Here is a 72,089-nt window from a genome sequence, read left to right as displayed (position 1 = left end):
TAGATTCCTAATGATAGACCATACGAAGATCCGGATGAGATTCATATAAATAGTAAAGTATTAGACTCCATATATAAACAAAAATGAAGACAAGTAGAAGAAAATTGTAGTGAAGAATTTTTTATTTTGGGTAGGAATTCGGGTATGTTACACCTAGAAATGTCCAAAAAATCCTTGATTCTCCTATACCTGAAAGATACGGTGGCCATCAAATCGTTATGGAGTTATAGACTAGTATTATAGGTTCATTAAATGGTTTTTGAATATTTGATCTTAATTGATACAACAAGATAAACACGAAGGATGCCGACTAGATTCTTTTTAGTAGCCCAACAAAATTACAACAAGTTTGTGGTTGAATAACTATGAGGGGGGATCTCTTAATTTGGGTTTTTCTTGTTGATTTATTTTTAAAATCCTTGAAAAAATACCATAGGTTGATTGAAGACAATAGAGGCATGATAAATGTAAAAGATGAAAGATATTAAATAATGAGATGCTAGCTGGCGCATACAATAATGGATGTGTATGAAAAAAATACTCCAACGAGTTAGTTATCCTAACATAAGTCAAATGAGTAATAGTGAGTAATGGTAAAAATGTGACTAAGAACAAGATGACAACTAGTTGTGGAACCCATAAAATCATTGCATGTGGTATATAGGAATCAAGGCTATGAAAAAGAAGGTGTTGATGGGCGATTTGCACAAGTGACCCTATTTCTATTGATGTTCATGTTGTGCTAATGTGATAAGTGCACTAGTAAATAGTGTGCTACCATTTAGTGGTTCCCTAGACAAGTATTCCAAAAATATTGATTGTGACTTTTTGATTGTAGGAACATTTGAAGCATTGTTGAATGGTTAATTTAATACATAATATGAATAGATCCTTATGAAATTATAAGAAGGAATTATTATGATTCACACAATTTTACATACATGATGTGTGACGAGTCAACTGATACGCACAAGAGTGCAAGGCCAAAGGAACCCTTGGTTTTTGTACATAGAAAATCACGTATGATTCTAGAAACGTTAACCAACAATATGTAATGTAGAAATGGATGGAAAGATGAGGAAGTGAGTTTGTGGGAAATTTGCAAATGAGATGATTGTAGGAAATGTTTTTATGCATTTGTTGTTGAAATTTTTCTTATTGTATTTTGTTGGCCTTGAGCATGGCCATGCTACTTCTTGTTTTTTTTCTTTGTATTGTTATACTGGTTTCTTTTGTTCTTTCCACTTCTGTGGTTTGGTATTGATGGGTTGTTGAAAAAGGGAAAAAGAGATCTAGAAGAAGATCTAGATAAGAAAATCCAAACCAAGAAGAAAAATCGTCATCAAAACTTGTGCATTAAATAAATGGTTGAAAGGGAATAGAAGAAAATGACAAAATAACTAAAATGGGCATGATTGGGTACACTTGAAAAAAAAAGGAAGTGATAAAACAATTATGAAGGTGGATATAGAAGAATTTGTCCTAACACTAATAATTCATTGCTAATGTATATTTGGTATTGTCAAATCATGATAAAAGCATAATGATGTTGTCTGATGTCATAAATTATTAATTAGAGGCCATCATGGGTTGAAACATAAGTAAGTAATCGTTATATATATATATATATATATATATATATATATATATATATATATATATATATATATATATATATATATATCTGTATATGTGTATATATATATAACTTTCTATGGTATAAAATGGAATTGGTAATTTCCATGTTTTGAAAATATGGATTGAAGTCATCTAATGGATTTGATGTCACTTGCAATATCTATTGAGTAGTGTACAAGTAACCTATTATTGTTAATCACTACTAGTGACATGTTTATATTGATATTTCAAACCCTTTTTGGCTGTGTGAATGAAATTAATAACAACCTTTTAGCATGTGTGAAGATATGGTGGAAAAGAATATGAATTTGAAACATGAGTGAGATTTACTTTTGAATCAAACCATCACTAGGTTAAATTGTTATAGAATCCTTTCAGCCTTAAGGATGCTACTTGGGAAATTAAAGAAAAGTGTGAAGAGCATGTCCTTCACTTTTTAGACGTGATAAAGGCATCAAAACACTGAGGACGATGTTTAATTCAAGGCAGAGAAGATCTGATACCCCCGACACAATTATTTTTGAAGATATTATTATTTATAGTCATTGTAAATATTGTGGAGGTAGGGGTTATGGGGCTAGGACTGAATTTGATTGATGTAAATATTAATATATTGCTATGAATAAAATATTCACTTATTTGTTTACCTGGAAGTATAATAGGAGATACCACATCAATAGTGATGCTCACAACTATCAGGAAGTGGTTACAAATTAGTTGTAGTCCAAGAAAGGACAGTTTTGAAGTGACAATTGTCATAATCAAGAAAATAAATCATGCTATTTAATTTCTACCACTAGATTTATCATGATATGGGAAAAAGGTCATAGGTGGATGAATAAATACTGTGGGAGATAAAGGAAATCATAATAGTGAGGTTTATGTGGGAGAGAAAAACTAAACCTACATAGAATAAATTATAGTCGACATTTAGCAAGCCACTACTAGGGCTTGAGGAGGTAGAACTGTGAGAGAAATGGATTTGGTTCCTGACATAAAATGTGCCTAGAGCTTACGAGGAAATTTCTAAAGGAAACAATTTGTTTGGTTGGGTGGAGCGTGTTTGCTCCTATTATATTTTCAAATAATTATATTAGTTAATGAGATTGTATGCTAGGGATTTTTTCCGTAAGACTTATTTGTTTTGCACAAATTATACATGTTTATGTTGAAATTACGAGGAAAAATATTGAACAAATGGTTTCTTTCTAAAAATAGTTATCGTTGGAAAGGAAATTACCTTGCTTAAAGGGATTGGATAAGGTATGAGTTATTCTTTGTATATAGTTTGATGTTACTTATAAATCTTATAAACAAGGTAAGCATGGCTATGGCCATCATCGAAAGAGGACCTTTATGCTAACATCTGATGACATGTAGTTTCTACTCAATTAATAATAGGCATTTGGCAAGACAAATGTAGAAACCCAAAACAAGAATCATATGTTTGACCATTCCCAGACAAAGAACATCTAAGAATATTTGGAAAATATTAAAAATATAAATAAATATATGTATATGTAAATTCAAACAAAATGTCAGAAATTATGCTAGAATACATTTGTGTTGAAAGGAAGGAGTGAATTATGTATATATGGAAACCCAAAGTATGATCAAGAGTTATGGTGTTAAAAAAAGGAAAACAATAAGTTGGAAATATCTTCTCTTCCTTATAACTGTATAAAATTATTTAACTAAAACTCTATATATAAAGAGAGGTTACTAACAAGAAATCGCAAAATGCAGGATACTTTTCTCCCAATAATAGAAATATAGAAAAACTCTTTTAATAACCCAATAGATAAAATTATACGTAAATTTTCAAATCATGTAACTAAGTTTTTCACGACTTCAACACTGAGACAAGATATAATACAACATAGCTCAAAATTAATACAATTATAAGTCACGGGTATGGGGACATGTGTAGGAAAATATATCATTCCTTAAAATTAGGGTAGCTAGCATCTCATCTATTATCCCTTACATAAAAACTAGTTCATGAAATTAAAGAAAGCACATGCAAAAAGTAGCATGTCTTAAACAACTCAAACTAGTCGCCTAAACTAATGATCCTACAATATAAGGAATAAAGTGTAAAATCAGTACTTGAAGCAAGCTAGTACTTCAAAACCTTAGAAACACTCTCTTATATAAATTTCTGAGAAATAGAAATAATCAAACCTATAGCATAACCATAAGACTAGATGCGTTAGTGAACTAAATAAAAAATAAATGTCGAAATAAAGATTAAAGGAATGAAAACAAGAGGTTGACAAGAATCTAAACCTCAGTAGGTGATGGTCAAAATTTTCCGACCCCTGAAAAAAAAAAGGAACCTATTCGATATCAAATGGGGGTTTCTACATAATCAGCCTCAATATGACATTAACCTTAATAAAAAATGGGAAAGGGAAAAAAGGGATGCCTATCAGTAAGTCACCTCGTTTGCAAGTATGGTATAATCTATCCGCGTCTTGAAAATTGATACATACATATATTTAGTTAAAGGGTTTGTATACCTAATAGCCATGTATTAATTAGAATAAAGGAAACATTTGAAGTACCCCGATGACACTTTTGTTGTGCGTGACCCTCTCTTTTGTATCTATAAAGATAAGTCACTATGGATGACATCCTCGGTATTGTGTCAGAAGGGCAGTAGAGTGGTAAGAAAAATCTTCTCATAGTAGGGAAACTTTCAAAGGCTTCAACAAACAAAACTTATAAAAAAATTGAAAATTTACCTCCAAAACCATTAACTAGAAAATAGTAGCTATGAACCAATTCCATATGGCAAAAATTTATTAGATAGAGTTTATAACTAAGTAGAGAAATTTGCAATAAGATAAAGAAGAGATTTTGGAGCATGGTTGAGAGAAAGAGGGCCAACCCTCCCTATAAAACCCTAGACCTGTGAGCAATGGATAAGACTTAAACTATCACTTTTCATGAATGAACATTGAGAAAGGAATTTCCATGAACATGAAGAAAACGAAATTTTTTTTTTAATTTGGTCGATACCTGTAACATTGACAATCATGCCACTATTTCAAGCTATTTTGTGTTTTAGAGTAACAAGAAATAAAATTTGAACCCTCAACTAAGCAAATAACTATTATAAACCTCAGTCAAGCCAAGAAACCCTTAGACTCTCATAGATAATTTTTAGCGAAATCGCTAGTTGAAAATGATGAAGGAGGTTTGGGAGGGGTTCGGGTACTTACTCTAATGACATGGAAAATGACGCCCCCTATTGGTTGATTGTGTATAATATTGATTTCTCATGCCATAAAAATCACATGGCCAAGGTGAGATGTCACAACATAAGCTAATCCACATAGTTAACTGCCATCAAGGCCAAGTGGTAGCTGAAATACTTTTCTCCTCATTTCCATGTTGGCATCATAATAGTATATGTTAATATACATTATAAGGTTCAACAAATTATGAAGAATATAGTACTATAAAATGATGGATTCAGGCGCGAAGTCATAGTAATAGATATGGTCATAAAAATTTGAAATAAAATAAGCATATAATTTCCTTTGTAAACCTAAGAATTAAACGTAAACTAGCGCATTGGTGGTACAAATAAGTTATAACTACAAGGTCATGGTAGAAAGTAACTTGAAGGAACAACATTTTTGTAATCTACCTTGTCCTGAGAGGGGCCAATTAAGAAAAATACAAGGTTTCAAAGACAACTATGAGAAAAATTGTTAATTATCCTTCTCAACATCAATAAGAGTCATTATAATTAATAGTTTATAATGGTTGAATAAAAAAGGAAGAAAAATATTGGAGTGAATGGAGCTCCTCTCAACCCCTATGTGGGAAGTTTTCCCTATCTGCTTGAGTCTTTAAGAAAAAAATAGATGCTCATTTGACAACTCCATGCATCCATATCTAGGGTCTTAGAGGATTTATCACCTGGTTAATGACTTGGAAGATATGAAGTTACTTAGAACCTAATAAAATGTTTTTGATCCCTCAATGTCATATCTAAGTTCGTCTAACCTTCTATTCAACACTTGTTTTTGTAGGGGAGTTTACATCCATCATGCTAAAATATATATTGGATGCCGTTTGTGCACATATCCAAGAGTTTCTATACTACAAGTGGCTTTATTATTAGTGAAATTAGTGAGGGGTCCTGGGTTTTATTGTTGGTTGTGTGCTTCATGTAGGTACAATGAGAACCCTAATTTTTTTTAGAAAGAAGAATGAAATCCATCTTTGGATCTGGGGTTTCTCTTGTCTAAAAAAGAGATGTTGGAAATACTGACAGGGGGCTAACTTAGTATTTCTTTCAATTGGTACATTATGCAAGTTAAATTTTACGAGAACAAGAGATGTAGAATAAGAAAAATTGTTATATTAATTGTAACAACCATGGTGAAAATTCCATGTAATAAAAGTAAATAAAGGAAAAATAATAACCACAGTTGATGGGACACTTATTCCAAGCTGAATGTTAGGCAAAATCCTATTGATGGGGATCACTTGGGATTGTTTATGGCTAATTAAATTGGCAAAGGAAATGGTTAAGGCTTTGGAAAGGTAAAATAGCATTTTTCGCACATATATTTATTAACATAACGAAAATTAGGAGAAAATGAAGGTGAAAGGTTGCAGGCTGCATTTGAGGACGAAAATAAAGGAAAATAATGGAAAATAAAGAAAATAGAAGCCTCATTCATAAAAAGGCTTCTGAGGATCAGTTGGCAACCTTTTGTCAGTTCAGTATTGGGCTCTCTCATTATTCTCTCTTTCCCTCATACTCTTGGAGACTTAGAGTTTTATTATAGCACTCTTGGTGGGTGTGGCATACATGGATTCTTGGAGCAAGAAGGAAAAGGAAGAGGAGGAGAGTGCAAGAGGGCATCGAGATCAACAACTACATCATATATTCTTGTAGGTACTGAGTTGCATGTATAATTTCTTCACTATTTTTGGCATGCATGGCATATGCATGTGGATTCTTGGTCATGATATGTCGTTAGCATGGAGGATTCCCTAGATTGATAATGGATTTCCTAGCCTTTCCTTTTCCTTAATAGCCATGGTGATTCTGGGTTTACTTTAATTATTTTTTTTTGGTTGGTTCTCATGTTTCCTTAGCTTGGGTTGAGTTATTAGTTCATGGAAACCCTGTAGCAGCTTGGGTTGAGTTACTATTCCTAGAAGCTTTGGTTGGAGAAATGATCTAGAAGCCCTTCGTGGGTTGAGTTACTAGTCCTGGAAGCCTTGGTTGGAAAAATGCTCTGGAATCCATGTGGCAACTATGGGTTGAGTTACTAGTCCTAGAAGCCTTGGTTGGAAAAAACATTCTAGAAGCCTTGGAAGTCTTGGATGGAGACCATTCTGATGATGGTTTTGTGATGTTTGATCGTGAGGTGGAATCACTATTTGATGAGTATATGTGGATTTCCTATGGAAGCCCTAGATGAATTTTGATTGATGTGTTCTATGAGATCCCACATTCATGCTTGGAATATGGCATGACGATGAATGTCTAAAGAGATATTTAGCTCAACCATTCTACAGTCAGGTGGAACATGGATGTCCCATTCTGCATTTCAATTTTGCATCACTAATGAAAGGTTACTTCTCCTTCTTTTCTATTAGCATTTTGATGTATAATATGTGGTCTTTATGCCTATACTTTGATGAGTATTTCTGTTGCTAATATCATGGTTATGTATGTGTTCTATGACAACATCCATCTATGGATTTCATCATGTTTTTACTTGTAATTGAATGATCAATGTATCTATGACCTAATGGATGGAATGGAAGTTGATGTATTGAGGCATCAATGGTTCTTAGTGATTCTCAGATAAGTATGAGACCCTTATGCTCCAAACCGTTATTTACACATGTAGATTAAATATTTGTGATATGTTTAACAAAATTCCTGTCATGGCTAGTCGGGCTCCAGTCAAGGTCTTGAACAAGTATTTTATTTAGTACTGTCATTTCCATGTTATTTTTACTGTTCTAAAGGTATCATGAAATTCTGGTCAGTGACCCAAGCTTTGGGCCTGAAAAAGTGGCTCAAATCCCAAGGTCGCTAGCATAACATTGAAAAATTTAGTCTCTAGTCACTCACATGTAAGCCTGTGAGAGCAAATTTTAGTTTCTACATGCTTTCATGCCTATGTCATGAGAGCGACTCAGGCCTAGGTTTTCCAAGAGTTTAGTGGGACCGAAGGGAAATTTTTCTGAAGTGTTGGATTGGTTCCTAAGGGTCCTGAAGATGATGTTGAACATCTATATGGTGTGCTTCCATTGATTCCACTTCCTTAATGTGACTTAGGAGGTCGAATCAGATCATTGTGGCCTCTCGTCGCATGTTTACCCTCGTTGGATGATTGCTTGGGTAGATGTGGGAAGATGGTGTATCAGAGTGGTATCAGAGCATGGTTCACCCCTCAAAGTGGATGGGATATTTGTTGGTCATGCATGCATGTGAGTTGCATGTGTGTCTCTCACCCTTGCATTCTATGTGCTTGTTGTATTTGCATGATGTTGCTCATGGTTGTAGTGATGTCGTCATGTGAAATTTGAGGTTTTTATTGTGGAATGCACTATCATGGGTGTATGATTGGTTACATGCAGGTTTATGTCACTTACATGTATCATTGTAGTATGCTTGGTTACATTTTTGCATGTTTGGTTACATTATTCTATGCTTGGTTGCAAGTATCATTATTACAAGTTTGATTTCAAGTATCGTTCACTCATGCTTGAGTATATGTGTTTATGCATATGTGTAGTTGGCTACGTATTGCTTATACATGTTCATGTTTGCATGTTGATGCAAGAGCATTGGAGCACCCTTAATTAAAATTTAAATTCAAAGTTGTGAGAAGGGAAATGTGGACAATCATTATAAACCAGGGAAAATTGTGTTTAAAGAGAACTAAACTGATGGAATTGATAAGTCTCTAGAAGGCTTGAGTAAATGTAATTATCTGCCATGTATGTGAGTAGAGAGATTTATGGGATTATAGGTGATTCATGGGAGGAAATAGTGGATCCTAGATGATCCATGGCTTTGTAATTTCTTATATAAGAGAGTTTGTGTTGTGTGAAAAGGATAGATAGAGTACGCAATGTAGCTGCAGGGCAATTTGTGATTCGGGTCGTGAGGCCTTAGCCTGTAATTGAGTTCTGTTTATAATAGAAATCTGGATTTTTTGTGTCTCTGTATTGTTTATATATACATTCTTTATTGTAAGTTGATAAATATGCATGTGCAAGTGTAAAGGATGACGTTCGTATGAACTTCGCTTTAGACAAAGTAGGGCAGAGGTAAATTTTTGTTCTAACACAATTCCATCGGTAAGCAAACGAGAGAGTCGTTGGATGTGAAAACAGATCAATGGAGAAGAGTTTCAATCGAAAATGGAGTCGATTGAATAGCACAGCGGAAACCATCAAATCAGCTAGATCGACAGATAATATCGACAGAAGAGGAATGGCGGAGATTAAAACGAAGTGTCCAACGAAGGATGGAGCAGTCTTGGCAAATGGTGAATGGTATCTAGCATGGCCTCAAGGTAGTAAATGATATTTCTCAATCTCACGTGATTAAGCTTAGAGATTGACATGTAGCATGAGAAAACTACTTTTCTTAAGTGTTCGCGACTTGATAATGATCGTGCAAGAATCTACATGAGATTACATGATAGCCATCATGTTGAGGAATAAGATCGATGACGAAGATTTGATGTGCTAAAGGTTTGTGGAGTGGCGGACGCGATAAGGTTATGAATTGGCGTTTTAATTCCTTTTGGTTCCATAGTAATATTAAAGCTTTGCCATATATCGGGTAAATTTAATAGTTTTGCTATTTTAGTAGAATAAACAAATTTGGAGGTTGATCACTGATACTCCAAAGAAAACCTGAGAAGAAGTTCTACCTGAACTTGAAGAAATCTTTTCTAGTTTTGAATGATTATCCTTAACACTTGCAACAAGCCCACCATTAGTGGTATCAAAGCAGCCTACTAACACTAAGCAGGATCTCAAAGATTAGAAAATAAATCCAAGATGGCTTTCAGAGTTGGAGGAAGACATGGTGGTGGTCGAAGAAGAGGAAGAGCAGTTGGAAATGCTGAAGTGTTGGAAGCTATGCAACAGATGCAAGATAGATTAGAAGTAGTGTAAATGGGAAATAAATGATATGCAGGTGCTGGAGATGTCAGTGAGCCTAAAGTTTAAGATCTAGAAGAAGAGGAACCTATAGAAATTATTCCTGAAATGAGATTATTTAAATCAGTGTCGAGATCCACTTCTAAACCTACAATTTAGGGTTCAGTTTATACAGGAGGTTTAAACTCTGAGGTGTTGATAGACTAGATTTATGACGTGGATAAATTATTTGATTTTGAAGAAATGGAAGAAGGAAAGAGAGTGAAATTTTCTATCAAAAAATTGAAAGGACATGCAACATTTTGGTGGGATGGAGTGCAGGCAGAAAGAAGGAGATTTGGTAAGCAACCAATTAAAAAGTGGAACAGGATGGTGGCAAAGCTGAGAGGTAAGTTTTTGCCAAGTGATTATCAACAATAATTATTTAGACAGATGCAGAATCTTAGATAGATGTCTTTGAGAGTGAAAGAATACACAGAGGAATTTTACAAAGTGAGCATAAGAGCTGGACAAATTCAAGATATAGAGGAGAAGGTTGCAAGATATATAAATGGTCTGAGAATGGAGATCCAAGATGAGATAAGTGTGTTGTCTCCTAAAAGAGTAGAAGAGGCTTATTGGATGGTATTGAAGGCTGAAGAAAAACTCAAGAGGGAGCAATCTGCCAGAAGTAGAGGTACTTTCAAAGAAGAGGAAGTCAACGTGGTAGAAGAAGATCTACAACACCTAGAGATGGATATAGCAACAGCTTGAGTCAGCATACACACACAAAAGGTGATGCAAGTGGCAGAAGGAGCTTTTCCAGAGGAAGAGGAGGCAGAGGGAGAGGAAGAGAAATCAGGTGTTACAGATGTAACAAGATGGGACATAGAGCCTATGAGTGCCCAGAAAACACAGGGACAAATCAAAGAAATGTAATTTTTGCTCAGGGAAAAGAGGAAGTAGCAAAGGTGCCTGAAGAAGAAAATGTACCAGAGAAAGGGGAATATTTGGTAGTTAACAAAGTTTTGTTAAATCCAACAAAGGAATTTGTTGAACCAGCATAAAGAAGGACTTTGTTCAGGACAGTGTGTGAGGTTCAAGCAAAATGCTGTCAAATGGTAATTGATAGTGGAAAAACTGATAATTTGGTCCCTACAGAACTGGTGGAAAAGTTTAAATTAGAGACAAAGAAACATCCAACACCTTACAAGGTGTCATGGCTTGAAAAATGACATCAGTTGTTATTGAAGGAACAGTGTGAAGTGGAGTTACAGTTGGGTAGATACAAAGACAAAATTATGTGTGATGTGATGCCTATGGATGTGTGTCACATATTACTGGGAAGACCTTGGCAGTATGACAGAGGAGCTATGCATGATGGGAAAAAGAACACATACAAATTTGGTAAAGATGGTGTTAATCATACATTTTTGCATATGGAAGAAGAGGATGCATTAAGAAAATCTGATCCAAAGACTCTATTGCTGAGTGGAAAGGAATACTTGTACAATATTGAAGAGGATGAGGTAAATTTTGCATTGATTTGTAAACCCAAGGTAATAATTACTTCCACTAAAACTTATGATTTTCCAATTGAAATTCAAGAGATGCTGGAAAATTATTGTAATATCATTGTAGATGATTTTCCTAATGAGTTACCACCCATTAGAAAAAAGAGTCATCATATAGATTTGATTCCAGGGGTAAATCTGCCAAATAAAGTAGCTTACAGGATGACTCCCACAGACAATGAAGAAATTAGAAAACAGGTTCAGGAATTGTTAGATAAAGGGCTGGTTAGAGAGAGTTTGAGTCCTTGTGTAGTTCCAAAAGTGTTGAGTCCAAAGAAAGGTGGAGGCTGGAGAATATGCACCGATTCAAGAGAAATCAACAAAATAACAATCAGTTACAGATTTCCTTTACCTAGAATTGAAGATTTGATGGATTGTTTAAGTGGAGCAAGATATTTTACAAAGCTAGATTTAAAAATTGGGTACCATGAAATAATGATTAGAGAAGGTGATGAACGGAAAAATACTTTTAAAACAAATGAAGGACTGTATGAATGGATGGTAATGCCTTTTGGGTTATCAAATGCTCCTAGTACATTTATGAGGCTTATGAATGGAGTGCTGAAAGAATTTATTGGTAAATTTGTAATAGTATATCTAGATGATATATTAGTTTACAACAGATCTACATAGGAACATATGAGACATTTGAGTGATGTCTTACAGAAGCCGCAACAAGAAAAGTTACTGCTAAATTTAAAGAAATGTTCATTCATGAAGGAAGAGTTGTTAGATTGGGCTTTGTTGTTTCTGCTGATGGTTTAAAGATGGACCCATAGAAGATAAAGGCAATCATAGAGTGGCCTTCACTGAAAAGTGTTTTTGAGGTAAGAAGTTTTCATGGTATATCTGGGCCCATAACCCATAGGTCCACGGGTAGAAAATGTAAAAATGTAGCTTTGTTGTATCAAAGCAACTTAGCTATCATCATTTTTGGTATTAGAGTAGAAGAATATTTTGCGTGCAAAAGTAGGAGGTGCAAATATGTTGTGATTTGGTAAGTGTCTAGTCTTTATATTTTTTTTTAGGTAACAACAGAGGAAAGTGAGAAGCTTTGCAGTAGCCTAGAGCAAGGATTATTGATATGGTTCCAGAGATGAGAACCAGAGAGATGCCAAAAGACTGAGCTCAGAGGAGAGAATCTTAGTGAGGCATGTGTAGCAAGAAGGAGACTTGTTACTACAGAGGTTGATTGCAACTCACAAGTTAAATCTGTTAAGAAGACCAGAAGCATATGACCAGGAGGTCATAAATTTTTGTACCTCGTGAGTCTGATGTAGGAGCATTGGAGCACCCTTAATTAAAATTTAAATTTAAAGTTGTGAAAAGGGAAATGTGGACAATCATTGTAAACCAAAGCAAATTCTGTTTAAACATAGCTAAATTGATAGAATTGATAAGTCTTTAGAAGGCTTGATTAAATGTAATTATCTGCCATGTATTCAAATAGAGAGATTTAGGGGATTCTAGGCGATTTGTGGGAGGAAATCGTGGATCCTAGATGATCCACGCCTTTGTAATTTCCTATATAAGAGAGTCTGTGTTGTGTGAAAAGAATAGATATACTACGCAATGTAGCCCAAGGGAAATTCATGATTCAGGCCATGAGGCCTTAGCCTATAAGTGAGTTCTATTTATAATAGCAATATGGATTTTGTGTGTCTATGTATTGTTTATATACATTCTTTACTGTAAGTTGACAAATATGCATCTGCGAGTGTAAAGGATGAAGTTCCTATGAACTTTGCCTTAGACAAAGTAGGGCATAGGTAAATTTGTGTTATAATGCAATTCCACTAGTAAGCAAACGAGAGAGCCGTTGGATGTGAAAACAGATCAATGGAGGAGAGTTTAAATCGAAACTAGAATCGATTTAATAGCATAGCAGAAACCATCAGATCGGCTAGATTGACAGATAATATCAATGGAAGAGGAATGGCAGATATTAAAACCACGTGTCCAAAGAAGGATAGAGTAATCTTCGCAAATGGTAAATGGTATCTTGTGCACCCTCAAGGTAGTAAACGTTATTTCTCAATTTCACGTGATTAAGCTTCGTGATCGACACGTAGCACGAGAAAACTAATTTTCTCACATGCTCGCGACTTGATAATGATCGTGCAAGAATCTGCACGAGATTTGACGATAGTTGTTGGATTGAGCAGGGTCACATTGAAGGTGGAGATTGTACGGGTTAGTTAGAAAGTGGATCACATGATAACCGTCCAATGGAAGTAGATGCACAATGATCATGTTGGAACTTGTAAGCCTGTTACCTTGGTTAACAGACCCGATAAACTCATTAAAAAGATTTTAAAGTTCAGAGTGATCAGACCATTTGTTTAATGGGTAATCGGCTGCATATCACTTCTGAAAGTGCACACTGGTTAGCATTTGATTTGGAGGCGATAAGGTTTTATACAACAGGATTTAAAAATCGTTGAGTTCCGGCTATCAAGACCATTTTTTGGTGATTGGTCAGGTTTTGTTATGATTCTGCTAATTGGAATGCTCCTAATGTATACGTGGGCCCATAACCCATTAGTCCACATGCAGAAAATGTAAAGATGTAGCTTTTCTGTATCAAAGCAGCTTAGCTATCATCACATGTGGTCAAGAGTACAATGATGTAGTGGTTTTTGTCATGCATGAGGTCATGGTGTGTGTTGTTGTTAAGGTCATGCAATGATGAGTGGACCCTAGCTAAAATGACAATTACATGGTCATATGCTTATGTATTAAGTTTCCATATACTCTCATGATTATGTTATACATGTATCGCACTTATTTGTTGATCTTGTAGATAAGGTATCCTCCTTGGGCTATGCTAAGGTACATTTGTTTATTGTGATTTGCTTTAGCTGACATGATAAACCTTGCAGGAATAAATATGAAATGGCTAGCAAGATGGTTGGCTACAAATAATATCCCTATGAATCCGAAGAGAAGTATGGTGTTGGAAACTCTTCCGCTTTGGTAGATACACTGAGAAGATTAAAGGAATAAATAACGAGTTGTAAGGTAGATAATTAAATAATCATGAAGGCATGGGAGAAAGAACTAGAGGTAAATGCAGTGGTACTTCATAGTTTGTCAAGCTTGCAATGACAGGGACCACATTGGATCAACTATGAGAAGGAGGATAGAAATAATGGGGCATATGGTAGTATGTTGCATTTTGGTCATAGGTTAGATAGAGATGGCACAATTCGAGACGAAATATTGTTAGACACTCTGAATAGGAGAGGGTACAGACACATGTATTATACTAGTTCTGATTCATATAGACCTCATGATCGTCATCGTTATCATCCTTACAAGATGAGTGATAGGAGATATTTTTCAAATGATTTTAAGAAAGAAAAGTGACCAACATTTGACAGAGAGATGAAGAAACTACAGGATGTAGAGGCATTGTTGTTGGGCATGAGGAAATTCTTCAGATTGCATGACTATTCAAATATCATGAAAGCTAGAGTGGCCGCATTTAGTCTCAAAGGTAAAGCAAACATTTGGTAGAAAGATGTGAAGAATGTCAGATGCATTCATGAGGATAATTTTACTTGGAGTGAGTTTGAGCGACTATTCAAGAAGAAGTATTTGTCAAAGAGATACTTTGATGACATGGTGAAATAATTTTATGAGCTAAAGATGGGTTCCATGATAGGCAATTAATACACTAGCATATTCTTGTAGTTGCTGAGGTATTTTCCTTATCTCACAGAGGAAAAGACCAAGATTTATAGGTTCATTAGTGTGTTACCAATTTCATTTAATGAAAAGATTGAGTTTGTTGAGCCTAGATCATTGGAGGAGGTCATTCAGAATCTAAGGCATTGCTATGAAAAATTGAAGCAGAGAATTGAGACTAAGCCATATCGGAGAGGTAATGCAAAGAAAAAAGGAAAATGGGACAGAAAGTGAGCAAGGCCCAAGGATACAGGTAACAAGGAGAATGTTGCACCACCTAGGAATTTCAATGTATCAGATAGAGGAGAAGGATTCCGATCAGAAGAATAGAACAAGGAGATAGGAGGGAATCCAATATAGTGTTGGATTTATGGCAAGGATCATCACAATAGAGTTTGCCCGCATAATCATGGTGGTAGACCTTAGATATATAGTGCATAGGAGGCACATACTATTTTGGATGTTGTTTAGAGTATTGCACGTACCTATGGAGCATTAGATAGCATACAGGGAGATCACCATGCATCTATCATTGAGATGGATGGTAAGCTTTGTGATCACTTTATTTCTATTTTTATTAACACTGGATCTAATTATAGCTATGTTAGTCATGACGTGGTGAATAAGTGTGGTTTGAGTAAGGAATTGCATGAAAAGTCTTGGTTAGTGCAGTTGGCTATAGGTACAAGGAAGTGAGTTCATCAATGGGTAAGAGATTATGCATTTTATTTGAATGTTATGGCTACCATAACAAATTTCGATGTATTACCATTGGGATCATACATTATGTTGATAGGAATGGATTGGTTTTACCCTCATAGAACCAAGGTAGATTGTCATGACAAGGCCACTGAGTGTGTTGGTGACAATGGATAACCAAGAGTCTTACAGGGTAAGAAGAAATCTACATCAGTTAGGATGGTGACACATATGCAAATAAAGCATAGTCGTAGGAAAGAGTGTAAGCTATTTGCAATGCACATTTTGAGTGATAAGGGTAATGAGGTTGAAGATGCAAATGTTTTGTCCAGGTACCCAGTTTTACTCAACAACCCCCATTATCTTTAGACTTAAGAGAAATAATAATGCGGACCCTTTAAAATTTTTAGGATACAATCCTTCTTTGTTTAAATAAAATATGATAAATGTTATTTGGACTCTCTGATTTTTGAATAAAACAAGAAATTTTACGAAGAAGGTCATAAAACCTTTTAGGAATCATTTTTTATTTTTAAAAGATGAATTAAACGTCTAAATGAATCCCAAAATTAATGAAATATCTATAAAATAGTAGGTCCTACTAAATAATACACATAGTGTTGGTGATTTCAAAGGACATTCGCAAAGCTAAAACTGTGAAAAGCTAAAATGCGAAGTTGCGAAATTGCGATAAGTTGATAATCCAAATACAAAAGAAAAAGAGAAATTATGAAATTGTGAAATTGTGAAATTGCGATAAGTTGAATTGCGATATTCTAAGCTGATATCACATTCTGTCAGGAGCCGATATCGCATTCCGTCAATTGACGGATGCTGATATCACATTCCGTCAATTCACGGATGCTGATATCGCATTTTATTAAATTCCACTTTTTCGCTAATATTGAACCTGCGCCTATATAATTTTCAAAAATCGCAGATCATGAAGCCATGTAATGTTACCCTATACCACGTGCCGAGAAAATATTTTCTGATATAATGACAAGTGTCAGTATCATGTGAAAAAAGGTTTGGAAATTTAATGACCACTTTGCATATTTATAATTTTGAGGTTTTTATTGATTTGTAATAATTTTTAGTTAACATGAAAGGATTTCCATATAACTCGCATTGAATTGATATGATCATTTGCATCCTTTGATGCTCTTTCTACTAATCTTGGTTTGTTCGTTTAAAGGTATATTCTAATAAAGAGAAGTTAAAGGACATGTCAAGAATAATCAAGGCGAGGACGAAGTCTGTAACACAACAAGAACCAATCTTTACACCTAAAGACGTCTTTGAGATATCTCCATTATTTACATATACTGCATGCACTCTAAACGCAGGCTCCATCTCCTGGGAGTTGATATAAAAACTAATCGAGGATGAAAATATCAGGGTAATTGTGAAACAAACTGCTACTACTGATCATAACAACATCGCACAGAATGGTGTGGACAATTCATTTCTTCACATAATTGTTGCCTGCCCTAAAATCCTACCATATACAGATATGATGAGATGGTTTTTTGACTAGTTGTACATTACAGATAGAATGTTTATAATGTCTAGGAATACAATTATTGGGTCTTTTAAAGCTAAGGATTTAAGGAAAATGTATCATCTAGCTCCACCTCGGAAGAGGTATGATACACAATTCGTCCATTGATTCATGCAAGAGAATCTGAACCCTATGGACCAGATAAAAAAAAGGAGAAGGAACTCAAACAAACATAAGCCAGAGGACAGGGATATGTATTCCTTAGCTTCCATTGTTGGCCCTTTCTATCATATTGCTTCTATGTTATGTTGCCTCTATGGTTATCCAAATATGCAGAAATTCTCTAAAGAATGGGTGACATTGATAAAAGCCTTTGCTAATGGCTATATCATGTATTGGGAAACTATATTATACAACAATTTGACCACACAGATCTGAAATTACAAAGAAAAGTGCAATGTTCTTGAAATAATGGCTCCTCTTTTCTTTATGAGCACCTATGTCATGGACACAGTTTTTTTGCTTATGATTTTCCATCTCTTGGATTGAAATGGACACACCAATTTCCTAGCCCTATTTTTCTTTATCTCAATATCCTTTGAATCAAAATACTAGGATCACTTCTAAGAAAATTTTCATGAAGTCATCCTCCCTATCCACCAAGAAGTCTTTGGCATGAAAGCCCCTAGATTTACTGTAGAATCCAATAAAGACCTAAAGCCTATAAAAAAGTGGTTTGGGGAATAATTATTTATCTACATTCATGTTTTTGGTAGCCTTTCCCATCCTCATGTTTTTCCCCTCTTTGTCTGAGATAAGTTGCTAGCCATGGAAGTCGTTTATCAAACAATTGGTAAGGGCTTAACTAAAGTACTTAAACATGCTAAGAAATTTGCCTCGCCATGTTTTCCCATTTCTTGTGGTACCTATGCCTTAGAAAATTTCAAGCACTCTTCCACTTAAAGTAACCAATTAAGAGCCTATAATTTTCCAACCATATTAAACAAACCATATGACCCACATGGTGTAGCGAAAGATGTTACAACACAATCTAAACTCAAACCATTTTTAAACAAGACTCACAAATTTGATGATTTGTTTGAAATGGTTCCAAAATATTATATGGTATAGAAATTAGCATCATATTGTCTAAGTCCTAACGAACTGATTATATTCAATCAATATCATCAGTGAACAATAGCCCATTTTCCTGAATCCGTATTAAAGAAATTCCAACAAAATTTTGAAATTTCTGATGCATCAACTTCCTCCTCAAAAGATCCAATTACTTCCCAAGTATTTGAAAAAGCTACTATAGCTATTGAGCACCCAAGAGAAATCAAAGAGGAGAAAGAATTGGATGATTTATGGGAGGAGTTCAAGAGAAATCAAAGAGGAGAAAAAAATGGATGAAGTATGGGAGGAGTTCAATCGTGTTTTGACAACAAAATAAGCTCGGGATACAAATGTATCAACCAATCTACAAGAGGAGCAAGTTACAGTCATGAGAGAGACAAAGAAGGTCCTAGATACTACAGACAAAACCTTGTTTACTGTTGAGGCTTCCTGAGAGGATACTATTCCTAAGAATCTTGACAATAATATTAACGCTGAGATTGTCAATCAATCAAATGTTGTTGATGATATGGAGATAATTCTTGCATTTCCTGTTGCCAATATTGTTGTCAAAACTGAAGAAATACCACCTTTGGATGTATTTTACAGTTCGAAGCATAAAGTAGTAATGAGAAGGTCAAGGAAGAAAAGAAACTTAGAACAATCACAAGTGTTAGTTACAAAGAGATTCCTTTTCAAGTTCTTTGGAAAGGAACTCAAACAACCCTAGACTAAAAATTGAATAGACTATCTCAGTTCGCAAGAGCTTATGTTATAACTACCATCGACAAAGCTACATAAATACAATTAGAAATGAAGCAAAATAATCAAAGGATTGTCCAATTGGAAAAAAAAAATGTAGATAGAAAAGAAAGCAATTGAGAAATAGTGGCAAGTCAATGTTGTTGAGCTACAAAAGAGATTTAAAGTTACAGTTTGAAGTCAAAGTGAAGGGAAATGATGAATAGATACTATAGTTGCAACAAAGAATAGACCAGCTGAGAGAAAATTCAGACATAAATGAAGTCTACAAGGAAGCATCATAACTAGACATATTGTTAACAAAAAAGCAGACCATTTTCTACCACAAATTGGCCTTAATTTATGACTTATCAAAGATCAGTGATTCTTTAGTAAATAAATTGTCCGACTTGAGGAAATTTTAAGAAGATATCGATGAGACAATATCTAAGTATATAGATTAGCAAGACAATGTTCAGGGAAGATAATTTGATCTTCCTCAAATTGAAGAATCACAGAAGGATATCATATTTGGTGAATTGGATATCAAAATGAAATGAGCAGAGATGGCTATAATCAAAGTCAAAAATCTTGTCTCTAACTTCACAGAATACATTACAGATACCTTATTGCAATCCAATCTAATTCAAGAATGGCCAAAGGACACCTTGTTAGATGTTACATATTTGAAAAAATCTTGGAAAGAAAATTATAAAAAGAAGGTTCAAGACATTAAGAGTTTATTGCAAGTGAACCTTCAAATTTACTGGCATTTTTTGGTGAATCCTCATAGTTAGTGGCTCATGCTGAGGCATCTCTCATACACAACAATTCAGTTTCTTCCAGCACTTAATGATGCAGTGTTTACGAGACAAATGTGCATGCATTCGATACATTCCCCCAACTGAAGTGACTCATGGACATACACAATCTCATAGAGATGATGAAGAATCAATCTGGAGCACAATCATGAGTTCTTGTTGCAACAGATCACAAATTTAGTTGTCCTTTAACTTAGCTTAGTTTGTTAAAATATTTTTTGAAGACTTTTATTTTACGTTTACTATTTTTTTAATATTAATAGGTTACTTAAACCCATTTCATGCATTTAGAAAGGGGTGTAGAATTTTGAGAAGACAAATTTTGAACTTGCAATATTGCTTGTGTCAGAGTTATATAATTAATAAGCTGAGCTTGGAAGCTATCATTTTCATAAGCAGAGCGATAATGCATCGGGTAATATTATCTTTTTGATATCGTTATGTATTGTTGATTTAGATAGTGAATCTATTATGCATTATTTTGTTATATAAATTCTTTGAAGACAATCATTCATTATCAATATTGATGTGAATGATTGGATGATTTGTGATTACCTATGAGATAACGAGATCTTTTGATGTGATTGAGACTTAACCAACTAAATTAATGAACTATTTAATTAATTTAGTTAAACATATATGCTTTCTATTCATTAAAGCATTCAATGTTCTATATCATTATTTACTTCGTGAAATCTTTCTTTGAATCACATGTGGAGATGTATTATCCCGGGAAATAAATAGAATAAGTTTATTAAATAATTTTACCATTAGCTATAAAATCATTTCATTATTTTTTCATTATATTACTATATTAAATATCCTTAAAATGGGAAACTAGTCCCTTTATATCAAGTTTCTTTAAGCTCCCGAGTGGGTGGTGTTCCTTGATGTTGAGGCAGTCAAGTTCCATCCTTCAACATTTTTGGCGCTAGAAGGAGGGCCCCCGACTATGAATGTGGATAAATTCTAATCCAAAATAAAAATGTCATCGGATGAGTTGTTCACCCTCAGAATGTCCCCCGACTTCCATATCTCACTCAAAATCTCTAAGCCCTAGACTAGGAGTTATAACCAAATCTCCTAGTACACACCCTAAGATAATTGTTCAACCTCCTTTATAGGAGTTACCTAAAGTTTAGAATTTAATTTGAAAATTAGAGGGAATCTCTATTTCCCCATAAAAGACACAACATTTTGAGTTATTTGAAGGTAGCGTATCCTCATCTTTTCCCACTTCATGTATTTTAACTTGTTCTCAAAGTGAGAAATTCGAGATAACTCCATTTGAGTTTCCCTTACCTTCTCATCGAACAATAACACACAAATCAGAATTTCACTCATCCAATAGTGAGATTTTATCTTCACCTCCACCATAAACACCATTATTTCACTATGATTCATTCATTTCTTCCCATCCAAGTGATCCATTCATCCCTATAATTCACTTCCAATCAACAGGTGCTAGTGCAAGAAGTGCTAGCACAGGGGCTACTTCTTCCACACAGTCAACCTCTTCTACCACTACAACTTCTTCTTTTCAAATTCCCATAATGGAAGGTAGGCAACAAATCCCACCAGTGGCCAGACCATGGACTAGTCCTCGAGCTATTGAGATGGTAGCACATATCCATCCTCTACCTAAGCATCCTAAAATATGGTTACCAAAGTTCAATCCCGATGATGGAATTACTGCTGAAGAACATCTCCATAATTTTATGCTTGTCATTAATCTTAATGGAGTAGAACAAGAATATTGTGTAGTGAGATCATTCACATATACCCTTGAAGGATCTACAAGTCTGTGGTGCTTCTCATTAGCACCAACATCTATCACTAGTTGGAATATATTTGAAGAAATTTTTTTGACAAAGTTTGGTGATGATCACACAATTTCTACTCTAATCAATGATCTATTCAATCTTAAAGCCAACCCCAATGAGAAAATCAAGGATTTCAATTCTTGGTTTAATAATTTTTTGTTTAATATTATTCGACATACCTCTAAACTTGGCATTGATGTTCAAATTAAGCAGTATATTTCTGATCTTCCTTCAAACATTGCAATTTTGTAGTAAGGGCTAATAAAGGGACTTTAGTTGATAATATGAAAGAGTCGATAGTTGTAGAAAAGAATATTCTCACTTTAGAGAAGAAAATTTCTCAAGAAGACAGGAATTATAAGAAAGTGAATTTTAAGGAAGAACCAAAGAATAAAACTCCTAAAGATCCTTTTAATCTTGAAGTGTTACAAAAGTTATTAAAACTATGTCAAATGACATTGTAGAGATCAAAAAACAGATAGTGATTCTTCTAAAAAAACCTTTCCGACCTTTTAGGAGATCCCAAAAAACAAACTCTCAGCCTCTAAATGTCATATCAAATGCTAAATCTGATGAAGAGGAGGAAGAGGAAGGAACAACATTATCTATCGATGAATTCCAAGAAGAAGAAGATCTAGTTGAAGCACATGGATTATGGTATTTCATTCTCACTACATTAGAAAATGAGGAAGAAGAAGAACCCTTACTTGTAGAGACTATAAGTAAAAATTCTATTTATTCACCTCCTCAAGCACAAAACAGAGACTAGTTACTCCTATGAATAAGGATAAAAACACGATGAAGAAGTCTCCTCCAAAATCTACTAAATCCATCCCATCCTATTCCAATTCTCCATCTACATAAAAAACTCTTATTGTTTCTGATAAATATATAGAGTATAATATTGTGGAAGATATGAAGGAAGTCAAAGCCAATACTCCCATGTATGAGGTAAGTAAACTTAAGCAACAACAAAATTTTTGCTAAAACAATCGAATATTTTCCTTACATATCCTTTTCCAATTGCAAAATCCTCATTAGCAAAAGGAAATCCCCCACATGGTACTCCTAACAAGATTGATACTTCAAATGCAATTTTAATTAGAGATCGGTCTAATCCTCATACCCCTGCTTTCTTATTGACATTTGAGATTTTCAATAAAAATGTTCACAATTGCCTTATAGACTAAGGTCCTTCTTCAAATACAATTCCATATTCAGTTTTTCTAAAACTGAACATAACACCTGAAAAATCTGTTGTGCAAATTGTGCAATTAGATAGAACCAAAGTCACGGTTTTAGGAGAATTAAATTCGGTTTTAATAAGACTATCCTCAAATCCAAGGGTTTGTGAGATTATTGATATATTCACTGTTGATATTCCTCAATTTTATGGTCTTATATTAAGTAGGGAATTTTCTGAGAAATTACATGGTTATTTCACCACATATTGGTTGCATATCTGGCTTCCTTATAATGGAAAACTAAATCAGATTCGGGTAGACAAAGAAAAGCATATGAAACAATCGATTACTGATTTGGATGAATAGAATGAGCCTTTAGTTTTTACAAATAACATTCTTGGTAATTATTCTTCGGAATCTTTCTTCGGAAGTTTTACAGCTCAGGAATCTCCTTTTTTAGCAAACTTAGTTTCTTGTCAAAGTGAAAATTATTCGGAAATAGATTCGACTCAATGTATTAATGTTGTATATATTGTTGTAAATAAACATGAATCTTTATTTTTCATGCTTTATTTGGATGGATCTAAATCTAGTGAAGGTGCAGGTGCTGGATACATATTAATAAGCCCTACCAGCGAAAAAATATTGCTAGAAAGTAGACTATAATTTGAATGTACTAATAATATTATAGAATATGAAGCACTAGTACAATGATTGTATAAAGCGATAAATATTGGTGTTGAATATATTCAAGTCTTTGGTGATTCCCAAATCATTAAAAAACAAGTCAGAAACAATATTCATTGTGTTTCAAACCACCTTAGAAATTATTAGTCCTTAATTTAAAACCTTTCCTCACATTTTGTAGAATCCAATATTTCTCCAATACCAAGAATACATAATGCCACTACTGATATTTTGGCCAATGTTGAATCCAAATTAATCCCTTATGAAGATTTTAGTCGAGACATATTCTCTATAGAATTGATTTTTCACCCATCTGTTCCCGATAATGTCTCCAATTGGCTAGTATTTAATGATGATAAGGATATCCTAGATTTTTTAACATCCAAAGAATCCTGTCTTGACCAAGTAATTGATGAGGATAAACATGATTATCGATTGAATAAATCAAAATAAAATATGCTCTACCAAAACCTGTAGTTAAGCTTGAGTATCTTTATGATCTTAAATACATATTTAAAAAGGCCAACAACTACAAACTTTAAATCTCAACTTTGAGATTCGAAATAGTTAACCTAGGATCTGATACAAAACCCAAAAATATTAACTTAGGTCTTGGTCTCTTCTCTGAAGAAATAAATGCATTTATTCGTCTGTTAAAGAAACATAAAGATACATTTTCTTGGTATTATCAAAATATGAAAACATATGATGCCTCCATCATTTAACATATCATTCCAATGGTACCAGATGCTAAACCCATTTAGAAAATACTTAGAAAGATACATCCAAATTTAGAAACTCATATTGAGAGTGAGTTGAATAAATATTTAAGCTAAAATCATATTTTCGGTAAGACATTCTAAATCGGTTTCCAATCTTGTACCAGTTAGAAAGAAAAATGGTGATATTCACATTTGTATTGATTTTAGGAATCTAAATAAGGCATGTCAAAAGGATGATTTTCCTCTCCCATCAATGGAAAAAGTGCTGCAATCAGTTGTTGGTTCTGAGTTAATGTCTTTTTTAGATGGATTTTAAGGTTACAATCAGATCCTTGTTCATCTAAAAGACCAACTAAAAACTACATTTAGAACAAAGTGGGGAACATATGCATATGAGAAAATTCCTTTTGGATTAATGAATGCAGGAGCTACATTCCAGAGAGCTATGGACATTGCCTTCAAAGGGTTGATTAATAAAACTATTGTGGTATATCTTGATGATATTACTACATATTCAAATAAATTAAATAATCATTTGCATGATTTAAAGAAAATATTTGAAAGGTAAAGAAGGTATGGAATTTCTTTAAACACCAAAAAATCAATTTTTACTCTGAGTGAAGGTAAAATCCTTGGTTTTATTGTATCCAAACATGGAATTTGTATTGATATAGAAATAATTAAAACCATTGCTGAAATTCCATTACAACATACCAAAAAATCAATGCAGTCTTTTCTTGGCCAAATCAATCATTTTAAGAGATTTGTCCCCAAATTTTCTTAAATTTTCCTACCATTACAAACAATAATAAAAAAACATTCAATTTTTAAATGGGGTGATCATGAAAGAGAAGCATTTAAAGCAATCAAACAAGTTGTTATTGATGCTCATTATCTATCAACCCCCAATTTTTCTCATCAAATTATTTTGTATACTTTTGCCTCTGAGTTATCATATGTAGCGGTCTTAACACAACCAAATGAACAGAAAGTTGAAGCTCCTATAGATCTTTTCAACTCAAATTTTCAAAGAGATGAATTAAGTTATTCAGGAGTAGAAAAACAAGCCTTTGTAGCTTACAAAGCTATTAAATATTTTAGGCCTTTTCTTATAAAAAATCATGTTAAAGTTATTGTTCCTTTCTCAACAATCAGGAAATTACTTATTCAAAAGGAATTACGAGTAAAGAGAACCAACTGGGTGACTTCATTAGAAGAATATGATATAGAAATCAAACCTGCTAAAATTGTAAAAGGTCAATGTTTTTTCCGGTTAGTCATAGGAATGAATGATACATCAATAGATGAAGTAACATGTAATATTGAACAAATCACAAATGTACTCCCTGTTAGTACTCAATCTCAATATGCTGACTTAATCGTTTTTCTGAAAAAATGGTTGTGCCCCACTTCAACTCGATGTTAATAAAAACAAAGCCTTGAGATTGGAAGTCAATCAAGATCAACTCATCAACGTTGTATTATTTAGAAAAAAATATAATTCTATTTTATTAAGATGTTTGGAAACAACTGAAGCAGAAAAGGTGCAACCAGAACTACATGATGGAAATTATAGTCGAGATACAACAACACACAAAATTCTGCATGCTAGATATTATTGGCCAAATTTATTCAAAGATACCCACATGTATGTAAGAAGATGAAAAATTCGTCAAACCGCTTCAGGAAGATAGAGGAAACCTTCGATATCCTTGCAACCAATGAACATGAAACAACATTTTGATAAATGGGGACTGGATATAATAGGTTAGATATTTCCTCATTCTTCCAAACAACATAGGTACGTTTTGACCAAAAAATTATTTTACGAAATGGGTAGAGGAAATAGCTATGAAGCTAGCCAATTCGGAGAGAATCATTGAATTGATTGATCAATTTATTGTTACCATGTTTAGTATCCCTCATGCTCTTATTTTTCACAATGCTTCTAATTTTTTTGGAAACACAATGACTTAATTTTCTTTAAAGAGATTATTTAAACTTAAGTTTTATGGAAATTATTACCGTTAGGGAAATGGCCTTGCAGAATCCACTAATAAAAATATTATAAGGATCATCAAACAAACTATCGACCAAAATCAAATGAACTGGCACAAAGCTTTAATATTTTCTTTATGGGTTGATAGAATAACCCAGAAAACCTCAATAAGTACTTCTCCTTTTCATTTGGTATATGGGAAAGAATCTATCCTACCTGCAAATCTAGTTATCCCCTCATTAGGCCTGGTTCAATTTATTGAAGAACAACCTTTTCCGCTTTACAATTATGAATGTCTCAAATCCTAAAGAAGAAGAAGAAATAAATAAAGCTAAGTTAGTCCATGCCCACCATCAACAATTGGTCAAAGATTTATTTGATGTCAATTTAGTCAAAGATAAAAAAATTGAAATCAGAGACTTAGCTTTGAAATGGGATAAAGTGCATGAGGACAAAGGAAAACAGACAAAATTTCAAAAACTCTAGTTTGGTCCCTTTCATATTTTTGAGAAGATAGGTCCATCAACTTTCATTTTGCAAGATTTAAAAGGGAAGAAGGAGATCCTTCTTGTTAATGGACTTATACTCAAAATCTATTTTTCTTTAATGAACGTGAGTTCTTTTGTACACTATGTAAATATTTTTATATATCATTTCCTTTTGTTATTAAAAGTACTATAGTTTTGAAAAACACATTGGAAGTTTCTCTTTATTTTTGAATTGTTAAAATTAGTTAAGGGACAATTTAGAAATCAAAACTTTAAATTGCAATCTAAGTACTAAATCTATTTTAAAGATTTGAAATAAGATAATCATTTAACTATGAAATATTTTGGTTTGAAACTCTTTAAAAAATATATTTGTTGTGAATTGGTTTCGAAAAGTTATCTTTATAAAGGTAGAAATTATTATGAAGTCTTTAGCATGTTTTACTTAAAGAGTTCATCCAAGACTCGTAAAGAGTAAATGAAATCTCCCCATCCATTTATTTAAAAAAAAATCTGATTGTAATTCAAAAATATAAGAAACTTAAAAGTTAAGAGGTCTCATCACGAGCTTGCTTACCATGATCATAGGAAACAAATAAGATTGGCATGATCACTATTGGCAACCAAACTAATATAGTGTCTCTTAGCTAGTAGACTTCGAGACAAGAGATCTCATCATGAGTCAAATTGTTCAATTTTATTACAACTTGTGAATGACATTATCATTTTTTCGCTACCAAACTTGGATAGTGACTTTAAAGAAAAAAATAATAAAATGAAAAAGAAAAAGGATTTTCATCGCCTATAAAGAATTTTATTATAACATGGATAGGATACTGGTTCATTTTGGTTAAATGGTAACCCTATCGAGGGTATGAACGCCTGCTGACAGCAATACCTCTACCATAGACTTATAAGTTTATTCAATACGCTAAACTTCTAATAAATTTTACTTTATCTTTTCAACCTATTAGCTTGCTTAGATTATCTTCCGGATCCATCGCATAAGGATTCTTTTTCATCAAAAAGAATCCTTATGCGATGGATCCGGAAGATAATCTAAGTAATAATGATACTCGCAGAAACCTCAAAGACAAGAAACTTCTTAGCTACTAATTTACACAAAAAGCATTTTCATCTATCAGAAATCGTGAGAAGCTTTACGATGAGACAAATTGTTTCATTTCAAAGTTATCTATATCTATCTAGATTTCAATCATTTTAAACCTTCTAAAGGATTTTCTTGATAAAAATTAACATCTTACATAGATTCACTGTTTCATCTAGTGTGTCGCCAATTGTGGTGGTACTCAACAACCCCCATTATCTTTAGACTTAAGAGAAAGAATAATGGGGACCCTTTAAATTTTTTAGGATAGAATCCTTCTTTGTTTATATAAAATAGGATAAGTTTTATTTTTACTCTTTGATTTTTGAATAAAACAAGAATGTTTATGAATAAGGTCATAAAACCTTTTAGGAATCCTTTTGTAGTTTTAAAAGATGAATTACAAGTATAAATGAATCCAGAAATTAATGAAAATCTATAAATGTTTAGGTACTACTAAATAATACGCATAGTGTTGGTGATTTCAAAGGACGGCCACAAAGCTAAAATTGCAAAAACTTGAAACGCGAACTTGCGAAATTGTGATAAGTCGATAAGAAAAATACAAAAGCCAAAGTGAAATTGTGAAATGTGAAATTGTGAAATTGTATAATGAGAAATTGTGATAAGCTGAATTGTGAAATGCCGAGCTGATATCGCATTCCATCAAGAGTTAATATTGCATTCCATCAATTGACAGATTTCAATATCACGTTCTGTTAAATTCTTGTGTTTTGCTAATATTGATCTCGTTGCAATATACTTTTCAGAAATCGTAGATTAGTAAGCCATGTAATGTCACCCGATACCACACGTCGATAAAATATTTTCCGGTATAATGACAAGTGTCAATATCATGTGAACAAACATTTCGAAATTTAATGACCACTCTGCGTAGTTCTAATTTCGAGGTTTTTATTGATTGGGAATAATTTTTATCCGAAAGGCTTTATGTATAACTCACATTGAATTGATATGACCATTTGCATCCTTCGAAGCCCTTGTTTCTTATCTTGGTTTGTTTATTTAAAGGTAAATTCTAATAAAAAGTAGTTAAAGGGCATGTCAAGAATAATCAAGACAAGGAGGAAATCTGTAACACAGCAAGAAAAATTCTTGCCACCTGAAGAAGTGCCTGAGATCTCTCCTTTGTTTATAAATACTACATGCACTTTGAACACATGTTTCGCCTCCTGCGAGGTGGTATGAAAACTATTCGAGGATGAAAATACAATGGTAATTGTGAATCATACTTCTACTTCTAATGATTCTTCTCCAAGTAAAGACACCACATGGAATGATGTGGGAAATTCATTTCTTCATGGAATTGCTGCCGCCCTAAATTCCTACCGTATACATATATGGTGAGATGGGTTGTCAACCAACTGGACATTATAGACGGAATGTTTACAACACCGAGGAAGACAGTTCTTGGGTCCTTTAAAGGTGAGGATTTAAGGATAATGTATCATCTACCTCCACCTCAAAAGAGGTATGATACACAATTCTTCGACAAATTCATGCAAGAGAATCTAAACCCTATAGACTTGATCATAGAATAGAGAAGGGAACCAAACAAATAGAAGTGAGAGGACAAGGGTATGTATTCATTAGCCTCCATTGTTGGCCCTTTCTCCATGGTTATCCGAATACATAGAAATTCTCTAAAGAATGGGTTCCGTTGGTAGAAGCCTCTGCTGATGGCTATAGCATGGATTGAGTGACTATATTATACAACCATTTGACCACCCAAATCAGAAATTATAGACAAAATCACAATGTTCTTGAATGAACGACTCCTCCTTTCTTTATGAGTGCCTATGTCATGGATGGAATTTGTTGTCCTTATGATTTTCCATCTCTTGGATGGAAATGGACACACCAATTTCCTAGCCCTATTTTTGTTTATCTTGATATCCTTTGGCAATCAAAATACCATGCTCACTTCTAAAAAATTTGTCATGAAGTCATGCTCCCTATCCACCAAGAAGTCTTTGGCAGGAAAGCTCCTAGACTTACTGCAGAAGACAATAAAGACCTAAAGCCTATAGGAAAGTGGTTTGGGGAAGAATCATTTACCTACATTCATGTTTTTGGTAGCCTTACCCATCCTCACGTTTTGCCTAATTTTGTCCGAGATAAGTTTTTGACCAAGGAAGTCGCTTATAAAATAGTTGGTAAGGGCTTAACTAAACTACATAAAGATGCCAAGAAATTCACCTGGCCATGTTTTCCAATTTCTTGTGGTACCTATGCCTTAGAAAAATTCAAGAATTCTTCAATTGAAATTTACCAGTTAAGAGCCTTTAATTTTCCAACCATATTAAAGAGACCATATGACCCAGACGGTGTAGTGAAAGATGTTATAACAAATGCTAAGCTCAAAACATTTTTAATCTAGCCCGAAAAATTTCATGATTTGTTTGAAATGGTTTCAGAAACAATCTTTGAAACAACTTTGAAACAAACTTGGCAAGAAATATCTAAAAACAAGGTTCAAAAAATTCAAAGTTTATCGCAAGTGAACCTTGAATTTTATTGGCATTTTTTTGTGAAGCCTCATAGTTAATGGCTCGTGCTGAGGTGTCTCTCAGATGGAGCAATACAGTTTCTTCCAACACTTAATGATGTAGTGTTTATGGGAAAAATGTGCATACAACTAATACATTCACCCCAGCTAAAGCCACTCACAGATATATACAATCTCAGAGAGCAGATGAACAATCAGTCTCGAGCACAGTCATGAGTTCTTGTTGCAACAAATCACAAATTTAGTTGTCCTTTATCTTAGCTTAGTTTATTAAAATATTTTTTGAAGACTTTTATTTTAGGTTTACTATTTTTGTAATATTAATAGGTTATGTAAACCCCTTTCATGCCTTTAGAAAGGGGTCTAGAATTTCGAGAAGAAGACTTTTGAACTTTCACTATTCTTTGATTCAAAGTTATCTAATTAAGAATTTGAGCCTCAAAGCTATACTTTTCATAAGAAGAGCGTTAACACATCGAGTATTATTATCTTTGGGATATCGTCATGTATTGTTGATTTATATAGTGAAACTATTATGCGTTATTTGCTTATATAAATGCTTTAAAAGCAATAAATCGTTATCACTGTTGATGTACATGACTAGATGATTTGTGATTAAGTCTGAGATAACAAGATGCTTTTATGTGATTGAGATTTAACTAGCTAAATTAATTAACTATTTAATTAATTTAGTTTATCATATATGCTTTTTAATCATTAAAGTATTGAATGATCTATATCATTATTTACTTTGTGAAATATTTCTTTGAATCACATGTGAAGATGTAATATCTTGGGAAATAAGTAGAATACGTTTATTCAGTAATTTTGCCATTAGCTATAAAACCACTTGATCATTTTTTCATTCTATTACTATATTAAATCTCCTTATAATGGGAAATCGGTCCCTTTATATCCAGTGATACCTGCCAATTTCAACTGAAATGGAGGTGCTTTAAGCTCCCGACCAGGTGGTGTTACCCGATGTTGAGGCAGTCAAGTTTCAGCATTGAACAGGACATTATAGAGTGTCCACCTCATAGGGAGGTAGAATTTTCTGGGTTAGTGCCAAGGGGATCTCCAGCATCAAAAGCACCTTACAAGATGATCACACCTGAGTTGGTTGATTTAAAGTTGTAGTTGAACGAAATGTTGGACAAGGGGTACATTAGGCCAAGTGTATCACCTTGGGGTGCACCGATATTGTTTGTAAAGAAGAAAGATGGTACTCTCCAATTAAGCATTGACTACATGTGGTTGAATAAAGTAACCATTAAGAACATGTATTCGTTGCTAATGATTGATTACTTGTTCGATCAGCTGAAATAAGCAGTAGTGTTCTCTAAGGTTGACTTGAGATCTCGATATCATCTGATATGCATCAAAGAGGATGACATTTACAAGACAACGTTTTGGACTAGGTATGGGCATTATGAGTTTGTTGTAGTTCCATTTTTCTTAACTAATGTTGCAGCTAAATTTATGTGTTTGATGAATAGTGTGTTGCAACCATATTTGGATAATTTCGTTATTGTGTTTATTGATGATATATTGCTATATTTTTAAAAATTAGGAAGAGCATGACAAAAATTTAGCAACAGTGTTGAGGTTGTTGAGAGAGCATCAATTGTATGTTAATCTCAATAAGCGTAGTTTCTTTTAGACTGAGGTACACTACTCGGGGCATGTTGTCGCCAAGCAGGGAAATGGAGTAGATCCAAAAACGATTTGAGCCATCATGGAGTGGGTAGCTCCTAATAATATGGATGAGGTGAGATCCTTCATGGGTTTGGCATTGGAGGTTCATCAGGAACTTCTCACAGATTTCTTATCCTATCACATCATTGTAGAGGAAAGGTGAGAAGATTGAATGGATAGAGGCGTGTGAGGCTAGTTTTGTGGAGCTCAAGCAGTTGTTGACACATGCACCACTGCTAAAGATTGCAGATCCAGACAAATAGCTTGTAGTATGCAAAGATGCTTGTAAGAGAGGACTTGGTGGAGTCCTTATGTAGGACATACACGTGGTATGCTATGAGTCACAGAAGTTGAATGAGCACGAGAAGAAATATCCCATGCATGATATTGAGTTGGTATTGATTATATATGCATTGAAGATGTGGGGACATTTTCTTCTGGGCATGAGGTTCACATTGATGAGTGATCACAGTGGCTTGCTATGTCTATTTGACCAACCAAATTTGAATGGTAGGCAGGCTCGGTGGTTGGCTACGATTAATGAGTTTGATTTTGAGATCAAGTATATCAAAGGTAAAGAGAACAGAGTGCCAGATGCTCTTAGCAAATAGATCCAGGTAAATCACTTAGCAGCCATGAGCTCCTATGGGATAGATCTACAGGGTAGGATCTTGTGGGCAGGTTAGCAGGATGTCAGATATATGGATATTATGCACATGTTACAGTAGAGTACTGGTATAGGTATAGCTATAGGTACAGGTAGTGGTATAGGTACACGTATAGGTATAGGTAGTGGTACAGGTGATGGTATAGGTATAGGTACATGTAGTGGTACAGGTGTAGGTGCATAAGATGTGGATTATTGCCTTACAACAAAAAGATTGGTTCAAAGATAGGATATATGTGCCAGATCGCAGTGAGCTCAAGAATATGAACTTGAGGGAGTTTCTTATGAAACCTTATTCAGGTCACCCATGTTATCAGAAGACACTGAAAACAATGAACATATTTTACTATTGTTCAAATTTGAAGAGGTATGTAGTACAGTTCATGGCTAGTTGTTTTTATTTTTAGCGTGTGAAGGAAGAACGTAATAATCTAGGTGGACTGCTACAGTCAATCACGATCCTAGAGTGGAAATGGGAAGTCATTTCCATGGACTTCATTATAGGTTTCCTGAAGATAGTGAGACAACATGATTCAATCATTGTTATTGTGGAGAGGTTAACGAAGGTGTGGTGAAGTAAAATTATAAGTGTGGACATGAACGAATAACCCTAGCCCGATAATGGGCCTAGCCACAATAGATACATTCTATGGAAGACTTCCTTAAGTTAGAATCAATCAACAGGGCCTACCTCTTGGTCCACTTATCCTTCTTGATGATGTCCTTGCTTGCTCGCTCCAACTTTCTCTTGCTTCCTTCTTCAAGCACCTGAAGCAAGTAAACAACAATAGAAAACAAACATGATAATAGACAAATTGCAACTCAACCTACTTAACAATTCAAGAAACATTAAGCCATGAATGTATAATATAACAAAACATGTAGGAAATCAATCACTAGTTGCATATATAAATATCAAAGAGACATTACAACCATTTGTGTGGATGTTGTAGTCCTCCTCTCACAAGACAAGGTTCCCACACACTTCTGCTAGCATTCCATGATAGCCTCCAGAAACAATAGTTTTAAGGCTCTTCCCTTTAGGCTTCACTCCAAACCAAATCACACTTCTCCCTCACACAATTAGATAGCTACAACTAGTAATAGCTTGATGTCTACTCCAAACAAAAATAACATAAGCACACCAATATCAACACTATCTTGTCCTTGGGTAAACAGGAGGTCAATATAGGAAAAATGGATGGGAGAAGGATCCTCCTCTCATGGGAAAAGGACTTATCCCTTGAGGTAGTTCCATCATTATAGGGGAAAAGAGCCCAAACTAACATCCTCGACCCTATTCGACCAAACCATTTACCAGACTTCCGTTACAAAGCTTCTAGAGTTGGAAGCTTCAGCTCCAAATTCAAAATACTTTCCAAAAGAAGACCAGCGTGATTGGAACACAACTCAGTCGCATCAGTCAGTGGGAGGGATAGTGCTAATCTTTGCACATCGGCATGGGGAAGACAAAGGTCATTAGTGCTAGTCTTGTAAACTAGGGAAAACAAAAGTTTTAGGGGAAATGGTGCAAAAGGGAATTGATCTTCTCATGAAGAGGGACGCAATGGGAGTTTCTTCATTAGGGAAAAGCATGAAGGGTCATTGTAGAGGTCCTCCAAGATCAAGGAATGGGGAGTATTGGGACAGTGACAAAATGTTGTGTAACAGAAGGTTGCACACTGCATTTTGCTGAAGTCTACATTTTCAACTAGGAATGTAGAACAGGTATTCATCCAACATGTGGTCATATTGGATGGTCTTCCAAAGAAGATAGCGTGTTAGACATGGATGTGAAGTTCACTTCCAAGTTTTGGAAGGAGTTATTTGCAGGTTTGGGCACAGAGTTGGCCTTAAGTATGGCTTATCATCCGCAGAAATATGGACAAACAGAGAGGGTCAACAAGATATTGGATGACATTTTGAGGATGTATGTGATGGATCAGTAGAAAAAGCTGGAAGAGTTCCTTCCATTGGTAGAGTTCGGATACAACAATGGGTATCAAGAAATTATGAGAATGGGTCCTTTTGAGGCATTATATGGATGAAGTTATAACACTCCCATCAGTTGGAATGATCTGGTTAAGAGGGTATTGATTGGACTAGACATGTTGGAAGACATGGAATAGGAAATGTTGGTTATAAAGAAAAATCTAAAGGCAACACACAACAGGCATAAAATCTATGCAGATCGAAATATGTTGTTCAAGGAGCTCCAAGTTGGGGAACATGTGTACTTGTGCATTAAACTGAAGAAGAGATCCTTGTGGATTGGATCATGTGTGACGCTGACACAACAGTTTTGTGGCTCCTTCAATATCGTTGAGAGGATTGGGATAGTAGCCTATCGAGTTGCACTAACTCTGACAGTGAAAGTCCATGATGTTTTCCATGTGTCATTGCTTTAGAAGTATGTTAAAGATGTTGATGATGTGATTGACTGGTATGTATTGAAAGTGTAACCAGATGGAGAATTCCAGTTGGAGCCTCTATGTATATTTCAGAAAAAGGTGCTCATGGACTGAGATTGATCAATTGAGAAAGTGTGCAATGGAAGCACTTTGGGCCCGATGAAGCTACATGGGAGATGGTGGATCAGATGCATGGTATGAATCCTTCCTTGTTTGTTGGTTGAGGAAAAGCATTTTTGGCTTGGTATTTTGGTGTGGTTTATGGTATATGTTTCGATGATGATGGTTTCTGTACATATGTATACGGACGTAAATACCAACATGAGCTAGGTTATAAATCTTCAATAAGTGGTATAGGTGTCATATCATGATGATGTTATGTTGTTATGTTTCATGTTAGTTTTCTTCTTAGTAGGTTAATCGTTGTAAATAATGCATCGAGGTAAGTTATAAAGATCAATCGATAATATATTTTTCTTACAAAATTTTTGTGGTTATAAGCATTGTTGGAAACCAAGGATAGTGTTCCCCCAAAGGGAAAGGTTATGTAACAACATTGGTGAAAATTCGATGTAATAAAAGTAAATAAAGGAAAAATAATAAGAAATCTTCCTGGGACACTTATTCCAAGCTAAATGTTGGGAAAAATCTTAGTGATGGGGATCACTTGTGATTGTTTATGGCTAAGGAAATTGGAAAAGTCGATGGCTAAGGCTTTGGAAACGAAAATGGAATTTTTGGCACATTTATTTATGAAAATAATGGAAAATAGGAGAAAAGGGATCTGAAAGGTCACAGGTTTCATGTGAGGAGGAAAAATAAGGAAAATGATGGAAAATGATGAAAATAGAGGCCTCATTCATAACAAGGATCCTGAGGATCAGTTGGTAACCTTTTTTTAGTTCAGTTTTGGAGCTCTCTCATTATTCGCAATCTCTCTCGTACTCTTGGAGACTTAGATTTTTCTTCGAGCACTCTTCGTGGTTGTGTCATACTTCGAATCTTGGAGTAAGAAGACATGGGAAGAGCAGGAAAGTGCAAGAGGGCATCAGGACTAGTAGCTACATCATATTTTCTTGAAGGTATTGAGTTGGATGTATGATTTCTTCACTAGTTTGGGCATGCATAACATATGCATGTGGATTCTTGGTCATGATCTATCATTGTCATGGAGGATTGCTTAGATTAATAGTGGATTGCCTACCTTTGCCATTTCATGGATAGCCATGGTGATTGTGGGTTTACTTTCATTATTTGTTTTTGGTTGGTTCTCATGTTTCCTTAGCTTGGGTTGAGTTATTAGTTCATAGAATACCTAGTTGGAAAAATGCTATAGAAACTGTGTAACACCTTGGGTTGAGTTACTATGCTTCGAAGCCTTTGTTGGACATGAGCTCCGGAAGCACTTGGTGGGCTGAGTTACTAGTCTTGGAAACCTTGGTTGGAAAAATGCTCTAGAATTCTGGTGACAGTTGTGGGTTGAGTTACTACTTCTGGAAACTTTGGTTGGAACAAATTATTTGGAAGCCTTGGAAGACTTGGATGGACACCAATCTGATGATGGTTTAGTCATGTCTGACCGTGAGGTGGAATCACTATTTTATGGGTTGAGGTGGATGGCCTTTATAAGACCTAGATGAGTTTCGATTGATGTGTTGTATGATATCCCACATTCATGCTTAGAATATGGCATGGGTGCGAATAGTTGAAGAGAGATTTGGCTCAGCCATTCTATGGTCGGGTGGAATGTGTAAATCCCATCCTGAGTTTGGATTTTTCATGATTAATCAAAAGGTTATTTCTCCTTCTATTTATATGATAATTATTATGGATTATATGTGGTCTATATGGCTGTAATTTCATGAGTATTTATGTTGATATTATGCTAGTTATCTATGTGTTGTATGACAACAACCATGTATAGCTTTCATCATCTTTTTACGTGTAATTTAATGATTAATGTATCTATGACCTAACAGATGGAATGGAAGTTGATTTATTGAGGCATCAATGGTTCTTATCAATTCTCAGCTAGGTATGAGACCCCTAAGGTTAGAACTGTTATTTACACTTGTAGATTACATATACATGATATGTTTGATGAAATGCCAATCATGTCTAGTAGGGGTCAAGTCAACGCCTTAAACAAGTATTTTCTTTAGTACTGTCATTTCTATGTTTTTTTACTGTTTTGAAGGTATCATTAAATTATGGGTAGTGACATGGGCTCTGGGATTGAGAAATGGCTCAAATCGAGGGGTCACTAGCATAGCACGAACAAATTTAGTCTCAGGTCGCTAGCAAGTAATCATGAGAGAGAAAGTCTGGGTTTCTGCATGCTGTCATGCCTATAGCATGAGAGAGACTAAGGCCTAAATTGTATAATAGTTTAATGGGACCGAAGGGCAAGTTGTCTGAAGTGTTGGATTGGTTCTTAAGGATCCTCAGGCTTATGTTGAATGTCTTTATGGTGTGTTTCCATCGGTTCCACTTCATTAAAATGACTTAGGAGGTCGAATCATATCATAGTCGCCTCTCATCACCTGTTTACCCCCACTGACTCGCTGCTTGGGTAGATGTGGGAGGAGGGTATTACATTAATAAAAGTATTGAGGAATCCAATCATCTACAACAATCCAAGATCCAATGAGTACAAAAAAATTATAAATTTTCCTAATTTCTAACCTTGAATGAGGACTCCAATCCTCAACTACAAATCCAGGACCGAACCTAGTCTCTCACAAGCATCCAACCCCATATCTATTAGGATGTCAGGCAAGGCAGTAACTCTCCAATAGGCAGTAAAACTGATTCAATTGATTTCATTAGGTATGCTATTGTTATATACAAAAGGGTGTGACTGTTCATTTCATCTCCTGATGACTGTTCACATTCTTAATTTAACTATTTATATAAATTCACCCAATCGTGAGGATTAGGTGTCAACATCCACCCCTTAATCTGAAGGGATGTTGGTGAGTCCAAGCATCATTCTGAATCTTTCAAGTTTTTCTCTTCCAAGTGCTTTGGTGAAGATGTCTACAATTTGCTCATTTGTGGAACAATGATGGAGATGGATTGTTTTGGCCTCAACATGATGTCGGATCAGATGATATTTAGTATTGATGTGCTTTGCTCGATCATGGAACTTTGGGTTCTTGGCCAACTTTATTGTAGATGTGTTTTCAATCATAAGTGGAGTTGATTGTACTTGTTTTACCTGCAAATCTTCAATAATTTTCCTAATCCACACAATTTCTTTTGTTGCTTCAGCTGCTGCCATGTATTCTGCTTCTGTTGTGGACTCTGCTGGAACTGATTGTTTGCATGATCTCCAGGAGACAACTCCTGATCCAAGACTCATAGCATATCCTGAAGTAGATACCCCAGTTTCTTTGTCTCCGTCGAAGTCTGAATCAGAGTATCTGATCAAACTGAAGTCATGCACCTATGTGTACTTGATTCCAAAGTCTTGAGTTCCCTTCAAGTACTTTAGAACTCTTTTTGCAGCAGACCAATGTCCCTCACAAGGTTTTTGCATAAACCTGGAGAGGATTCCAACAACAAATGAAATGTCTGGTCTGGTAGTATTAAGGTAGTTGAGACTTCCTACAAGCTGTCTATACTTTGTTGCATCCTCAAATTCCTTTCCTTCAATAGATGTGAGCTTTAAGTTTTGCTCCATTGGAGTAGTAAGAGGATTGCACTCTGTCATTCCAAATTTGTTTAAAAAATCTCCAATGTATTTCTTTTGAGAAAGAAATATGGACTTTGGATGTTGGGTTACTTCAATGCCAAGATAGTAATGAACATAGCCCAAATCAGTCATTTCAAAACTTTTCCCCAATTCCTTCTTTATGGATGCAATGTAGCTTTCATTGTTCCCTGTCATTAAAAGATCATCTACATATACCACAATATATACAACTGTTTTGCCCGCTTTCTTGACAAATAAAGTTGCATCATCAAGATCAAACTGATTGAAGTTGAGTTTGGGAAGATGCTCAGTTAGTTTTTCATACCAGGCTCGCGGTGCTTGTTTGAGGCCATACAAGGACTTCACAAGTTTGCATACTTTATGTTCATGTCCTTTCATAGCAAATTCTTTAGGCTGGGACATAAAAACATTCTCTTTTAGATCTCAATTCAAGAAGGCAGTTTCTACATCCATTTAATGGACTTTCAAACCGTTATGAGCTGCTAGTGCAAAGAGTGTCTCGATGGTGGCCCATTTTTCTGTGAGGGAAAAAGTTTCCTCATAGTCGACCCCTTCCTTATGTGCAAAACCTTTTGCCACAATCCTATCTTTGTGCTTGTAAAGTGAGCCATCAGCTTTGTACTTGTTCTTGTAGATCCACTTGCAGCCAATTGGTTTGGTTCCAAATGGAGGATCAACCAGCTTCCAAGTGCCGTTCTTTATGAGGGCATCATATTCCTTTTGCATCGCTTCTTTCCATTCATTATGAGAAGCATCTTCTTTAAAGGAAGTTGTTTCAAAATCTGTAGACAAGTTCAATTCACAATCATAAGAAACATCCATATCAACAAGTGAATTAGAGTCATCTACATCACCTCCATTTTTTCCGGTTTGAATTTCTGGTTCCTGTTTTTCCAATTTCATCACGATGAACACTTTCAAGTGTCTTTGTCAACCACTTTGGGGGACCTTTCTGAGATGGTCCAGGCTGCTCTGTTGATTGAGTTGGGATTGAATCAAGATTGAGTCTCCCAATTCTATCAATTACATCACTTAAAGCATCATCCGTTGTTGGAGTTTCATTTGGGGGAGAGTGTTCTTCATAAGAAGATTCCACATGTTGATCTAGAATAGGAATCCCCCGTTCAATACGTGGAATCTGATTATCGAGTTCCTGAAATGATTTCGTTTTTGCGAATCTATCCAAGAGATCAAGTTTCCACTCAACAACATTGTCAGATTAGGATGATTCAAGAAAAATTACATCTCTAGATACAACAAACATTTTATTTACTTCACCATAGAGGCGCTATGCTTTGGAGGTGTTTGAATACCCCAGGAAGATACACTTACGACTTCTAGCACCAAGTTCATTTCTATGTACCTTTGGTATCAAAGCATAACAGGTGGAACCAAAGACCCTGAGATGTTTTACCAAAGGAACATGTCCATACCACAATTCAGAAGTAGTCTTGTTTCTTATAGCATTAGATGGACATCTATTCTTTATATATGCAACACATAGAACATCATCAGCCCAAAACATTATCTTTACATTTTTGAAGAAAAGCATGGATCGTACCATATTCAAGATTGTTCTATTCATTCTTCCAGCTACACCATTCTATTGGGGATTATAAGGCACAGTTGTTTGATGTTTGATCCCATTTTGGCGAGGTTAGTTTTCAAATTCATTTGATGTATATTCTTTTCCATTATCAATGTGAATAGACCCAATATGAGATTGTGCATCATTTTCAATCCATTTATGAAAATTCTTGAATGTTTGGAAAGCATCAGATTTTTTCTTCAATAAATAAACCCAACACATTCTGGTGTACTCATTAATAAACATCATGATATATTTATTTCCATTTGCAGAAGAAACAGGCATTGGACCACATAAATCTGAATGAATGAGTTCAAGTTTCCTATGTGCTCTTAAATGTGAATCATGAAAAGACTATTTGCTATGCTTTCCTAGAATGCAAGCATCACAATGCTTAAGTTTTCTAGGAATTGTAGGCAAACCAGCAACACCATTTTTCTTCAATAAGCGGAGACTGTCATATTCCAAATGTCTGAATCTAGCATGCCATAATAAACTTGATGGAAGTGTACCTTCTTCATGATGAGAATTGTATGAGAAATGTTGTGCATGAGCAGATGTTCCTTGCAGTTTGAGAAGCCTTTCTTCTTCTATTCCCCTCATGACAAGTGAGTGGTCAAATGCTTTTCTTACCTCAAGCTTGCCATCAAACATATGAATGGAGTGACCTTGCTGGCGGATGTGGACCAAGGACAACAAGTTTCTCTTGAGCTGTGGGAGATATAGAACATGATCCAGAAGAAAGTCTGGAAGACCAGGTAGTTTAAGCCTGATTGTGCCAAGCCCTGATGGCTTGATTTTTGATTGATCTGTAAAGTATATTGCTCCATCAACATTGTCAGTAAAATCTTCAAAAATATCTTTTCTATGAGTCATGTGACAGGTTGCTCCTGAATCAAGCAACCAATCATTTTTCCCAAAAGCAAGTGAAGCATCGAACAAATCTTCATTTACTCCAATGTTACATTGTGCCTCAACATAGTGAGCGGATTCAGGTGCTTTACCTTTGTCTGTATCATCAGTTTTACCTTTCTGCTGATTTCTTTTCTGCTCAATTTTGTCCCATGGTAGCTTGCATGTAGAGGCATCATGTGATCCATTTCTTTTGCAGTGAATGCAGTGCAGATCTGCCTTTTCTCCTTGAGAATGTCTGGCCCCCCTGCCTCTGAAATATCTTCCTCTTCCTCTTCGTCCACCTCTTCCTCTTGTAGAATCTTGAGCAGGATGATTTTCTTTATGAGCAAGGCACACAGTCTCTTCAGAAGACTCAGGGGTTGTCTTCTTTCCAAAAGCTTTCTCTCTTTCAGCAAACTTTTTCACAAGAGAGTCAAAGGTTATATCTTTGAGATTTCCATTTGCTTTTAAAGACTCAAGATAATTGGAGTAAGTAGGATAAAGTGCCTTGATAAAAGTAATAAGAGGGATATCTAGCTCAACCATAATGGATTTGATATCATGCATTATAGACTTTACTTCATATGCAAGAGCAAGAGGATCATTATTTTGCAGTTCAAGAGTGAAGAGTTTAATCATGAGTTGGACAACTTCAAGTGCAGAATGTGATTCATAGAGTTCTTTCAGCTTTTCTAGGGCTTCAAAGGCAGTTGAATATGACGAAATATGGTGACTCACCTCTTCATTTGCAGATGTTGTGATTAATGCATAAGCTTTTCTATTCTTTTTTTTCCCAAATTACGAGCTCTTTGTCTGAGGTAGGGTGTACTGGGTCATTGTCTCCTTCTCCGACACACATGCCTTTCCACAACTCATTCAAGATGAGGGTGTGTTTTATCATCCGGGACCATTTAGGATAGTTCTCCTTGCTAGTGAGAACTATTCCTACCATGGAGATGATTGAATGCATTCTGTAAAAAAATTACTTCTGTTGATAGAAAACAATATATATGTTATACCTTCCACTTCTCAACCATATAACATATCGCCATAAAAAACTTAATAAATTTCATGTCACGTTCACTTTTTTTTTTCAAAATAATATATTATCACTCCATAATATATTATTATTCTTACACATTAAATTCACCGCACCAATGTTTTCATGTAAAAAATATCGGACCAATCTAAACAGTGATTTAAAATTGCACTGGTATCAACACATGAAACAGCAACATTCGAACTTTTTTTTGAAACAACAGCATTCGAAATTATTCAAAAATGTATTTGAAACCATTTACCATGTCAGACCTCATTCGAACTTATTTAAAAAAACAGCAGCTTAAAAACGTATTTATTTGAAATATTCAAAGCTTATGTCAGCAGCATTCAACACTTTTATAACCAACGTTCAAAACTTATGAGATTTTCGCAACAGTAATTTAAAAAACGCGCTGGTAACTAAACAAAATCAGGCAGCATTCAAAATTTATTCTGCTGCGACCAGGGCACACACACCAGTTTGTTACCATTCCGCTGAGACCACTGATTTTGAATCTAGCACAACACGAATACACCTTTTAACACACCATTCACAGTCACTTCGGGCATGGGTACAATGTGTCGGCTCATCAAAGCTTCCGCTACCATTCGATATCATTACCATATGAAAATGTTCATACAATATGTAAGGCCGTAAGTCATCCCCCTCGGAATACACAGTCAATCCAACAGTGTCTAATCGGTGGAATATACAGTCAATCCAACACGATTTTCATTTCAATTTAGCGTATACAATAATGAAGTAAAATGCAATACAGTTAAACGCATCATCATAGAGGACAGAGGACAACGCACATACAATAATATAGTTAAATGCATACCAATTCACTGAAAAAAATGCAGAGTACAGAGGCGTCAGAACAATGCTCAGGTCAGAACGACAGAGAACAACACTCAGTGGACAGTGCTCAGACCAGTGTACAGCCCACAATAGTGAAAATGAAGGGAGTTACAACTTATTTTGAGAACTGGCTCTGATACCATGTCAGGCCAAGCAGTAACTCTCCAATAGGCAATAAAACTGATTCAATTGATTTCATTAGGTATGCTATTGTTATATACAAAAGGGTGTGACTGCTCAGTTCATCTCTTGATGACTGTTCACATTCCTAATTTAACTATTTACATAAATTCACCCAATCATGAGGATTAGGTGTCAACAAATCTTCTCAAGAAAATCTAGGCTCAAATATAGTCTATATGAGGACACCAATCCTCCTAGGCTATAGCCTTCATAAAATTCATCAAATACAACTCAATCATTTTTCAATATAGATCAATACTCTCATTCAAGGTGTCTCAAATATCTTGATAAGTTGCTAGCTACTCCAAAACCTCTTTATTGATTACACAGGGAATATTTCATGGCCATCTTTACATCTTGATCGAAATAATTTCCATCGTCTTCTTCTATAAAGCTTCCAAATTATTCTCCAAAGAAGGCTAGAAGGTATGCTCAAAAGTATTCGAGTATATTCAAAAAATATCTTCAAGGGACACTTCTAGTCTGCTTCATTATCTACTATTTGACTACTTCAATAAAGGGGTTTATGGTGCTTCTTCGAAAGTACTCCAAAATATATTTGAATATTCTTCAAGTCTTCTCTAGAAAAAAATTCAAAAAGGTGTTATACGATATTTTGTCAGACTCTCCATCTTGTGTCGTTAAGTGTCGAACTTTGTGTCTCTAATGCCAAAAATGTCACAAAATAATAAAATTTATTAGTGTATTCATCATAAAACATGTCTAGAAGCATCACTGAAGAAAATAATAAGACTTTCCTTGAAAGAATTCTGAGGAACTCGTTAAAAACCTTATTTTTCAAGCCCAACACATTTTGCATAACTAGTGACTTGTGTTGATCACTTGTTGCATCATACTCTCCTAACGTTGTGAGCACGACTTTTATCAAGAAAATTTGTGTTGCTCCTCTTCAGGATTTTTTTCCCAAAATGGAGGAGAAGCTTCTATTACTAGAATTCTCAAGAATGGCGAGATGGTTATAGGTGAATGAATATTGGAATGAGACCTCCCATTCCTAGTCATTAATCATACTTTCATGCATCTTACCCGTGAGATGTGGAACTTATCCCTCATTTCTTAGATATTGAACTCCCTTTCCTTCCATATAGATGAGATCCCTACTATCCACTAATGGTTGGCTTATGATTGGTTTCCTTCCTAGTGCTGAACTATGCCCAATTGTTACCCATTGTGTTAAGGAGAAAGGAGTGCTTGAAGGTTAAGGCTAGGACTTGGAAACTCACCTAAAGGAGGCTTCCAACATCAAGGATTAAGTGGTTGTAATTCTCCCTTTACCATCTATTAGTAATATGTTATGTGTTTTCTTTCCATAAATGTGTCAATTATTGCTCATTTAGTGTGATACTCCTTGATATATTACATGGTTTATATTGGAATGAATTTTTTTATGTATGTGTTTGTTGTCTGCCTATGATCTTCCTTGCAGTTATTCATCCATACCGTTGAATAGGAGATTGACCTTGGAAACGAAAGAATCAAGGAATACACCAACGAATGCTATCATCAAAGTGAGGTAGGTCATCTATCCTCCTTTTTGTTTTCTGGTATAAACTAGGAAAGTTTACATATATTTGTCTTCATTTTTTGCTAGATCATCCCATAGGACTAGAGGGATCATTTACCTCCGTAGAAAGGATTTCTTGCAAAATAAAATGGGGACTCTGCTAAGGAGTACATAACCCTTCAAGATTCCTTTTTCTTTGGTCCCTTTTGATAGGTTTTCCCAATCTCTTGGTGATCCATAACTTTGATTGATTGTGGACCCACATTTTGAGTTGTGTGTGGTTTAGAGTGTCAAATCTAGGTGTCTGTTCATCCTTTTTTGTTTTTTCCTAAGATTTTCTCGCCCAGGGAATTTTTTATACAAAAAAGAGTACTTATGGGACAGATTTTTCTACTTATAGTAGCACCGACGACCCTGTCAGGATGGATTTTGACCATTACAGTTGCATTGATCCAAAAAATGAGGTTTTTTAAGTGTTTTTGACAGAATGTTTGGAATATCTTGATCTCTAAAGTATTTCTCCTTCGATGGGCATATAATATTGACTTAATGTTGTTAGATGCTTTTTTGTTTTCAAAATTCCATCCCATTGTTTGAAGTAGTGAAAGTGAATTTTAGTTGAGTCTTTAGTTCTTTGTGTCAATTGAATTTACTATTTTTTTCTTGTATGTGTTGAAGGAATACTTATTTTCTATTGGTTAAATCATTATTAGTTCTTTTTAAAACCATAAAAGAAATGGAATTTTCATTTTCTTTTCTTTCATCTCAAAGTTTACCTTTCAAAGTTGCATTAGATTACATTTCATTTAAAAGTCATTTTTTGTATTATCATTGAGCATAGATTACATTGCTTAGTGTTGAAAGATAAAAATTACATTCTCATTCATTGAAAAAAAAAAGTGGAAAAAATCAAGTAGGTGCATTGTAGTGAGTTGAAATTCATTTTACTTTTGGTGGGTGCATTGGCATAGAAAAATTGAAAGATCTAGTTAGGAAGCTTTGTTTGTTGCATACTTGGTTGTTGTATCAATGTTTGAACTTCTTCCCTATGCTATATAGACTTCATTAAAATGGAAAAAGTATTTTTATCATACTAGTTTCATCATAGGTATGTTCAGGTGGCATCAATTTTTGACCTTTGAAACCGAAACATAATCCAAGATCAACTTTCAAATTTATCTCAATTAACCTAAGGAGAATTTAGAACATTAATGAAAACATTTAGAGGTCTAGGCTAGAGACATGTTCCGACATCGTTAAATGTAGGAGTTGTCGTTGTTTGTCAGCATTGCATTCCAGGGGTGAAATCACGTTCCACGTATGTAAGTGTATAGGATCTTTCTCCACATGCCTTTGGGTATATTGGATGGCACTCCACGCATGAAAATTATAAAGGAATGATGTCATTGAATGGTTACGTATTAGACAACACTACTACAGATTGCACTCCCACGTACCGTCGAGTATATTTTGGGAGTATCCTATATGTTTCTGTCCATCCATAAGTAATCGACTCTATCACCTTATATACCACGATACGTTGAGCACAACATTAGGGTAGATTGGTTTCCAACCGTTGAGTCCTTGGTTCACCAAGGTGTATATTGTAGTTCACGGTTGGTTGGTAAACCTTTATGCTTAGTTACCCGGTTATGATTTATCCTAGAATCTAGGTTTTGAGAGATACAGAAGGACTGTTTGCAGACGATGTAAGAGTGAAAGAGGTTCCCATCATTTTTGTCGAATAATAACATGGATCTTGGTGAGAAACCTCATATTTTAAGAGTTCTTACTTAAGTTGAAAAAATATAATTGTTAATAGCACATGTGAATCATATTTTCATGTGACACATGCTCGAGGTGGGAAATATAAGTATAACAGTCTTATAATTAGCTTTCCTCAAGAGATTTCTACACTTATACAAAGTCTTCCTCGACATATTGAAGATATTGACTTTATAATTATGAGGAGACATCTTTCTTAGTCTAAATATTATGAATATTATGGCAAAATATCTCAAGTGATGGCTTCATTTATTTTGAAAATCCAACATGAGAAATATTATCAAGATGTTGTAATTGTGTATGATTCAGTGAATGCTTTGCCCAAAAGATCAACAGATGTCTCCTCCAGGATTAAATTTGTTGATTTTGATGTTGAAGAATTTGAGATCAATGCAACTAATAATGACGGGTTTCCTATTGAGCGTTTTCCCTCTCATCCTTCTTCTTTTGTTTCTCACCTACAAAAGGAATGAAGAGAAGTGGAATAAATTAGAGAATTTCTTGATAATGTTGACTCTTGACATGATCAAGGCATGGATTAGCCCAATATTGGAACCTGTACTATGAATGAATATAATACATAGGGGTTATTAGATATGGAATTCCCAAGATTTTTCCCCATTTATGATGTTGATTGGTTACAACCATGTATTTGTAGTGTTTAACATCATGAGTATGCATTGCATCTTCCTAGTTACTTTGATCAGAGATTTGGAATACATCCTCGCTTTCGATAATAATTACCTATTGGACATTATAGTGTGGCATCAGACCAAAGAAACTTCTACAATTTTTGTAAAGAAACATTTACATGATAACTCGCGTACAACAATTGAAGAGTTATGTCACCAAATTTCTGATTTACCATAAAACAAGTTCGTTGAGAATCTTATATGGTTTGGTTCTTCCAGAGGTGCAAGGGCATACTAGACTAAGTGTCGGGTTTAATTTATTGGCATGATTACTTAGTTGGGATGTCCATCTTTATTGTTTACTTTGAGTTCAACTAACAAAAAGTGTCAAGAGTTGCATAACCTCATGCCCATACATTCACATTCTCATTCTTTAAATGAGAATCGTATGAAAATTAAGAATGTTATCTAGTACCCTCATATTGTTGCCAAGAGTAAGTTATCCAAAAATACTTTAAATTTAAAGTCTTCTTGTACATGTTTGTGTTGTTGAATTTATTTTCTATACTTTGTCAATTGTTTATTATGACTATATTTATATTGTTTATAGTGATTGTATCTTCATTTTCTTCATATATGAGTGGCAACATAGAGGTTCAGCACATATCCATGGTTTCCTATGGTTGCATGGCGCTGCTGACATGGAAAGACTTGATTGGTCAAATGTTTTTGATGTACAACTTGCAAAGAGATTATTTGACATGTAACTATATGGAATCCACATGACATACATTGTCGCAACATAATGGTTCGATGAAGTCTCAATGATGACCCTTTCCAATTGAATACTGATCAAAATTTCTCTTGCAATCCTCATAATGATTATGAATAAATGTTAAACTGTGTCCAAAGGCACACAAAGTGTAGTGTAGATTCTTGTTTGTGCAAGAAGGGCACTATTCTGACATGTTGGTACAATGCTCCATTGGATATTTGTGATGAATCAAGATTATTCATATATGATCAAGGAAGAAAAAACTAGGAGCCAATAGGAAATGATGATAGGCTCAATGTACATAACAGTGACCTTCTAACAATGTGGCGTGCAAATGTTGATTTCCAACTAGTGCTTTCTCTTTACGATGTCTTGAAATATATTGCTAAGTATGCATCAAAACCATAAAAAAGGTCTAAAATTTATCATCATATGTTAACTAGAATTTCAAATTCTATTAGCTCTGAGGATGATGCTTTATGTGCATACAAAAGGTTTCTCGTAGAAACGAAAGTTGACAGTAACAATGGAGCACAAGAAACATGCCATATGTTCCTTAAGCTACCTCTTGTTGTTTGCAGTCAGAAATTTGTTTCCTTAGATGTTGGAAGAAAGGTTTTCAAGAAAATCTCAAGGGATGGCTTTTAGTTTTCATCCGAGAGTACTTTTCTTCAACATCATCAAACGAGACATTTTTTCCTTATAGATCTATCTTTGATAGAAATAGCATGATCTTAGACATTGATAGCAAGCATAAATAAGATCGATGGAAGCCTACAAATGTTCATGCTATTGTTTGGGTTTGGCCATGGTTTTATTCAATTCCTGGTGAGGCTTCAGATGAATTAGAAACCTTTTGTTGGAAATAATTGCTCTTATACAAGCCATTTCATGGCATTCCTACAAAAATTGGCCTTTTAGCTAAAATTATTACTGAAAATTTGAGGAATTTCTAATATCGAGCATGACATGTTGATCGAAATCCATCAATTATCGATAATATTGAACAAGATGGTGATTTTTCTAACAAGGAAATTAATCTTGAAGATGATTTTCAAGAATGGAATATTTCTCTCACTTTGTTCCACCAAATGATGTGAATGTTTATGATCTTCACACCCTTGGTCGAAGGGACTTTGATATATCCTTTGATTGGGAAAGTACAACTATTTATGATGATGTTGTAGACGAAGCTATTACTATTACAATGAATGGAAAATTAAGGGGTGATAGTTTTTAGCTTTCAAATAGAACATTTTCATCTCGATATTCATTAAAAAAGAAAGAAAATGACTTTCTTTTGAAAAAAAATTATGCCTCTTTATTGAATATGAGATTTGTGAAGCTCTTCTTATGATTTTTCAAGGCACTTAAGGCACTGGGAAGTATTTCCTTATCAATTATAGTTTTGAAGCTCTTTGTAATTTGTCAAGTAATGGAAGAATCCCTTTGTTTCTTGATGCTCCAATAGGAATAACTTCTTTTCATATACATGCAAACACAATACACTCAACTCTAAAAATTCCAATTAAAGATATTAAACCACTATAAGGGCCGTCACTAGCGCTGTCCCAAGAAAAATGAGACATATTAGACATATATTGATTCATGAAATGGCTTTCTAGGATCAAGGTTGTTTATGTGAATAGATGCTCGATTATGAGAAGCAATGCGAGGTGTCAGATCCATTATCCTTGTGGGTGACCTTTGGCCATATTCCTCGTGTGAGAGATAAGCCTTCATATGTAGGTAATATAGCAGGTAAAGTCTTGTGGAACAAATTCAACATTGTTGTCACTCTTGACACAATATTTCGCCAACAAGGGAACAATGAGAAGAAACCTTGTTTTCATAGAGTCCTCAATAACATAAGAGGAAGTTGTTCTTGAAGATTGGGATTTTCTTATGTCATAGGCTGATATGAGGTTGCATCCTAGAGAAAAGGGATCTATTTAATTGAGTAGCTCACATGTTTCCAACAAATAATTTGGTCTCCTTCCATAACAGGCATATGTTAAATTCATTAAATTCTCCAATTACATGATGTATTGCTGAGCATTGAAGGCATTCATAAATCATTGGTGCTGATGATGATTAATTGGACTCGGAAGTTTTGTTGTTTTCTGTTAAAGAAATGAGACATATTAGATATATATGGATTGATGAAATGAGCTTTCTATGATCAAGGTTTCTTATACAAATAGATGCTCGATTACAAGAAGCATTTCTAGAGAAGAAGAATTGTCCTTTTAATGGGAGATCCATCATCCTTGTGGGTGACCTTGGCTAGCTTCCTCCTGTGAGAGATAAGCCTTCGTATCCAGGCAATATACCAGGTAAAGTCTTGTGGAACAAATTCAACATTGTTGTCAATCTTGACACAATATTTCACCAACAAGGGAATAATAAGAAACAATTTTGTTTTCGTAGAGTCCTCAATAACATAAGAAATGCAAAACCTCTTCTTGAAGATTGGGATTTTCTTATGTCATAGGCTGATATGAGGTTGCATCTTAGAGAAAAGGGATTTATGTAATTTAGCACTTCACATGTTTCCAACAAATAATTTGGTTTCCTTCCATAACAGGGATATGTGAAAATCATTAAATTCTCCAATTACACTATGTATTGTTGAGCATTCAAGGCATTCATAAATCATTGGTGATGATGATGATTAATTGGACTGTGAAGTTTTGTTGTGTCGCGATCAACGTGTTATGTTGACATATATTTGTGGGTTGAAGTTGGATTGGTGAGTGGTGCACTTGGTTATGTTAAGGATATATAAATCCAAACATTGTGCCTATCACACCAGTGATAAGAGGAAACCGAAAACAAATTCCTTTGAAGATGGGATGTTCTCTTACAATCCACAAGTCACAGAGATTGAATTTAGACAGGGAATCAGTTGATATCGAAAATAAAGAGGAGCAAGGCCTAACCTTCACAACCATATCAACAGTGAAATTAATAGATGGTTTACGTACTGCATTGCCTTTCTCTTTTCAACGTTATGCCAATATGAAAGATCTAAGTGCATATGTTACAATAAGGAAGAAAGAAGAGGAGTGATTGAAGTCCCTATCACTATGACATACAACTAATAACATTGTGACCTTTTTATAGAATGTTTTTTGAATTTATTTTATTGTCCTCTTGATTTAATTTTAATATAATAATCATTTTCATATATTTATGAGATTAATACATTCATCATATTAATATTAATATTTGAGAAAGTTGTTTACATCGTTTTTCATGTTGTTCAATTTACATTTTTTTTAAGTGGCTATTGTTCTTTTGTTTACAACAAACCATTCAAACATAAACAACCAGTTATATGAACCAATCGTTCAAAATAAATTTTATAAATGGTTCACATTGAAATTAATATGGTGGATTCATATTACATCATGAAATGCAAAATGGAGGTCTTGAATATTCGCCATCACTATGTCCAATATTAATTTTTTGAATATTGGCCATGGTTTTATTCTATTTCCATGGTCTTATCCATTGTATTGTGAAATAAGGTTTATATTTGTATACTTTTTTTATATCATTTGGTTAATGTAACATTAGATTATTTTGTATCGATCTAGTTGTTAAAATGTCATCAATACGAGGAGGCGGCGGTGCTGAGAGCTTTGAGACCTAGGATTTGGTGCTGCAACTTGCAGGTTCAACAACAGTTCTGGAGGCACATAGAGACAGATTAGTAGATTTACTTCACATAGGTCGAGGACTGACCCGACAAATGGTAAACGGGGGGTCCACTGGGACCCCATCCTTTAAGAAAGCAGTAATGTAGAAACAGAAAGCACAGGAAGGATTTAAAATCACTGGTTATGGAGAGCGTAAGGATAACAACGGAAGCAGTAGAGAAAGGACACAACAGCTACAGAAAGAGACGAGAAACAACCCAAAGATGACAGGTAAAGAAAACAATGGACATGAGAATAACGACAAAAGAATAGATGCAGGCCAAAGAGACACAGTACCAATAATAACCCAAACAGAAGGAGAAGAAGAACATGGAGCAGAGCAGCACCCTCAAGAGGAAGAGGAGAAAGAAAAGGCTTCAAACCTCAGCTCCAACAAGGCAACCCAAGGAGCATGCAAACCGAAAAAAAATGAAACCCTCAGAGTGGTCTTCTGAGATCCGGACATTCAAACTTATAGAGACCACATGATGGAACATGCAATAATATGCAAGTTCATGGGACTGTGGCCAACAGAACGAGCACTCTGCCAATGGATCAAGCAAAACTGAAAGCCAAAAGGTGATGTTAAACTACACCTTGGGGCAAAATGTTTCTTTAATGTTGTCTTTACGAACTTAGAGGACAAGGATAGAGTCTTCGATGGAGGACCTTACTTCTTTGCCTCAGCTGGACTCTACATGAGACCCTGGAAGGCCAACTTTGTGCCTGAAAAAGAGACATTCACACAGGTTCCTCTGTGGATCCGCCTATTCTCCCTTCCTATAGATTACTGGGGACTAGTGACGCTTAAGCAAATAGGAGACCATCTCGAAACCTTCATCAAAGCTTCAAAAGCAACGATACAACGAAGATACACTTCCTGCGCAAGAATTTGTGTGGAGATGGACGTCTGAGGAGCCCTGCATGAAGGCCTGTGGTTGGGATTCAGAGATGAGGATTACTATCAAGCCATCAATTAGGAACAAATCCCCTTCGGTTGCAGAAGGTGCCATGAGCACGGACACCTTGTCAGAGAATGCCCTTTAAAAAGAATAGGGGAAGAGCACAAACCAAAGCAAGAAGCAAAGAGTAAAGAGGCCTTCACAAAGCGAAAAACAAGACAAAGAGCTAACATGAAAAGAATATACAAAGAAGAGGCAGGCCCAGGCATCATCAACAACACCTTCAACATTCTAGAAACCGATACAGATTCAGAAGGTACAAAAGGGAAACAAAACTTATTGAAGAACCAAAAGACAAGCTAGAACACAAAACAAAGGACGGGGAGGAAAATATAATTAGAACAGAAGTCCAAATGCAAGAGTTCGAAGACGAACACGATGAAGACACTGATATGCTAACCAGTGATGGGGGTAGTGAGGAAATGGAGCTCAATGTAGTTCTAGAAAACGAAGGGGTGAACCTACCAGATATGGAAAAAAATTGGATAACTCAAGGCCTGGAAAATATTCTGGAAGAAGAAATAAGGAATATCAGTGATCTCTTCATCGCAAGACAAAAAGCGGAACTAGATAGGCAAAACAGGAGATTAGGAATTGCAAAAGGCACAGGTAATCAGTCAAAGAGTATCTCTCTTAACACAACAGGTCGGAAGCAAAGAAAAAGAAGAGGCAGAAGAACAAGTGGGGAGGTGCTGCATGACTTGGGGATTCTAATGATAAACTCAGGTAAAATGAAGGCTCTACATGCCTTCCCATCCTACCAATAAGTATCTACTTATAAATGAAAATCATTTCATGGAATGCAAGAGGGCTCAATAACCAAGCCAAACAAAGATTGCCCAAGAGAAAGTTCCAACAAGAAAAGCCAGATATTATGTTCATAAAGGAAACCAGATGTGCCATTAAGAAAATGGAGAACATCAGTAAAAGGCTAGGCAAACCTATAAAATATATAGACGTAGTCAGTCAAGGATGGGAAGGCGACATAACTACACTTTGGGACAGCAGAGTAATAGAAATCATCTCAATGGAAGCTACACGATCATTCATCCCCACAGAAGTTTAAATGACAGGTAACTATGAAACTTACCTATGCATAAATGTTTATGGACCACAAAGATTATAAGGCAAATTTTCTTTTCTTAATTCTCTCATGAATTTAAAGCTAAGATACCCAACCTCTAAGATCATCATGGGGGGGGGGACTTTAACATGATAAACTCTCCACTGGAGAAAAATGGAGGACTCACGCAGCTTAACAAAGATACAGAACTCTTTGTTGAATTCATAGAATCTGCCAAACTAGTAGACATCCTTCCCAAAAATGGTTCCTACACTTGTAACAACAAGAGAGGAGGAGACAAACGAATTGCCTCTCGTCTGGATAGATTTCTGATCTCGGAAAGTATCTTACTCGAAGGAATAACCGTGGACTCTGAGATTCTTCCTAGTGGACGATCAGGTCACTGGCCAATCGCTTTAGAAGCGGCCTTCCTAGGGACCCCTAGAAACAAGCCCTTCAGATTTGAAAAGTTCTAGTTAACTCACCCCGACTTTGCAAACTTGCTGAAGGAATGGTGGTGTGAACCATTGGATCTCAGAGGAACCAAAATGTTCAAGCTCCAAAGCAAACTAAAACACATCAAAAACAGAATTAAAGATTGGAATGCAGCCGAGTTTGGAAACATCTTCCAGGAAAAGAACATCATAGAAGGCAAGTTAAATCTAATTCATAAAGAATGGGCTTCAGGGAATTACAGTGAAGACTCAAGAGAATAGGAGAAGATATTGATGCAACAATGGCAACTCCGTTGCCAAAAAGAATGGACATTGTGGAAACAAAAATCAAGGATCCAATGGCTAAAGGAGGGAGAACAAAATACCAAGTTTTTTCATAGATCGACGCTGGACTACACGGGGGGAAAACAAAATTCTTAGGCTCAACAATGAAGCATGGGAAACTCTTCAAAATCACAAGGAAATATCAACCTTGCTCACTAGGCACTTCAAGCATATAGCTCAGGAAATGTAGGAAGAAAGATCAGAGGCCATAGAGGAACTAACCCAAGCTATACCCCACATCATAAATTCTGAGCAAAACTCTGCCCTGCTAAGAAAGGTTTCGATGGAGGAGGTGGAAGACGCTGTCAAGAGTATGCCAAATGATAAGGCACCAGGGCTTGATGGTTTTACAATAAACTTCTACAAATCATGCTGGCCAACTATTAAAACAAAGGTATGGGAAGTTTTCGAAGACTCCAGACGCTCCGGCTCCATTCTCAAATCCCTAAACTCCACTTTCCTTGCACTAATTCCTAAGGAAGAAGAAGCCAACTCCCCGGAAAAGTTTCGACCCATAGCTCTCTGCAATGTGATATATAAAATCATATCTAAAGTTATCGCCAACAGACTTAAGCCTATTCTTCCTGACTTAATCTCACAAGAGCAGTCAAGCTACGTGGAGGGCAGGCAAATCTTAGATAACATCCTTTTAGCTCAGGAGATGGTTCATACCCTGCAGACAAGGAAACTACCAGGAACGCTGATGCAGCTATATCTCTCCAAAGCCTTTGACAAAGTCAACTGGAATTTTCTAGAGGCCACTCTTAATTCTTTTGGCATTGACAAGCAATGGACCAAATGGATCTTTGCTCTAAGTAAGTCTACCAATTTTTCCATTCTGGTCAATGGCTCCCCCTCCTGAGGCATTAGGCAAGGAGACCCTCTCTCCCCTTTCCTTTTTGTGATCCTTATGGAAGGGCTCAGCAGGCTCATTCACAAAGCAAGAGAGGAAGGGAAAATAAAAGGCTTACACCCTTTCCCCTCCATACCTGCAACTACACACCAGCAGTTTGTACATGACACAGTGTTGCATGGCACTCCAACTGCGAAGGAGGCTAGGGCCTTCAAAAACATTCTAAACCTCTTTAGCAAAGCTTCAGGTATGGAGATTAATCATGCTAAATCTACTATCTTCTTCTTTAATACTCATCTTGCCATCCAGAACCATATATCTAGCATCCTTGGCTTTTGAAAAGGCACTCTACCATCTAAGTATTTGGGAGCTCCTCTCACAACTAATCCTTGGCAAAAAATTCACTAGGAAAAAATCTTAGTGAAAATGGAGAAAAAATGCAAGCATTGGACTCATAGGGTTCTTAATTTTGTTGGACGACTAGTCCTCACTAAAGCAATATTGTAGGCCATTCCGCAGTATATGCTATCCATCATGTCGGCTCCTAGCAGAATCCTTCAGAAAATTATAGCTATTCAAATATCTTTTCTGTGGAGTGGCAATGCTGAGAAAAAGAAATGGGCACTGGTGGCCTGGAACAAATTATGCACTTCGAAAGCAGCAGGTGGCTTAAATTTAATTGATCCCTACACCATCAATATGACATGCGGAGCCAAGTTGTGGTGGTGCTGGCTGAAGGAAACCAATCTACCCTGGGCCAGACACTGGAAGGATAAATACACTCCTAACTGCAATGAACAAGACTTGATAAGGATACAGGAAATGCCAGACGGTTCTCTAATATGGAATTTAGCTAGAAGAAACCGCAACTTAGTTCAGGACCATAGCTTCTGGGAGATCCACAATGGTGAAATGACCATCTTCTGGGAAGATGCTTGGCAGCAGCTCCCTAAGCTGGAAAAACCAAAGCTCGGAGATTTTAAAAGAGAATTCCAGAACAGGGGAAAATTCACCGTCCACCACTACTAGAATCCTAACAGCTGCGACCAGGAATGGAGAGAATGGACACTCCAGAGCACTAAAAACCCAATTTTAGGAAACAATAATACAAAGGAACTTCTAAACCACATAAACAATCGAAAAATTAGAAAGACCACAGAAGGCGACATTCTGAGATGGGGTATGAAAGGGAGTGGTCACTTCACTCTCAAAGAGGCCAGAGAACAACTAGAAAATTCGGCGCAGGTGGAGGTGATGCAATGGAGCAACAAGGTTTGGGATCCCATGTTTTGGCCTAAAATAAAAACCTTTCTCTGGCTGCTAATGAGGTGAAAACCTCTCACCTGGGAGAACCTGCGCAAAAAAGGTTTCGAGGGCCCTTCCATATGCCCTATGTGCAATCAAGCAGAAGAAACCATGAACCATCTATTCAACACCTGTGAATGGGCTGATCACCTTTGGCAAGGGATGGAAACTATACTACAACAAACAAATAGAGATAGGGAATCCATTCAAAATACCATTATGAATTGGCCAATCAAGTACTCTAACAACGTAAGAATCAACAACATATGGAAAGTCCTGCCCGGCTTCATAACTTGGACCATATGGAAAGAAAGAAATATAAGAATCTTTCAAAGTGAGCACAAAAATATAGAGCACTTGCAAAGTACCTTAACCGAAAACATTTGTCAATTAATCTTGGTAAAATGCAAAGCAGATCCTGACAACCAACCTTCGGCCGAGGACCAGAGAATTATGAACGCCTTCAACCTGCTTAACGAACAAAACCTGGGATCCACTGCGCAACAGCAAAACTTAAACACTGAGTCAAAGGGCTGGAAATGTCCACCAGAAGGGTTTCTAAAGCTAAATTTTGACGGTGCCTCGAGAGGCAATCTTGGCCCAGCAGGCATTGGAGGAATCATCGGAAATAATGAAGGAGAAATACTTCACATTTACAGTAAAGCTCTAGGGGAAGGTACCAATAATGAAATGGAATTTACAGCTATGGAAAAAGGGCTAATGATTCTCCGAATGAACCAAACAAGCAACACAGTGATTGAAGGAGATTCAGAGGTAGCCATAACTGTGGCCAGGAAAATCTATGGGGGAACGCCGGCCAGCAGAGTCACAAAACACTGGCGACTGTCCAAGGTCGCAGACAACATTTCCAAACTATTAAGAGAAATGAAAGGCCTCATCTTTCAGGTGGTAAGGCGAAATGCCAATTCAGTTGCTGACCACCTGGCAAATCATGGGATTGAACACCCCAACGCAATGTGGGACAGCTGTTGGCAGCATTTGGACAACCAGCAATAAAGGGGAAAATGTATCCAACTCTCACGGTTAGATATGGTGATGGCAGAGGAGTCTGACCGAACGGTCGAATAGCTCAGCGCCATAATTGCTTGGACAGGCTGACTAGACACGCTCCATTAATTTCCAGCAGGCCGCGAAGGACAAACAGGATGAGGGCAACTATGACAGAAGCAGGTGACAAAGATTTGTGCAGTTTCATGATCTGTGGTGATATGAGCCGCCGAAACATAATAAGAAAGAGGGACACTTGGCAAAACATGGAGCAAGCAGGGAGCGGTGACCGTAAAGGGATACAATTATTCCACAACCCAACCAAAATTCCATCACGCAGCAATTATGGTGATCTGACGTGCAAGTTGCACAAAGATAAGCGATCACACACTGGTAATGTCCCCGGAATTCGTTATTTAACCACTCTCAAATGCCAAACGAAAAACATTGTTTCAACGTGTAGCAAGACAGAACCTCCTCACTTTGTAAACAGTGCTCATGATAAAACTAGGCAAGTTAGAAATACCATGGTAGGGGAGGGCAGCCGCAACAAGTCTGCCAACAACGATCTGCAACAAGCAAGAGAGATGTATGAGAGGCAAACCTTGCAAAGGAACAAGCGCAAGATTATTGACTTAGAAGCCACTGTCCAGGACGAGGAAAGCAAGCTCTCTGACCAGCAAATCAGGAAAGAAGTTGATTGGCTCCAGGACCCTGGAACTCCTAGCACTCGAGCCACTCAATTCTTCAGAACTTAAGCCAAGAGCTGGCGCATGAAGACCCTTCTCGTGAAAGCAATGGATATCCAAGGTGAACACATAGAGCAGCTGCGAAAGCTTCAGCAGTTTGCAGAAACCATGTCGCGTGATCGCATGGCGGTGGTGGAGAGCAATGAATTCAAGTTAAGCATGATACACCAACAAATGGACACCATGGATAAAAAACTCACGGTCCTGATAAAGCTTCTACGAAAAACCATCGGGCAAGACAACAAGCCTTGCGACACGCAGAAGGGAGAACCGACTGGAGACCAGCAGGGAAATCCGCCCAAGCCAGGGCAGATCAACATGTCAAGATCTGCTCCAGTCATGGAGATGTTCAAGCGCATTTGACTTTGAAGTCTCTCAGACTCCTCGTCCCCAGCGGTCTTCTTTTGCCTCGTGGCTTGCCACCCCTGCTTTCCTCTTCTCAGCGGGTTAATATGTTCACTGTCCAGGTTTCCTCTGTTTATGTCTGTTGTCTGCTCTTGTTCTATGCCGCCCTGCATGGTGTGCTGGTTTTCAGTTTCCTGTTATGCTGTCTTTTCTAGTCTTCAGTCACTCTGTTCTCTTCTGGTCTCCTGTGGTAAGGCCTGCTGCTTAGCGGCCAGTAATATGCTAAAGCAGAAGTTTTGTACTATATTTTTATCTTGTTAATACCAAAGCTTACTTACAAAAAAAAATAATTAGATTATTTTGTAGCATGAGGTTTATAAGATTAATTTTTTTAACATAAATAAAAATGGGGTGTTATGGTTTATGTTTATATATTTATATATGTGTATGCTTATTTGTTTGTCCATGTGTGTATTAATTTTTATTTTGTTGTTTTGCATTTAAAATGCATATATGGACAATAATGATGCCATCTATTATGCCAAAACAATGCACAATATTGTTGTAGTGATAACTTTTCTTTCGTATCTTTGGAACAAGTTTGATAGAAAACATGGGTTTCATCCTGCTTTTATTGATGAGCATCTTTGTGTGCTAGATGAAATGAAAAAAAATGTAAAATAATTGTTACATGTGCACCAGAGGGAGTCTAGGAGAAGAACAAGAAGGAATTGGCTGGAAAGTCTTAAGTATCATGATCATTATCCTATTGATTTGAATTAGTGTTACTTTTGTCATCGCTCTGGTTGTTTTTGGAAGAGGCTATTCCATAGATGACTTTTGATGGATTGTTTCAAGTTCAATTTTGTAGTGGAATTATTTGATGTAAAGAAATATATATATATATGTGTGTGTGTGTGTTAATTTCAATGTTCTTTCTAGGTTGCAATGTTGGTGAAATTGATATTTTTTCTCATTGTTGTTGTTATGTAGAAACATGTATATCTATGGTCTTAAAATGTCCTATCATGTTGTTCTTCTTTAAATCTAATGTGTTCAATTTAGATGTGTTTTTTGCATTTATGTTCCATTTCTCCAATGGCAGTGTTACTATTTCATGTTTCTCTCTTGCATTTGTAAGCGTTTTGGTATTTTTTTGGGTCCCTTCGCTTTGTTCATGTCTCTCATAAACAAAAATATTATTAAGGTTTATAAAAGTATGGTTGGGCCTTCATATTCTTTTTGTTTATATCAATATTCTTTAGATTTATACTATTAATATATTCATCTATTGATATTAATGTATTTATGCTTTAAAATTTATTTATTGTTTATAATGTAGTGATATAGGTGTGTTGTTATTAATGTGTTGATTGTTTATCATGTTTTTGTGCTTTATAGTGTATTATTATTAATGTATTCATATTGATTTTTTGTATTGATCTCTTAATGGTTTACAACGTGGTTCTTATATTGATTGTGGTTTATGTTTATTATTATTGCTTTGTATTATAGCATTATTTACACTTATACTATTGATGCCATGGATTTAGAGCTTGGGGGGTTTAAAATATTTAATATGACACATATTCTCCCATTTTCAAACCAATCATCATGAGTCTTGTAAAACGTTGTGTTATAACGAAGATTGTCTTCAGATGAAAACCATAATCAACCATGGAGAATTATCGTCAACCATGTTCCAATGTCGCATTGTAAAAAATATTGTCTCAATATGAAGATCAACGATGGTTAAGCATGGTCATTTATTCTTAGTTTTCTATTTTTATGATTTATCTTCGGGTTTAAATAACTTGCTCTTATAATATTAATCCATTGGGGTTAAAGTATCAATCCTTTCCATTTTTAATATTGATCCCTTGCATGTTTTTATCCCTTAGGTTTATAATAGTTTTCTCTTGGATTTATAATATTAAAGGCTTCATTTTATTTGTTATTTTAGCTTATAATATTAATAATTCCTTTGGTTTATCATTTTGTCCCTTGGGTTTATTAATCCCTTGACTTTAAAATATTAATTACTAGGGTTTATTAATCGTTTAGGATTTTAATATTAGTTTCTTTGGTTTATTTATTCCTTGTGTTTATTGTTGCTTGGGTTTATTAATATTTTGTTTTTAAAATATTAATGCCATGAGTTTATAATATTAATAATGCATTGGGTTTATTCATCCCTTGTATTCATAATAATAATAATCCATTCAGTTTCTTAAACCCCAATATTAAGGGTTTAATCAGTTAGGTTTTCAATGTTTATCCCTTTAGTTGATTTATTCTTTCGGTTTATAATACTAACAATCTCTAAGGTTTATTGATCACCTACGTTTATAATATTAATAATCATGTGTGTTTATCAATCCTTTGTGTTTAGAATATTAATTCCTAGGATTTATTAATCTCTTGTGTTTGTAGAATTGATCACTTGTGCTTCTTTATCCCTTAGGTTTTCCATATTTATCCCTTGGGTTCACTAATTCCTTGGGTTTATAATGTTAAATGGTTGGGTTTATTAGTTCCTTGGGTTTATAATTTCAATAATCCCTTTGGTCTATTAATCCATTAAATATAATATATGAATTCTTAGGGTTTATTAATCTCTTCGGTTTTTATATTAGTTTGTTGGTTTTATTGATTCCTCAAGTTTATTAATCACTTGGATTTATTAATCCTTTGTGTTTATAATATATATATTTTTTGGGTTTACTATTTCCTTGGGGTTATAATATTAAATGCTTAGGTTTATTTATTCTTTAAGTTTATAATATTAATAATTCCTAGGGTTTATCATTTGATCCCTTAGGTTTATTAATCCCCAATATTAAGGGTTAAATAATAGTCCTAAGGTTTAATATTATTCCCTTAGCTTTACAATGTTTATCCCTTCAGTTTGTTAACCTGTTGGGTTTATAATATTAACAATCCCTAAGGTTTATTGATCCCTCGTGTTTATAATATTCATAGTAATGTGGGTTTATCAATCCTTTTGGTTTAAAATATTAATTCATAGGCTTCATTAATCCCTTTGGTTTTTAATATTGATCCCTTGCATTTTTTTATCCCTTGGGATTCTAATATTTTCCCCTTGGATTTATAATATTAAATGCTTCATTTTTTTTTGTTCTTCAAGTTTATAATTTTAATAATTCCTTTGGTTTATCATTTAATCCCTTGGGTTTATTAATCCCCTGAGCTTAAAATATTAATTGCTAAGGTTTATTAATCATTTGGATTTTTAATATTAGTTTGTTGGGTTTAATGATTCTTTGGGTATATTGATCCCTTGCATTTATTAATCATTTGTTTTTATAATACTAATGCCTTGGGTTTGTAATATTAATAATTCCTTGGGTATATTGGTCTCTTGTATTTATAATTTTAATAATCCCTTGGTTTTATAAAACCCAAATATTAAGGTTTAAATAATAGTCCAACTATTTATGATTATGTCAATATCATAGTAGATTAATCTAATATGGAAATCGACCATGGTCAACCATGTTTATTTTAGAGTTTATAATAAGCATGTTAGGGTTTATATGCGTTGGGTTTATAATTTTTATGCCTTAGGTTATTATTCCCTTGGGTTTATAATATCAATCCCTTGGGTTTATTGATCTAACGGTTCATATTCCTAGGGTTTAATAGTATTGAACAATGGTCAACAATAAACAACTAGGTTCAACAATGGTATAAAGTCGCATTGTGACAAGTATTGTCTCAATATGAAAATTAATCGTGCTCAACCATGTTTATTTTGGTATTTTTAATATTTATCTAAGGGTTTTTATACCTTGGGTTCAAAATATTAGTCCCTTGGGTTTAATATTATTCCCTTGGGTTTATAATACCTTGGGGTTTTAGTATTAATACCTTGGGTTTATTATTCCCTTAGGTTTATAATATCAATCATGGTCAACCATTTTCAATCATAGCCAACCATGGTCAATCATGGTTGAATGTCGCATTGTGACAATGATTGACTCACCATGAAAATAACCATCCTTATTTTAGTATTTGTAATATTTATATTAAGGTTTACCAATGTTGGGTTTATAATATTAGTCCCTTGGGTTTTACATTTTTCCCTTGGCTTCATAATATTAATCCTTTGGGTTTATTATTAACCTAGGTTTATAATATCAATCATGGTAAACCATGGTCAACCATAACCAACAATGGTCAACCCTGTTCAATCATGGGCAGATCTCACATTATGACAAAAAATGTCTCCATATAAAAAGCATGGACAATCATGGACAAACATGGTCAACCATGGTTGATGATGGTCAATCATGTTTGATAGAATCAAACATGTTCAACCATGCTCAATTGTGGTAAAAAATGTTTGAGCATCAAGTTATGACAAAAATTGGCTTGATATGAAAATCAACCATGATCAACCATGGTCCAACGTCGCATTGTGACCAAGATTGTCTCGATATGAAAATTAACCTTGGTCAACCATGGTCCAACATGACATTGTGATAAGGATTGTCTCGATATGAAAGTCAACCATGGTCAATCATGTTTATTTTAGTGTTTATAATATTTATCTTAGGGTTTATATATGTTGGGTTTATAATATTAGTCCCTTAGGTTTAATCTTATTCCCTTGGATTCATTATCCCTTGGGGTTTTAGTATTAATTCTTTGAGTTTATAATATCAATCCATTGGGATTATAATATTAATAATTGTAAACCATGGTCAATCATAACCAACCATGTTCAACCATGGTAAAATAAGGCTAGATATGGAAATAAAACATTTCATTTTGACAAAGATTGTCTTGATATGAAAATCAATCATTGTTAACCATTGTTAACCATGGTCCAATGATGCATTGTGACAAGCATTGTCTCTATATGGAAATCAACCATGGTCAACCATCAACCCATGTTTATTTGAGGGTTTATAATATTCATGTTATGGTTTATATACGTTTTGTTTATAACTTTTATCCCTTAGGTTAATTATTCCCTTGGGTTTGTAATATCAATCCCTTGCGTTTATTGAGTTAAGGGTTCATATTCCTATCGTTTAATATTATTCAACAATGATCAACCATAATCAACCATGGTCCAATGCCGAATTGTGGCATGAATTGTCTCAATATGAAAATCAATCATGCTCAACCATGTTTATTTTAGTAATTTTAATATTTATCTTAGGGTTTTTATACCTTGGGATTATAATATTAGTCCCTTGGGTTTAATATTATTCCCTTACGTTCATAATCCCTTTGGGTTTTAGTATTAATCCCTTCGACTTATTGTTCCTTTGGGTTTATAATATCAATCAATTGGGTTTATTATTCCCCGTTCAACCATGGTTTATTATAATGTCAACCATGGACAACATTGGTCCAACATGGAGTTATGATAAGGATTGTCTCAATATGGGACTCAATCATATTTATTTTAGTGTTTATAATATTTATCTTATGGTTTATATACATTGGGTTTATAATATTAGTCCCTTGGGTTTAATATTATTCCCTTGGGTTTATTGTTCATTTGGGTTTATAATATCAATCGCTTGGATTTATAATTCCGCGGCTAACCATGGTTTATTATGATGTCAACCATGGTCAACGATGCTCCAACATGGAATTCTGATAAGGATCGTCTCAATTTGAAAACCAACGATGGTCAATCATGTTTATTATAGTGCTTTTTATATTTATCTTAGGGATTATACACGTTGGGCTTATATTATTAGTCCCTTGGGTTTAATATTATTCCCTTGGGTTCAGAATCCCTTGGGGTTTTAGTATTAATCCATTGGGTTAATTATTCCCTTGAGTATATAATATCAATCCATTGGATTTATAATGCTAATCACTATTAACCATGACAAATACTAACCAAGCATTTTCAACCATAGTGAAAAAAGGTTGGATATGGAAATCAACCATGGTAAACCATGGTCTAACGTTGCATTCTGACAAAGACTGTCTCGATATGAAAATCAATCATGGTCAACCTTGGTTAACCATGATCCAACATTGCATTGTGACAAGGATTGTCTCTATATGAAAATCAACCGTGGTCAACTGATGACCGCCAGTATTGCAGCAAGGATGTTGCAACTCCTGGGCTACCAGCTCTACTTATCAACCCGAGGTTTTTACAAACTTGGAGGTGACAGTGCTATATGCACAATTAAAAGTGAAGGTCCTGCCTATTGTGACTCTTCATCCGGCGAGAGACCCTAGGGGTTCCAAGCCAAACTTCTATATAGTCAGAAGAAGGTTGATTCTTTGATGGAAGAAGAGCAAATTTATTCTAAGTGAGCTACTCTACTACAGTAATGAGGAAAGAAACATGTAATGCTAAATCACACCATATCCTAATTAACCATTTAAACATCTATGCTAGGCAAAATTGGTAAATCAACACTAACCTAATGCTGCTATCTAAGTTACACAAGTAAATAGAATCAAACCATACTAATGTGTGAGTAAGAAAAATAAACTAAATCTGTTTTCACTTTTTTGGTTTTCTTTGATAAAATCAAGCATACAATTTAATTGTTCATGTGGATGTGGCAGGTGGATGGAAGGTGGTTGAGGATGGCTAGAAGGTTTAGGGAGTGGTTGGATGGTGTGGAAGGGTCCTAGGAATATTTTATGACTTCCTATAGGTACCCCATCAATTTGGCCTCAAAAGAGACCATTTTAGGAAAACCTACAGGGTGTACTAGAAACCTACAGGATGATCTTGTAGGAATTATAGGAAACGTACATGATACAGCCGACAACTAATTGTGAGGTGTTGGAGGTATTGGGAATCTTGTAAAGGGTGTGTGATGAGTGGAATGGGGTGTTATAAGGTCGAGGAACACTCATGAGTCAATATCTAAGAGAAGAGATGGCTAGATTCACTCAATATATCTACGAGAATTTCAATAAAAAAAGGACAAAAAAAACTAGTGAGGGTGATGGTGGAACAAGAGATGGTTGAGGTGGATGAGGTGGAATATGGATGTTGGTGATGAAGTCTAGACCTCCCCCTAAAGTACATGTGTGTCTTCCAAGAACTATGCAACAAGATACATTCTCATAAACTAACAAAGCATGAATCAATTGCCCATATTATGCATGAACACAGTCTTGAAGGAAATGAGAACATGGGTGAGATATTATTCCAGAAAGGGAGTGATCAAAAAAGATGACAATGTAATGAACCAAGTACTGAATCAAGATAACAAACTCCAAAGCTCATGCAAGAAATAAAAGTCTGTGTTTTTGGGGTTGATGAAGGGTCTATTCCTCAAGTCATGGTCCTGGAGGGAGGAGGTCAGGCTGAGACACCTGTTGACAACCTTATGGTGATATTTTTCTCCTTTCTAACATGCTAATTGAAAGAAGGCACAAATGGAAGCAAACTAAAATACAACCAATCTACTCTACATTGTTGTAATGGAAATTCAACTACTTAAGCAAATGAACAATTAGACCATGAATCTATGCTAGCATACATGTACAATAAAGAGGAGCCTTGGCTTCTAAGGTTGGGCCCTAGCCCAAGAGCTTTAGCCATATGAGTTAGCTCAGTGTTGCTTCAAAAGAAAACTCATTTGTATTATCAAAACCATGGATTACATCAAAAACTATCCCAAGTCTTGCAACTCAAAAGTAGAGTAGAATTTTACAATCAAAAATCCAAATCCTACTGAGGTCCTAGGCCTCTCTACTTATAAATCTAAATTCTCCAACGAATTCTTTAAAATTATGGAAGCTGGGCTCCCAACCTTCAAGATAAACTCGTGCTTTGTCTTTCACTTACTTGGTTGCCTTCTCATCCTCATGATTTGGTTGTTTCCACTCCAAGATGATAGAGGAATATTTGAATGGAGGGGTAGTAAATGAGGAGGATTTACCTCCTATAATTTCTCTCCCTTGTCCCATTTTAGTTTTGAACAAGGTCTTTGCGAAAATTCCTTGCTTCTATCCTTTAATCCTGCATTAAATTCACATTAGACCACAAATCAAAATATTCAACTCTAACTCATCTCATAAACAAAATATAATCAAAAGTATGCAATAAGTTGTGCGAATAGTTTGTTTGACTAGGTTAGGAGGTGAATTAAGTCCCATATAATTACCCAATGATGAGGCTCATCATCACCCCTCTATTGAAAGTGTTGCTCATCCTCTGAGAAACTTAGTGAATGTCCATGTCCTTCATGTCTTTGGTAGCCTCTTTGACATCCCATGCCTCTGCTATGGTCTCTTCTTCTTGTTCATAGAAGCCTTCTTTCTTTTCTACTTCTTACCACTCCCTGTTTTCTTCTTCTTCTTTTCTCCCTTCTAGAATCCCTAGGAGTAGTGGTGGACTGAGTTTTAGGCCTCTCCAATTGACCTTCAACCTTTGCATCGATTTCTTATACATAGGTGTCCCGTTGAGTGCCCTTCTCAACCTTGGAGGGGACTGATATTCCTTGATGTTCAAGCTGTGTAGCAGTGTGTTCCATCTCCTTAGGCAGACATGTATACTATCATCTCCATCAGTTTCTTCCTTAGTATCCTCCTTTGTTTTAGCATCATCCTCGTTCTCTTCTCCCTCTTCTTATTCTACTTCATCATGTTCCTCTGTATTAGTTTCTTCTTCATCCATCTCATCCCCATCTAGCTTTCTATCTTCTTCTTCTTCTTTTGCCTCTTCCTCACTGACAAGAGGACTAACATCATGGTGAGGGTTTTGATGTCATCCTCTGCTGTAAAGTCTTTGAAGACTGGCCATGTTATATGCATCCTGAGGTTTTGGAGGGCATCCTCAATGAGGATCCTCATCAACCCATGGTGAGCCAATTGTTGCGAATTACCTTCCTTTACTTTATTGTTCGAGTTTATGAGTGATTGCATCAAGAAATAGGGTATGATGAGTCTTTAGTGAACTGGTGTCTCTACCCCAAATCTTAATTATTCAAGGATCCTAAAGTGGTTTCCATAAACAACACTGTATCTACCCTCACATGAGATATATTTGATGATTTGGTAGCTTACCTCACTCCATGGGTATGGCACATTGTCCCTCCTTACTCCATTTTTATCCTCCGTGGGTTCTTCACCATCTAAAAAGAATTTTCTTTTTGCCACCTGACTATCTGCTTTGTCTTCTTTTCTCCATGGAATTCGTAGGGAAAGTGTTGTAACCCTACTGATGAGCGCTAGGGTGAGATCTATAGTGAGCCCCCTAACTATAACAGTGGCATGGATTTTGCTGTGTGGAGTGAGGGAGTGAGAAAACTCTTGAGCCACCTCATCATCATACCCTGTAAATTTTTCGAAAAACCCCATCCGGTTGTGTCTTCTAAATATTTCAAGTGCTTGGATTATTGTTGTATCCTCACATTGTTTATGGGTTCTATCCTATTAAACCCTCCTGTCATCTTGCTTGTGGGGCTTGAGGAGAAGATGAGAGGTTTGAAACAAAATGTTTAAATTCAGGAGGAAAAAAACATTTACTGTGTATGTAATTACCTCCTACAGTTACTAACTCCACTAGATTTTAGAGCATTTCTAGTTCATTTGCTTGTAAATGGGGATGGATTTTTAGATCCTACCTCCTTAGAATAGTGGCAATGGACAATTCCTGTGATATCCCCTTTTGAATTCTTCTCTGCCTATCCTATAGACTGCCTCTGTGTATCTTGTAGATTGTATCATGTAGACTATTCTTGTAGGAATTCCTGTGCATACTCCTGTAGAAATTCTGTCGTAGAACGATGGATCCTTACTTTAGTGGGTGGACACAGTTATGAGAGTGACTTGAGTGAGGGATTTTCAAGGAGTTGAAATGCATGAATGCATGCAAACTATGTTTTATTTCACTTTATAGTGTTTTGGGGTGATGTGGTTTACTGGCAGCAAAGTTACATTTCCATTTTTGGACTATTGGTCCCCTCTATCACCTCATCATTTCCTCTCCTCATAATCAACTCCCACCACGTAGATCTCTAGTTAACCACCTCTTGTCCTACACCTCCTCTGTCTCTGAGTTGACTGCAGCCATGTGTGAGTGGACACCTAATTTTCCATGTGATGACTAAAAGAAGGTGACCAATATAACTGGCCACCTTTTCACTTATAAACCAACTATCTCGTAACCATTACAACTTTTGATCAAATGATGCATATGAGTGAGTGAGCATGATACCTACCTATGATCTCGATGCCATGCTGCGATTGTCGAAGATAAGAGGTGCTCCATTGTTTATTTGTTGCATGGCCATTCTTGTTTCCCCTCTTGTTATCTGTTGATGGTTTCTTGGCTTTTGCAGGTGTATGTGACTGAAGATCTAATGTTGTTGTTGCTATGGAGCTCCTGGATAGGTTGCTACAAGATTTCGTATAAGATCTCCCGTAGCTGCTTCTCCCTTAGAATCTCTTAATCATGTTGTTGGTTGTGGCTGTAAGGATTGTTCAAAGAATGTAAAGAGGGAGTAGTAGTGTGTGTGGAACAAGGGACATTCAGGTAATGCTCTTACTCCTCTGTTTTTCCTTTTTTTTCTTGCTTTTTTCATAACTGGTAGAAACTGATCTCTTCTTGTTTTGGATGGTGATTGTAGGGATGATGATAATGGATGAGGTGAGGTGTTAGATCATGTCTATGATGAATTTTAGGGACCTACCAACCCTACCACTCACCCTCGGATTGCTTCCTGTAGGTTTTCCGAGCACTGTAATTCGTATAGGATCATCTTGTAGGTTTTCAGGGGATCTTGTAGGAATATAGGGGATCCTATAGAAAACAAAGTCTTCACCTAAATTGAAGCAATGGAGTGAAAAAATGATTGAAATGATGGAGGGACACATGGTAAGGAGTGGAGGAGATGGATAGGTGTGAGGCAGGGTTCCCTTTGGATCTTCTTTTCGCTCGTTAACTATCTTTCTCGTCCACCTGCAAATAACAATTACATATTTTTAACTCCCTTATTTTTTTTGAAAAACAACTAGGTTGCCTCAGAGAGGGTTTCACCCTAGATGTTTGCCCTAGCTGCCTCAAGGAATGTTCTCACCCATGGATCTTCTTATTCTTCTGTCTATTTCTTATCATCCTTGGGCCGCCTCACGAGATTTTCAACCCAAAGATGGGCCTAAAGCACCTCATGGAGGTTTTCACCAAAGTCCTTTTTTTTTTATTTTTTTCAATGACCTGATGATAGAAGAGCGAGAGCTTGCTCCACCATCATCACTGTTTTATTGATATTGTCAATGAACTCTTTCTTTGATAAAGGACTCTTGTACATTTTCAATCGGCATCCATTAACAAGCACTGGAATGGCTTCTTCATCTATAGTTCTAGTTTGCACCGAACCATTATCATGGAATCTCTCCACCAGATACGGTCTGAGCCATCTTTTCCTTAGCTTTCCCTTGAAGTCTTTATACCTAGAATCATATAACAATGCCCAATCACCCTCTTGAAATTGCTTCTCCTTAATATGGTTATCATGCCAGATCTTCCGCTGAAGTTGAACTATCTCTATATGTAGGAGGGCCTACATTCTAAATTCATCCAAGCTGTTGAATTAGGACAATATTTCCTTTTTTACATGACTGAGATCGAAATCTAGTTGGTCTGGCATCGTCAATGTTTTATATTCAAACTCAATGGATAGCAAAGCCTTTTTTTCATAGACCAGCTCATAAGGTGTAATTCCAGTGGTGGTCTTCCATGTTGTATTGTAGGCTCAGGCACCCTCAACTAGTCTCTCTGCCCAATCCTTTCTATTGTTGCTCACTACCCTGGTTAAGATGCTTTCTAGTGCCCTGTTGGTCACCACCACTTACCCATTAGCTTGTGGATCATAGGGAGTGGAGGTCCTATGCTTGATTTTGTGATGGCTGATCAGTTCTTCAATCATGTTGAGGGTAAACTAGTTGCCTTTGTCTATCGCTAGCTCTCTAGGGTACCCAAATTTGTAGAATATATTCTCCTTTAGGAACTTAGCCACCTTCTCTTCTGTTGCTTCCTTAATTGCCATATTTTCAGCCCACCTAGTCAAATAATCAGTGCACACAATAATGTGTTGCTTTTGCTTTGAAGGAGGGTTGATATTCCCATTGAAGTCCATGCCCCACTTGTCAAATGGCTCGAAAGTCACTTGAGGCTGTAGGGGCATTTCATTGCTTGGAGTAGGCTTTCCCATCCTTTGGCACCAATCACACTGACTAATGTACCTTTTCACATCCTGATAAAAAGTGGACCAATAATAGCCTACTTGTAACACTTTGAATGTTGTCCTCTTTGCTACAAAGTGACCTCCACAAGGCCCATCATGATAGGTCATAAGAATGTCAAAAACATCCTCTTCCTTTACACACGTTCTCAAGATTTGATCTGGGCCAAGTTTGAAAATATTACCCCCAATCTAGGTGAAGGGTGCATTTTTCCTGACTATCTTGCTCTTTTCTTTGGAAGGCAAGTTTTGTGGGAACTGCGTTGATACCAAATAGTTTGCTATATCAGCAAACCATGGAGAGAGAATTGAAATAGCAAATAAGTGCTCGTCTGGTAAATAGTCATCCACCATTCTTCTTCACCTGTAGGCAGATTCATCTTAGATAGAAAGTTTGCAATAACATTTCCCTTACCAGGCTTATCAACAATGGTTAGATCAAACTGCTGTAATAAGAGCAACCATCTTATAATTCTAGCATTCACATCTGGTTTTTTCATTAAATATTTTATTGCAGCATGGTCAGTATGCACAAATGTTTGATAGCCTGTAATGTAATGCCTAAATATATTAAATGAATGCACAACAACCAGGAGTTCCTTTTCGGTCAAAGTATAATTTAGCTCAGCCTTTGACAAGTTCTTACTAATAAAATAGATGGCATAGGGAAATTTCTCTCTACCTAACCTAAGATTGCTCCTATGGCTTTGTGTAAGGCATCAACATGAATATAAAATGCGAGGGCCCAGTTTGGGTCTCGAAGAATTGGTGTCATGGTCAACCTACCCTTTAAAATGTCTAAGGCCTCTTGATAAATTTTTGACCATATAAACTCAGAATATTTGGCCAACAACCTAAATAAAGGAC

This window comes from Pinus tabuliformis, chromosome 9 (genome assembly GCF_031772625.1).
Source record: "Pinus tabuliformis cultivar Carrire ecotype Pingquan chromosome 9, CPIR1, whole genome shotgun sequence".
In the NCBI taxonomy this organism is placed as follows: Eukaryota; Viridiplantae; Streptophyta; class Pinopsida; order Pinales; family Pinaceae; genus Pinus; species Pinus tabuliformis.
This window is presented reverse-complemented; position numbering follows the sequence as displayed.